Source organism: Equus przewalskii, chromosome 7 (assembly GCF_037783145.1).
Source record: "Equus przewalskii isolate Varuska chromosome 7, EquPr2, whole genome shotgun sequence".
NCBI lineage: Eukaryota > Metazoa > Chordata > Mammalia > Perissodactyla > Equidae > Equus > Equus przewalskii.
The window spans coordinates 3,577,067-3,648,932 of NC_091837.1; the positions used below are offsets into that span (position 1 = coordinate 3,577,067).

The 71,866-nt window shown below is 50.3% G+C and overlaps 2 pseudogenes; one reads left to right on the forward strand and one right to left on the reverse strand.

Annotated features, from left to right (window-relative positions):
• Nucleotides 1–18,447: 18,447 nt before the first annotated feature.
• Nucleotides 18,448–43,540, reverse strand: LOC103543560 (cationic amino acid transporter 4-like; annotated as a pseudogene).
• Nucleotides 43,541–59,043: 15,503 nt separating this feature from the next.
• Nucleotides 59,044–60,890, forward strand: LOC103545887 (tubulin alpha chain, testis-specific-like; annotated as a pseudogene).
• The last annotated feature ends 10,976 nt before the right edge of the window (nt 60,891–71,866 follow it).

Below are 71,866 nucleotides of genomic sequence, written 5' to 3' on the forward strand. Positions count from 1 at the left end.
TTACAAGTGTTGCAGCCTCTTGTTGGAGTGTTCCCTTTATCATTATGTAGTGTCTTTCTTTGTGTCTTGTTACAGTTTTTGTTTTAAAGTGTATTTTATCTGATAAGTATTGCGACACCAGCTTTCTTTTTCTTGCCATTTGCATGGAGTATCTTTTTCCAACCCTTCACTTTCAGTTCATGAGTGTCTTCAGGTCTGAAGTGTGTCTCTAGTAAGCAGCATATATACAGGTCTTTCTTTCTTTTCCAATCAGCCACCTTATGCCCTTTGATTGGAGTATTTAGTCCATTGACATTTAAAGTAGCTATTGACAAGAATGTACTTGTTGCCATTTGTTACTTTCTTCTGGGTGTTTTAGTAGCTCTTCTTTGTTCTTCTTCACTTGCTCTCTTCCCTTGCCTTTGCGGATTTCTTTAATATTATGTTGGGGTTCCTTTCTCTTAATTCTTTGTGTCTTTATCATAAGTTTCTGGTTTGTGATTACCATGAGGTTCATATATAAAAACCTATGTACATAGCAATCTATATTAAGTTGACGGTCTCTTTAGTTTGACCTCTTGCTTAAAAGCTCTACTCTTTTACTCCCTTCCTCCCACATTTTATGTTTTTGATATCATACCTAACCTCTTTTTTTGTCCATGTGTATCTGTTACCCTCTTATAATGGAAGTAAATAATTTTAGTACTTTTGTCTTTTGACCTTCATATTAGCTTCATAGGTAGTTGATCTGCTACCTTTAGTTTTATTACTTTTTTATGATTTTCTTATTCCTCTTTGTGATCTTCTCTTTTCCACTTACATAGGTCACTTTAGTATTTCTTGTCAAGCTGGTTTCTTTGTGATAAACTCCTTTAGTTTTTGCTTGTCTGCTAAGTTCTTTATCTCTGTTTCCATTATGAATGATAACCTTGCAGGCTAGAGTATTCTTGGCTGTAGGGTTTTTCCTTTCAGCACTTTAAATACATTGTGCCACTGCCTTCTATCCCATAAATTTTCTGCTGACAGGTCAGATGGTAGCCTTGTCTGGCTCTATTTTTGTGTAATTTGTTCCCTTTCTCTTGTGGCTTTTAGGATGTTCTCTTTATCTTTAATTCTTCACATTTTAATTATAAGGTGTGTTGGTGTGGGCCTCTTTGGGCTTGTCTTGTTTGGTGCTGTCTGTGCTTCTTGTACCTGGATATCTGTTTCCTTCCTTAGGTTAGGAAAGTTTTCAGCTATAATTTCTTCAAGTAGATTCTCTGTCCTTTTGTCTCTCTCATCTCCTGGGCACTTATAACATGGATGCTAGTGTGTTTGATGCTGTCCCAGAGGTCCCTTAGACCCTCTTGTTCTTTTTAATTCTCTTTTCTTTTACTGTTCAGATTGAATGATTTCCTCTATTCTTTCATCCAGCTCACTGATCCACTCTTCTGTATCATCTACTCTGGTAATGAGTCCCTCATTATGAAAGGAAATTAAATGAAAGTGAAATGAATTTTTCATTTCCAGTATTGTATTCTTCATTTCCGATTGGTTCTTTTTTATATTTTCCAATTCCTTGTTGAAGTTCTCAGAGTTCATCCATTCTTCTCCCAAGATCAGGGAGCATCCTTATGACTCTTTGTTTGAATTCTTTGTCAGGTAGATTATTTATTTATGTTTCATTTAGTTCTTTTTCTGAGGTTTTGCCTTGTTCCCTTACTTGGAACATATTCCTTTGTCTCAATTTGCCTCTTTCTCTGTGCTTATGTCCATGTTTTAGATAGGTCAACTACATCTCCTGATCTTGGAGAAGTGGCCTTATGTAAGAGATGTCTTATGAGGCCCAGCAGTTTGCTACCCTCTTGTCACAAGATCCAGATGTTCCAGGAGTGTCCCCTGTGTGGGCCATGTGTGCCCTCTGTTATGGCAGGGTTACTCATACTGTAGGTGCCTGGGGAGGCTGGGCTGTCCCCCTGGCCATCTGGTTGTAATGCTCAGCTGTGTGTGGCTGTTATGGTCCTTTCAGTCAGTTTATCGGGCATGGGGAGCCCCAGCACAGTTGGCTGCAAGGCCTAATAGCACTTTCCTGTTGCAGTTTTTCTGTTAAGTGAGTAGACTCCCAGTGTGTTTGCTTGGTAGGGTCAGGGGCTTTCAATTGCTGTAGGCCCCAGTCCTGCAAGGCTGTGGTCAGCTCTCTCAGGACTGCAGCTGAGTGGGCCTGACCCCAGGCACAGGAGCACCAATTGTTTCAGGATTTAGAAGGTCAGGCTGACCTCCTATGTGGCTGTTTGAGAAGCACAAGTCTGCTGCAGGTGACAAGCCCCACTGCCTGCAGGGCCACACACTCTGTCAACACAATCCTGCCCTATGTGCACACCCTGACTCACTGAAGTGGACCCTATTGCCTCACTGCAAAGACCCACACACTCCACCAATGCAGGCCCATCCCTCGTGCTCCCTGTCCCACAGAGGGGGATCCAGTCACCCAGTAGCAGAGGTTCCATGCACCCCCACCTACGCAGGCCCATGGCTTGCCCAAGGGGCTGAAGTTGGGTGGGGCCAGTCCCTAGGGCAGGCTGCCTGCCCTGACTGAGCTAGATTAAATCAGTGCTCTAGGAGGTGAGGCAGACCTCTGTGCTAACAGGCCAGTGTCTGCGTCAGCACACCTGTACTAGGTCACAATAAGGGCTGCTGCCAATGTCTTAATCTCTGGAGAGGTCTGACCTCTCATCGAGATGCACCCAGAACCTATAGGGTGAGTCTCTTTTCACCAAAGGACTGTGTCCCTTTCTGATGATTTTAGGTTGCTTTCTGAAATGAGTTAATATGTGTCTGGGCCCTTTAAGAGCAGACATTTTTTCCCCTTTTGTCCAATAGCTTTTCTGGGTGTATTCTCCATTGTAGTTAATAGCCAGCAAAGCTAAGTCTTATGACACTCATCTCAGTTGTGCTGAGTCCAAAAGCTGCTTAATGTGGTAACACTCCTCTGCTCAGATCCCCACTCCTCCAGGAAAGGCTTCATACCTATTGTTGCCCCCAGCCAGTCATGAAGCATCGTGGCTCAAAGGTGGCTTTTTTTTTCTCTTCAGAAATGAATTTCTGCCTCTTCTACCTCAGTCCGTGCTGTCCCTTGTTTGGGGGTTCTTTTTACCCAGTTTTCATTTGTCTTTTAGGGGTAATTTTTCCAAGAGTAGATGTAACTTTGTTGTGTCCATGGGAGGAGGTGAGTTCAGAGTCCACGTATGCCACCATCTTGACACTATCTCTCCCTTTTTCTGATATGAGTGTTTTATAGAACTTTCATTTGAAGCACTGTTTTAGCTGCATCCTAGAAATTTCGGTATGTCATGTCTTTCTTTTAATTCCAGTCAAAATACTTTATAATCTCTCTTGGTATTAGTTTCCAAGTACTTGAGGATTTTTCAGATATCTTTTTGTTATTTGTTTCTAATTTAATTCCAACATTCAGAAAACATATTTTGTATTATTTGAATTTTTTATTAAGACTTCTATTAACAGGTGCTTGCAGTTTGTTTTTCTTTTGAAAATATCAAGTTGTAAACTTTTATCACAAATTAAAAACGAGGATCTTAAAACCAAACTTGACAAGATATGAAACAACTTAAAAATCTTTAGTATTTAGAAAAACTAGACATTAAAAAAAGCACAAACAGATTTTTCATTACCAAAAAGAGATGTCTTTAGATAAAATAATGCAAGTCCCATGCTGGCTGGGACCCGTGGCAGAGTGGTTAAGTTTGCGTGCTCCACTTCAGCAGCCCAGAGTTTCACCAGTTCGGATCTCGGGCATGGACATGGCACTGCTCATTAGGCCTTGCTGAGGCAGTGTCCCACATGCCACAACTAGAAGGACCCACAACTAATATAGAAGTATGACTGGGGGGATTTGGGGAGACACAGCAGGGGAAAAAATGAAGGAAAGTCCAGTGCTGCATAGATAATGCAGGTAGTTGTAGTTACCTGGTCAAGAGGAAAGAATCAAGCCCTGGAGGTCTTCCACTCTGATCTTCTGTTCATTTCTCGGTGCTGGAATGTTGTCTTCATCTCTTTGTGTTGGATGTCTACAGACGGTGGTGGAGGCGGGAAGCCTGTGATTACGCACCCACCCTGCTCAGCCACAGTGGGGGTTCTCAGCTGGGAAGCAGCTGCTTTCGTCTCCCGGTCATCTTGTGGTCTAGGGGTTTCTTGGCCTCTCTGTTGGTCATTGAAGGTGCGGCGGTGCTGACGTTGAGGTGGCTGCTTACAGTAGGTCTCCTGTCCCTGATCTTCCTGATCTGCATGGCCGTCCTCTCTGGCTGTCTTTGCCAAGGAGGCTCCCTGCAGCACTGTGGTCTACACCCCGATACAGCTTCTGTCTACTGGTCTGCCTTGTTCCCTGCACCTGGGTGTCAGTCCCCTCCATCACTTCTCCCTGCACAGGAGGCTGGAAAACTGTGGTCACCTGTAGGGTCTCCGCATATAGTGGGGTGGGGACCGTGGCTGCATGCGATCAGGCCGGCGTGGGGTCTGGCTTTCGGAGCACGCTCTGATCCCGCATTCATTCCCGCTCTCACTATTCTGGTGGTTCTGCTGGGGGCTGTGTGGAGGCCTCTGCGACATGAACAGCGGCTGTGCTGGCCCCAGGCTTCTGCACATTTTCTGTCTGCACTGCAGCTGTGCCAGGCCTGTCACATCTGCTGCCTCTGCCCCTTCTCCCTCAGTTGCATCAGACTGCACAGTCTCCTCATCTCCTGCACTGGAAGGTCCGCACTGGGCTTCCTCCTCTGTGGTGGTCTGGGTAACAGTGCATCTTCCCTGGTCCCTCCTGTGGATGAAACCATATCCACTTCTTACACTGAACCATTTTACTGTTCCCAAGCCTGTGTCACAATTACCCTCTTGTCCCTGCACTCCACCAGTGGTGTTGGGCTTGGTGTTGGCAGCACAGGGGGTGGGGGTAGCTGAGGGTCTTGGCCTTGCTGCTCAGGGTGTGGTGACAGTGGCTGGGCCAGCTCAGCCCTCAAGGGTGCAGTGATGGAGGCCGGAGCTGGAGGCAGGGATGCTCAGGGCTCTCCGGGCTCCGCTCTTCCTCCCAATACTGAGCAAACTCTTCTTTGGATTGTTTGGGATTTATTGAGACTTGTCTTTGGTTGGTGGGGAATGTGGTCCCTCTTGGCAAATGTCCCCTGTGCACGTGAGAAGAATGCGTCCTCTGCTGTGTTGGGGGCATGTTCTGTAACGTGAGTTTGGGCAGAGAGGTGACAGTGTCGTCCAGGGCTTCTGCATCCATCCTCGTCTCTGTCTAGCTGCTCCATCAGTGATCGAACGAGTGTTGAAATCTCGGACTGTGGGCCGTCTGTTTCTCCTTTCAGTTCTGTGGGTTTTCTTTGTATAGTTGAAGCTCTGGGTCTAGAAGCTGTGACTCTCCTGATACACAGCCATCGAGGACTGTGATGCCTTCCTGGTGAATGGCCCCTTTATTATAAAGAAATGACCCTCTTTCCCTGGGAAATTCTTTGCTTTGAAAGCAGCACTGTTGGTCCTGTCCTGCGCTCTCCCCACTGGACCCCAGTGAGTGCACTGCTCCCTGGGAGCTCCCTGTGTGCCAGATGCTGTCTGGCAGGGCCTGCCTCCCACCCCCAACCAGAGGCCTGTGGGGGCATCAGAGAACTGAGAGACCCTGAGTTCCTGCTAGTCTGCCCACCCAGCTGCAGGTTCGAGCCCACTTCTGTGTCCCCTTCTTGGCCATCTGCTATTGATTGTCATATTTTACTTTTATGTGAGTTATTAACCCCACAATCAATCATTATCTTTGCTTTAACATTCAACTGTGTTTCTAAAATATGGTGAAAGTCTTTGATATTTGCCTCATATGTAGCAATCGTGGTGTCTGTATTCCTTGCGTAGTCCCAGCTGTCCATCTAGGATTGTTTCCCTCTGCTGGAGGGGTTCCTTTCACATCTCTTGTCATTGTGTTCTGCTGATGATTAATTCTCTCAGTGTTCCAACGTCTGAAAAATCTTTATCCTGCTATTTTTTTCCTACAGTTTAGTTGAGGTGTAATTGACATAAAAATGAAGTACTCATTTAAAGTCCGTAATTTGACGAGGGTTAACAGTGATTAACATATTGATAACCCATGAAGCCATCACCTCCATCAAGATAATGAACATAGTCATCACCCAAAGTTCTCTCCTGCACCCCTTCTCCCCCTCCCTACCAATCTACTTTTCTGTATTTCCTATAGTTTTATGTCAATGGGATCACTGAGTTCATTGGTTGGTGTGGTTTGGATTCTTTCACTATGACTGAGATTCATCTGTGTGGTTGCCGGTGTCAACATGGCTCCTTTTATTGTTGAGAATCACCTTTTTTTGACATAGAAAGCTCAGTATAGAACATTCATTGGGTTCCTCCAGATTAGAAGTCTGAGGTAGTTTCCGAGGAGAGCTGCAAAGAGAGCACCTTTCAGTGGCCATCAGGGGATGACAGAATGTCACCCTGAAGCCTGTGAGACCCAGGCCACATAGGGTGCCCTGATGGGACTGCCCAGCAGCAGTCATGCTGGGGACTGTCTAGCCTGTAGGGATTTTTAAATTCCACCCTTGGCTTTGGCTACAGGGATGGAAGAAACACACACGTGTAGAGTTGCCTGTGTGCGGGTGTGAGAGCTCTCCTCCCTTCGTGGGGAACCAGACACCTTGGCATTTGTCCCGCGAGTTGACTCCTCTCTCCTAGAGCCATCAGGTGCAGTTGTGGTCTGTGTATTACATAGACGTTTCCTGTGAGACACTGATGCTGCTGACCTACAAGGAACAGCATGTGCTTGGTAGAAGGGGACAGTCCCAATCTGTCCACCCTGGTGAGTTAACAACAAGCCTTAAAGACTCGTGGTCCCTGTGTCCTGTTTGTAAATGAAGTGCGCAGGGACCAACAGGCAGCCCTTCCAGCCGGAGCAGCTGATCACCAGGAAGGAAGATGCAGCCAATAATTATGCCAGAGGCCATTGCACCATCGGCAAGGAGATCGTCAACCTGGTCCTGGACCGGATCTGCAAACTGGTGAGAAGAGTGCCAAGAAAGCTTCCTGTGGATGCTGTCCTGGACAGGAGGGTAGGACTTGGATTACAACCTGGATGATGTTTTGGCAAAACTGAGGCCTTAATCACGAGTCCACGGTCTTACCCTCCAGTGTGGCTGCGGTGCATGCACACATTTTTACTATCTGTCTGCTTTGCCTCTCAGTGCCATGCATGCTCACTGTGGAGGGTGTGAATCCTATAATCCTGCAGAGGAGGAGAAGTGACTGGGGCTGGTTGGAGGTTGCGCTGTGCCTTCTGCCCACGTTGGCTCCCTTCCTCTGCTTTCTCTCAGGTGATCTGTGTGCGGGGCTGCAGGGCTTCCTCATCTTCCACAGCTCTGGCAGTGGCCCCAGCTCTGGGTTTGCATCTCTGCTCATGGAGCGCCTCTCGGTGGACTATGGCAAGAAGTCCAGCTCGAACTTGCCATTTCCCCAGCCCCCCAGGTTTCCACAGCCATGGTGGAGCCCTCCAACTCCATCCTGACCACCCACACGACCCTGGAACATGCTGATTGTGCCTTCCTGGTGGACACTGAAGCCATCTATGACATATGTCATCACAACCTGGATATCGAGCTGCCCACGTACACCAACCTCAGTCGTCTCATTGGGCAGACCGTGTCCTTGATCATGACCTCCCTGCAACTGTAATGAGAGCCCAGCATTTATTGAGCGCCTACTGTGTGGAGCACGTTCTGGATGCTGGAGACATGGCAGCCAACAGAGACGCTGTCCCTCATGATGGAGCCGAGGAGACAGGCGGTCAGAGCCCTATGCTAACATGAGAGCTGGTGTAGACAGGACTGTGCGCTGATGGAATTAACAGCCACATTGGGGTGCAGGATCTGGTGGTGGGCCCCATGCTAGATGGGCTGATCTGGGAAGCCTCTGTGAAGAGGTGATGCTCAACTGTCCTTTTAACAAGATCCCTGTGGCTGCTTTGAGGACAGTTAGACAGCCAGAGGATCAGTGGGCAGCAGAGGCTGAGGCTTGCAGTGGGGGATGTGCGACCGAGAGGGAGCGAATGGTCAGGATGTGGAAGCCCCAGGCCTTAGTGGTGAGACCTGGGGAGGGCCGGGTTTGGGAGGGAGACCACCCATTGGTTTGAGTCAGGCAGAGTTTGGGGTGTGGTGGCGACGTGACCATCTCAGGCAAGCCATCCCTGGCTCCTGGTCCTCTGTGGCTCTGGTCCTGTCTGCAGAAGGGCTGCCCCAGGCTCTCTCTGTCTCTGGGATGTGCTGTGTGCTGGGCATGGGCAGGCCTCGGACCTGGACTCCAGGGCTGGCTCTGCTGCCTCAGGGCCAGCAGTGGACCTGGCCACTCCCCAACCCCTCCTCCTGGGCCTCAGTGTCCCTGTCTCTGGGATGGAGCAGCTGGAAGCATCCACCTGTAGGGTCTCCTCCAGCTCGAAGGCTGCACTCTGTTCTGTGGGGATGTCAGAGCTTCTGGGCAGGGGCCCCTTCCTGTGACAGGTCTGGCTGGCCCCTTCCAAGGCCAGTCTGTACTGTGAGTGAGCACACGCCCGGGAGTAAGAATGCACTCAGGAATGACTCTCTCCCAGGCCTGTGTCCCCACCTGCCTCCTCCTGACCTGGGCTCTCAGGTGCCTGTGTCAGGAAGATCCATGGAGGCCTAAAGTGCATGGGAGGGAGGCAGTGGGGCCACCCCTGTCCTGCAGGAGCTCGTCCTCTGGCCATGGGGAGACTGGGACACCCACACTAAGCAGGGAGGGGAACTTGACTGCTCAGAGGTCCAGGGACAAAGAGCCACGGGCCCTCTGAGGAGGGGACGCCAGGCAGGAGGACTCTTGACAAAGACAGTGGTGGGATGGAGAGGGGAGGGCATGCTAGGCAGGGAGAATGGCTTGAGCAAAAGGGTGAAGGTGGAATGAACTCACATCTCAGGGGGAAGGAAGCAGCTGTGGATGGGGGCTCAGAGCCCAGGCTGGAGCCAGTCGCTCCACCAGTGCCCCGTCCTGGAGCAGGCCTTGCACAGCTCTACCTGAGCCCTCCCCTCTAGGGACTCTGGCCATTCCTTGGCTCTTCCGTGTCACCCCTGTGCAGCTGCTACCTGCCATGCTCTGGGTTCTGTGTTTTCTGGAGTCCCACGTCTGCCCATGGAGCTACCAGGGACAGCCTTGGGCAGGGGCTGGAAGAGAGGATTCCTCACCCCGACCCCTTTCCCCAGTCACCATGAACTAGTGGCACCAACAGGGAAATGAGGAAGGCACCCACCTCTTGTAGGGGATTGAATGGTGATGCCCCAAAGATACGTCCCCCTGGAACCTGTGAACGTGACCTTCTTGGAAAAAGAGTCTTTACAGATATAATTGCCAATGATCTCAAGGTGAGAGCATCCTGAAGCACCCAGGTGGCCCTAAATCCAATGACATGTCCTTATAAGAAGAGGAGAAACACAGACACAGAGCAGAAGACACAGAGAAGGCTCTGTGATGATGGAGGCAGAGCCTTGAGTGGGGCAGCCATGTCACAAAGGACGCCTGGGGCCAGCAGAAGCTGGAGGAGGCAGGAAGGCCCTAGAGGCCCAGAGGGAACTGGCCTGATGAGGCCGTGATTTCAGACTGTCAGCCCAGGAAGGGGCCCAAGCCGCGGCCCACCCCACCATCCAGTCTTCTTGGACCCACCTTGGTCCCTCTGCCCGATGGTGGTGTCCTAAGCAGCCAGGTCAGCTCAGGATGCTGAGGCATCAGTGATGAAGTAAGGGACTGGGAGGGCAGGTAGGTGGGAGTCAAGATTCAAGCAGGTAGGTGGGGGACAGGGACTGCCCTGGAACTGGCACAGGAGGTGGAGGGGCCGGACCTCCTCCTGGGGCCTGAGATCATCATCCTTCCTGTGAGTGGATTCGCCCTGGATGTCATTACACATCCTCATGCTTCTCTCCACCGGACCCATGATGGGGACCCAGATCCAGTGAGTCAGAGGGTCTCTTCTTAGACACTAAAGTCACACATCGAGGCCAGGAGTGCTAGCCCACAGGAGGGGCACAGACACCAGATTTACGAGGTGGAGGAAGAAAGGTGGAGGCATCTGGGAAAAATGGGAGGTGCCCTTCTCCCAGCATGTCATGCAGGTCGTAGGTCTGGGGTCCAGTCTGGGTCCACCCAGGCCACGTTCCCCATGGCCACACTTCTCACAGAAGGTACTGCACTGGGCTGGGGTGTCTGCAGTGCTGGGGGCCATGGAAGGTGACACAGAGGATGACAGGTATGCACAGTGAGCAGGGGCTGGAGTGCTGAGGTCAGCTGACTGACATACCACCTGCATCTCGACCCCGGGGAGCCCCAGTCCTCAGGAAGGAACAGCCCTTTGGGCTTGGCCTCCTTCCCCAGAACTGAAAGTCTCCCGTGACCCCACTGCCTCAGTTTCCCCAGGTCCCCCTCTTCCTTTGACCAGATTAACTAAGAGAATCTGGAACCTTCTTCCCCACCACCACCCCATCATCTGGGGACACCAAGAATCCCAACTAAAGACTCTGGGCCGTATGTCCCATGTTAACTGCCCAGAGGTCCGGCCGTGTGAGGGAGGGGAGGGGACACGGCCCTCATTGCCCCATCATCCCAAGCCTGCAGGAGTTTCTGAACAGCAGCTTAATTCCAGTGAGTCTGCCCCACCTGGAGGACAGAGCCATCCTCCTGATGCCAAGTCCATCGGGGACGCTCTCTCCTGCCCCATGTGCTTCCTCCCAGGGATGCTTGGAGGTGGGAGATGGGCCTGTGCAGAGCTCCTGTGGTCTCCCAGTGCCCTCAGATCCTTTCTCCACCCCCAAGCCCTGCACCCGGCCATGGCCTCTGCGAGGGCAGCCCAGGCCCTTGTCCTCATGGACCAATGGCCCAGCCAGGAGGCCTGGGGCCTGGGGACGAGTGCTCAGAGCAGGCGACATGGGGCTGAGGTTGGCTCTGGACCAGTCCTCCTCCCTCTGGGGCAGGGAGGGAAGGTGCCGGCCTCTCCCCACGGCGACACGAAGCCCCCACTGTGGGACAGCCAGTCTGGCCGAGCCGCAGCGGCAGGCTCTGCACTTGCCCAAGGAGGCGAGGTGCTGGAGCTCCTGGTGCTGACCCTCCACTCTGCTCTGATGCCGCCAGCAGGGAGGCGGGGAGGTGGGGCCACCCAGCAGCCAAGGACCTGCATCTGGGCCCTGGTGTGGACCCCAGATGGCCGGCACCCAAGGAGGTCTGCCCCGCCTCTCCCTCCTTGTCCCACAGGCCCACAGGTCCCTCCCCTGGGACATTGGTAGGAAACAGTGGACCTCGAGGATGCACACCGACCCTGGGGGCTTTTATTTTCTTCTTTCTGCTTCTCTGCTCTTCCCAAGGTTTCTGTAAGAGCACGCGTCACAGACTGAAAACGACAGCAGCAGCCTCCTTTTATTCACCAGCTCTTCTCTAGCATGTGAGGGATCGTGGCACATGTCACACACTCAGACAGACCAGAAAGACGTCAGGTGAGAAGGAAAAGCCCCTCCGTGTTCCTGCAGCCTCGCCCAGATGGGAGTGTGGACACAGCTGCCTGATGGACCTTCCAGGAAGCATCTGTGCACAGGCCTCAGTCCCCTCTGCATGTAGGCCTCCTACCTGGCCTCGGTCTCTCAGATGGGGACACAGCACCTGCTCACCATAAGGTGATGTCATGAGAGAACACATCATTCAAAGGGCTGGGGCACATCCAGGTTCATGGCAGCCAGAGTCCAGCAGCCAAGAGGTGGACGCAGCCCAGTGTCCACCGACGGATGAAAGGATAAACAGATGTGCTGTATGCACACGCTGGAGTACCATTCAGCCTGAGAAAGAATGAGGTACTGTCACGGGCTACAACATGGATGAACCGTGAGGACATTATGCTGAGTGAAGTCACAGTCACAAAGGGACAAATACTGTATGATTCCAATTCTATGAGGGACATAGAGTAGTGAGACTCACACAGAGAAAGTAGATGGAGGGTCCGGGGGCTGGGGAGGGGGCATGGGGGTTAGTGTCTAATGGGGACAGAGCTTCACTCTGGGACAATGAGCACCTTCTGGAGACGGATGGTGGTGACGGCTGCACAACAAGGTGAATGTACCTAATGCCACTGAACCATAAACTTACAAATGCTTAAATACCCAGAAATACACCCACACATCTTTGGACAGCTAACTTTCAACAAAGGAGCCAAGAACACACCTGGAGAAAGGAAAGGCTCCTCAATAGATTGTGCGGGAAAACTGGACAGCCGCATGCAGAAGAATGAAAGTGGACCATTATCTTACACCAGACACAAAAATTAACTCTAAATGGATTAAAGACCTGAATGTAAGACCTGAAACCATGAAACTTCTAGAAGAAAACATAGGCAGTATGCTCTTTGACATCGGTCTCAGCAGCATATTTTCAAGTACCATGTCTGACCAAGCAAGGGCAACAATAGAAAAAATAAGCAAATGGGACTACATCCAACTAAAAAGCTTCTGCACAGCAAAGGAAACCATCAACAAAATGAAAAGACAAGCTAACAATTGACAGAAGATGCTGGCAAACCATATATCAGATAAGGGGTTAATATCCAAAATATACAAAGAACTCATACATCTCAACAGCAAAAAAGCTAACAACCCAATTAAAAAATGGGCAAGAGATCTGAATAGACACTTCTCCGAAAGAAGATATACGATGGCCAACAGGCACATGGAAGGATGCTCAACATCATTAGCTATCAGGAAAATGCAAATCAAAACTACAATGAGGTATCACCTCACTCCAGTCAGAATGGCTATAATTAACAAGACAGGAGACAGCAAGTGTTGGAGAGGGTGTGGAGAGAAGGGCAACCCTCATACACTGCTGGCGGGAGTGCAAACTGGTGCAGCCACTAGGGAAAGCAGTATGGAGATTTCTCAAAAAATTAAAAATAGATCTACCATATGATCCAGCTATCCCACTGCTGGGTACTTATCCAAAGAACATGAAAACACGAATGCATAAAGACACACATACCTGTATGTTCATTGCAGCATTATTCACAATAGCCAAGACATGGAAGCAACCTAGGTGCCCATCAAGGGACGAATGGATAAAGAAGATGTGGCATATATACATGATGGAATACTACTCAGCCGTAAGAAAGGATGAAATCCGGCTATTTGTGACAACATGGATGGACCTTGAGGGTATTATGTGAAGTGAAATTAGTCAGAGGGAGAAAGTCAAATACTCACAAGTAGAAGATAAAAACAACGACAAACAAACACATAGAGACAGAGACTGGATTGCTGGTTACAGAGGGGAAGGGGGAGGGAGGAGGGCGAAAGGGGCGATTACGCACATGTGTGTGGTGACGGATGGTAATTAGCCTCTGGGTGATGAACATGATGTAATCTACACAAGAATCAAAATATATTATGATGTATACCTGAAAGTTATAAACCAGTGTTACCAAAATAAAAGAGAAAGAAAGAAAACATTTAAAATGGTACCTATTACATTATGTATCTCTCAGCACAATAAAACCAGAGTAAGCGCCTTCAATGGCAGCTCTTATGGTCACTCGAGCTCCTGGGACATCATAAAGCAGTTAACAGTGGGAGGGTGAGTGCCAGGCACCCTGCTGTGTGCCATGTGTAGAAAGCGTTAACTTGGCTAATCCCGTGACAACCCCATGACGAAGTATTACTGTGACCCCATGTGACAGAGGATGAGACCGCGGCGCACAGAGGTAAGTGACCTGCTCTCTGTCACACAGAGCAGTGGAGTAGGGCTCATGGGTGGATGGGCAGAGCCCCAGCCTGCACTTGGATCACTTGGGTGGGGGTGGGGGGAGGTGGGGGCACCCCTGGGGGAGACCAAGGAGGAGTCCCCTGCAGCAGAGGCATTGGGGGCTCTCCCTCTCCCATGCCCTCCTCTGGCCTCCTGGACTGGGTGGACGAGCTGCTGGGAATAACCAGGGTCGCCAGGGCATGGCGGAAGCAAGGGGCCATGCAGGATCTGAGGGTACAGCTGCCTCTATCTGGGACCTCCATTCCCCACCCACTGCATCCCCACCCAGGTCCCCGCTGCCCTTGGCCTTGCTGGGCCAGCAGGCCACAGATCATCGCTGGTGTGGGGTCCCCACCCTTCGACCCCATGGTTCAGAGCAAGCGGCTTTGGGGGTGGGGGCCGGGGTCTGCCTGGAACGGGTTCATGGGCCAGGGTGAAGGGTGGTCTGGGGCCGGCTCTACATGCGGGATCCTAGAGGATGCTGTGCGCCCTGAATCAGTGGAGGAGCCTCTAGCCTTCTCCCAGAAATGACTGGAACCCCTGGGGCCTCTCTAGGGATGCGAATGTCACAGGTGGGGGTCATGGAAGGTGAGGCCTCAGGTTGGGAGACCCCCCTCCAGCACTGCCATCCCCCTCAGTGGGTGGAGTGGTGCTCACGCGGAAAGTCTCTGGGCCTCAGGGAGCCAGTCAGCACCCACTCCCCGCCAGCCAGACAAGGGTGCCCCGTGGACCCGGCTTCTCTCTGTGCTGCTCCCCATGAAATTCCCTGGGGAGGAAAAATAAAAGCAAGCAAATTCTCTGGGAGGAGAAACCCTGATCTAATGAGCGAGCCTTTCGGCTTCTCACTGAGAAATCCTTTATCGGGTCCTTCTGGGCCAGTGCTGATGGAGGGAGAGAAGGCGCCCAGGGTTTGGGCAGGGGGATTCAGGGAGAGCAGTGAGCAGGGGAGGGGATGGCCCACCTTGATGGAGGCCCCTCTGCACAGCTTGTTGGCTTCCTCTAAGACCAGCAAGGGGGCATTTAACCCATCTGGGTTAGACGCCCTGGAGGGGAGACAGATTGTGCCTCTGCTGATGCCCTGGACCCCGCCCCATTGCTGGGTTCTCTGAAGCTGGGACCCTGACTGCTGCTCTGTGTGGCCCCCTGCCTGCCCCAGTGTGCCCTCTTCTGTGAAGGTGCTGGCTCAGGCCAGGCCCTCAGGTGCCTGCATGGCCCAACCAGCCCTCTGCTACCCCCCTGTGGTCGTGCAGAGCAGGCCGCGCATCCTGGCCTGGCTGTCCCAGGACTCTGTGCTGTGGCTGAAGATGGACTTAATGGCCAGGTTCTAGGTTGGGATCAAGGTCACTCCCCAGCCGCTGGCCTGTGCTGAGGGGCCTGACTCCCACCCCACGTGAGATGTCTGCCCTGCTGCTGGCTACATGTCCTGCCCACAGCCTGACCCCACTCCATGCCTCAGTCCCCACTCAGAAGCCTAGGAGAAATGCAGTGTCCCCTCCAGACAGTGGGGCACCCAGGGCTCCAGCCCCATGGGGCCCAAGGAGCCTCGGTTGACAGTCTAAAGCATGTGCCTGCCTTTGGGCAGACACACGCCCCTGTACCTGCTCCTGTCACCCTTGTCACACACAGGCACTGAGCTACTTCTGGATTGTGTGATGGGGCCAGAGGGATGGCTCACCGTGGCCTTAAGGATGCTTCCTCAGACTCACATGCTCACACAGAGGCACACAGGCCATTGTGCTCCCACAGGTGGCACCCGAGGCCCCAGTTGGGTGTGGGGAGAAGAGGTCCCCTGATCACTGCAGGTCACACCCGTGGGTGATGGAGGGTGAGTGGTTACCCTGCCTGTGGTGCTGGTGTGCCCAACGTACACGGTGGACACACAGACCCCTGTGCTCAGACGTCTACACCAGGGATGCCATGAGCGTGCCGTGTGCCTCCTGGGGGCTCATCGCTCTCTCTCCCCAACAGTCTGGCCTCTACTCTGCCTTCATGGGTGCTTCGTGTAGGTCTTCCTGGCACCTCCCGGGATGTGACTCTGGCCCCCATGGCCATCATGTCCCTCCTGGTCTCCTCCTACGCCTTCTGTGAGCCCACCTGTGCTGTGCTGCTGGCCTTCCTGGGGGGCTGTGTGCAGTGAGCCCTGGGGCTCCTGCTCTCGGGTGAGACCCTCGGGCCTTCCTGCCATGGTCGGGGCTGCGGTTCTGCTCTTCCTGGGGCCCCGAGGTCCCTGCCTCCTGGGGCTGCCCCTGCCCTCGGCATTTCCTTCTTTGCATTCTGAGGGCTGTCCCTGTGTGTGTGTGTGTGTGTGTGTGTGGCAGTGATGGGGGAGGGGGTGGAGGTGCCCTTGGCTTCAGCCCTCCCCTATTCTGCTGAGAGGCCAGGACACTTGGAGATATGCCCAGAGCCTCAGACCCCAGCCTCCCGTTCCTGCTCCCCAAACCAGCCCAAACAGGGTGTGTCACCACCAGCCCTTAGCCCCAGTCCCACCCACACCCCATCCCCCAGCCCATGTCTGCCCATGTCCTCTGGGACCAGGCAGACCTGTGACCACTCAGTATTTCCTCCTGGCTGACGGGGGTCCCTGCTGGACGTCATCTCCTGCCCCGTCACTCATTAAAGTTTTCACCTCCACTGCTACCGTCACCATCGGCTTCAGGCAGATCAGGGTGGGCTCGCTGTTGGCACCAGGGCACCTGCTGGGTAAGGGACCAAGGCCGGGTCCTGGTATATGTGGGCTAGTCGATGTCCTGCTGTTCCAGAGCTTGAACATGTGGTGCTCATGTGGATCTCCATGAAGAAAATGACCACTCGGGGCAGATATTGGGGGAGGGTCAGATTCTACAACAGGTCATTTGGGGACCGGTGATGACAGCCCCGCTCTGGGTGGAGTCTCCCTCCAGTGGGTTTGGTTCCCTCACTGAGCGGTTCTGTTCCGCTGTCTCTGCTGCACACTCAGCCAGCAGCTGTCACAGGCCCCGAGCATCCTGCCAAACTTCCACAAGCAAACGATTCCCCACGTTCGTTTAGCTAGATGGTTCATTTTATGTTTCTTTCCAATTTCTGTTGACTGTGTGTCAAATGCCCTGCTTCTTTACGTTTCTGTTTAAACCTCTACAAGAAGCACTAGATCAGTGATCATCGGATGTCCGAGGCCGTCATTGGTTCTCCTTTCCCTGGGTCTGACGTTCCTGGGGGGCAGGAGCTGTCTTGCTCCCAACCGTGGCCGCCCAGTGCTGTGCTTGGTACAAAGTAGGTCAGCGCTCAGGTGGGTGTGCAGAGTGGACCCAAGCTGCTTTGTCCTAATGATGCTGTGGGGCTCCTGCATTGTGACCTGGTGTCCCAACCGGTGTCTCTCCAAGGCCTGGTCCCCATGGCCAGGCTCTGCCCCAGACTGGCCCGGGACAGTCTTCCCTGATGGTGGGCAGCGAGCAGACGGAGGAGACGTGTGTGTGAGAATCAAGCAGCTGACACATCTTCCCTCTCGCTCTGGGCTGGGGCTGGATTCACACTTTCCCTGTGCTCATTTCTCACCACACCCCTGGGGGCAGGTTTCTCATCATCTCCATTTAGGGAGGAGGGAACCCTTAGAAAGGTGGGGTGAGTGCGTTTTGTATATTATGTGCACACGCATGTCAGGGGAAGCTTGGCAACTGTTGTTTCCTGGGAAGATTTGTCCTTTATGCTGGAAATGCCATCCTTCCTTTTTAGCATCAAGAATGCTCCTTGATACAATCCACCAGCACCTTAGGTTCCTTGGCCCTGGTGATCGGTGTGTGCCCAGGGGTGTGTATTGTGGTCGATGATGGTCACGTGAACTGAAGGGGGACAAAGATTGGTACAAAGAACAGGTGCACAGCTTTTTAACAAATCCAAAATGTCTTTTTGTATTTGCTCACTCGTGGAAGGCACATTAAAGCCTGATGGATTTTAATAGACGTGTGCCCTGCACCATCACTGCAAAGTACTGAATTTCCCATGATCCTTGTTTGTCTGCTGGGTGTGCTGACCCGCATTTGTGTCTGTTGTCTGATAGAGCGTTTAGGGTTGGATTCAGGGTCAACAAAGAGCCCTTCACAAACACTGTGGATTCTTTTCAGTTCTATCCTAAGACATCTGTCACGTCTGGAATCCACTGCAACTATGAGGAGGAGAGTCCCTTCAGTGCCTGTGAAATGGAATCTTCAGGACTTTTTAGTTTTAAAACTGAGAATCTGCAAGATTCATTTCTTCATGATTCCAAAATATTTATTTCTTAATATTTTGGTTTTTCAACAACTGATGCTTTTGAAAGAGATATTGTTAATTGTCCTCTTTGCCTTCTGAGGTCATCCCTGGGGGTGGAGCAGTGATACGTGTGGGTCCACCTTCACATTCAGGGTCCAGATTCGTGTGACCTGAACTCTGACATTCTCTCCATTTGACGACTTACCCATGTCCCCTCCCCTGAGCGATGATGATGCCTTCCTGACATTTGTGAATATGTGTTTTTAAAACCTAGGTGCCTTTTTTTTTAATTGAAACATGGAAATCCTGGTGAACATTTCAGGATTTCCTGGTACCTAGAACATTAACTTGTAGAATTTCCCTGTGTTTCAATGCACTAGTTCGGGTCCTTTAAAGTGAGTGAACGAGGTTCTGTGCTCCCTTCTGGGGGTTACATTCTGTGTTGCCGATGCACAATGCTGTCTTTTATTCATTGTAACAGCTTTAGTGAGAAATGGTTCACATACAAGTCACACTTGAAGGCATGAAATTCAGGGTTTTTTAGTATATTCACAGAATTGTGCAACATCATTTAAAAACTTTAAAGAAATACAATTGACACACTAAAAGAAAAGAAAAGGTAGAATCTTATAAAATGCTCAATCAAAACCAGAGAGGGCAAAAAATAATTTAACAAGTCAAGACAAAATTGAAAGATCAAAAGCAACAGATACAGTTACAAGTATGGTAGATATTAATCCAACTACATCAATAATCATTTTAAATAGGAATGGTCTAAATGAGGCCAGTAAGAGACAGACTTCATCAGACCACATTAAAAAAAATAAGAATGAACTACATGCTGTCCACAAGAAACTCACTTTCATTGTAAAGACACAGCTGGGTTAGGAGTAAAGGGACAGAACAAGATTAAGTCGGGATAGCACACATCCAAGGAAAGCTAGAGGAGCTGTGTTAATTCCAGACAAAGCGGATTTCAGAACAAGGGAAATTCTCAGGGACAAAGAGGCACTCCATGATGTGAAAGGGGTCACTTCTCAAGAAAACAGCACACCCATCCTTCTGCCCCCTCATGTCACCTTGTCACCCTCACACATATGTGCACACAGCCACCGGGCCTGGAGGTGACGACCTATGACGCTGCCTGCTGGGCCCTCCTGGCCTGACTTCACTGGTCCCCAAGCCCTGTGCAACCACGTGGGGCTGGACCTGCCCACGCCCTGCCCCCCCCCCCTGCGCTCTCCCTGCCCTCGTTCTCTGCCTGGAGCTCCTTCCTGAGCCCTGGGAATCCAGCCTGAGGATCTCCCAGCAGGAAGTCTTCCCTGGTTCCCAGGGAGAGTGAGTGCCCATCTCTGGACCCCACAGCCCCAGGCCTGCCCCACCTCCCTCTCCCCCACTGCCAGTGTCTGTTTAGGGACCCTTCTGTCCCCATCCCCTCAGCAGGCAGGGAGCTTCTGAGAGGCAGGTCCCAGCTTGCTTGTCCCCTGTGTCCTCAGCAGTGACACAGGGCTGAGACCCAGGACTCAGGCTGGGGTGGATGGAGTCAGTGGATGAGTAAGATGAGGCCTGTGATGGCCAGGCCACCCAGGAGTGGGCAGAGCAGCCACTGGACTCTCTCCTGCCCCAGGACAGCTGCTCACTGGGGGGAGGCCTCAGGCCTGGAGGCCCGGAGCCTCCTCAGCTCTACGGGATCTGCTTCCACATCCTGGTCACTGGGCAGGTAGGGGTCAGGCCAGGACAGATGGGGGCTGGCAATGAGGGGCAGGAGGGGGCAACAGCCAGAGGCAGAGAGGCTCAGCCCAGGTCTCTCTCAGGCAGGGAAGTTCGGGCTCATCCCCACAACCCTCACTCTGGGCACCGGAGCGGCTCGGCTGGGTGTGGTGAGTCTGGCCATCATGGCTCCCTCTAGCTGCCGGGAAGCATGTGCCCCCTTAGTGACCCCCTGAGCCCCCTGGGGTGATACTGAGTCTTGGGGTGAGGGCTGGGCAGGTGGTGGGATGGCAGATTGGGGACCAGGCTGTGGGTCTGCCCTGCCTCTCCCAGATCACCCCCTTCTGTGACCTGCTGCTGTTGTACGTGGATGGAGAAGCCCATTTCTACTGGAGGACCAAGCATGAGGAGGGGCTGCGGGCCTGCCTGACCCTGGCTACACTTTGGAGGATGGTGGCTGGGGCCCTGACCTTCTGTCCTCATCTGCAGACAAAAGCCCTGAAGGGAACTGCCAACCCTGAGCAGACAGGCGGCTTCCCCACCTGCACACCCAGCTGCCCAGATGTCATAGAGGGGTCCCAGCACCTGTCCCCATTGCTGCTCCTGGTAACTGGACACCGTCACCAGGGTGGGCCTGGCACCCACTTGCTGGCCCATTCCTGAGGCCTGTAGCCTTTCTCTGCTGGTTGGGGGTTGAGGGTTGGGGGTTGGGGACTGGGAAGGGTCAGGGCCCCAACTTGGGGACTCATGGCTGAAGCCCCAGCAGGCCCAGGGCAGAGGTTGGGGGAGAATTCCACCCTTCAGCTCCTAGGCAGACTGTCCTTCCCTGAGCTCCAGCCTCGGCAGGTGCTGTCTGGGGACCACAGAAGCCACTTTCGTGTACAGACTGCAGGGAACAGATGCAGGGCCCTGACCCAGTGGGGCTCCTGCTGGGGCTGGGGCTGGAGATGCTCTCCCAGGCCTCGTCTCCAGTGTTCCCAGCAGCTCCCCGCTCTCCAGCTGTCCACCACACTGGCTGTGGTCACCTCCAGCCCTGCCTGGCTCCCAGCCCTCCTCCCCCTGCCGGCACCCCCTCACAGGGAGAGCCCCTGCCCTCTCAGCTGCTCTGCACTGGGGTCTGTGCAGCCAGAGTCCAAGGCCAGGGAGAAGGCAGCCTGACAAGAGGAGCTGTGGCAGCTGCTCTGTGCTGGGTTCCCAGGGCATGGCCCCTCCCAGCTCTGGGCCTCATCCATGGAGTGAGGAGTGTGGTTGGCAGATGCTCTGACCCCCTAGGACCACAGGCAAGGGCACTGGCACATCTTGGTCCCATACCTGCTCAGCTGATGAGCACCAGCCCCTTCCTGGTGGCAGCCCTTGGGCTGTGGAGGGCTGGGATGGGGGAGGGGGGAGGGGGGAGGGGCTGAATTGGTGGGCATGGGGTCCTTTGGGACCTTTTATATGTCTCCTTGGTGTCAATAGCCCAACTCCCTGGAACCTGTTCACCGGGATCCTGGGAACCATGGGGTGGGGAGACTGTATATTTGTACACATGTCACTGCTGCCCAAGGTTACAGCTGAGAATGTGTCTGGGCAGCTGCTCACCAAGCCTGAAGCAACTGCATGCATACCACGCTCTGACCCAGACCCCAGATGGAGCCCAGGGGCTGGAGAGAATGTCCCTCACAGAAGACTTGGAAGCCCCAGCAGGCTGGCCTGGTTCAGGCTCTGGAATCCCCCTGGGGGCCTGAGTCCTGCCTGCTGGAGAATTTCCCCATGTCCCAGGCCCATGGTAAGGAGGGGAGGGATGGGGCTGCAGGAGCCAAACCCTCTCTGGGTCCCAGGGAGGGGCAGGGTTTGGGGTACCCACCCCAGGGAGACAAGGGGCTGCCTCCTCAGGGGTCCCTGGTGGGCAGGGCTGTGATGGCAGCTTGCTGCTGGAGCAACATGGGCCAGGCTGGGGAGGGGAGGCCTGGGGCTCAGGCTGGGCAGCATCTGGTATCATCTGGCATCTGGAGCCTCAGCAAAGCCTTGGGGTCCCTGCTGCCTCTCACCCCAGGGCAGTGTCTGTGGGAAGCAGGTTCAGAAGGGCCGGGGTGAAAGGTCATGGCCCTGAGGCCTGGTTAATGGAGCGGGGTCACGTGTCCCTGGTTGTCCTTGGGGCCCAGAGAAAGTGATGTTGAGGCTGCAGATAGTGGAGGAGTAAAGCTGCCAAAGCCAGCGGCTTCCTGTGTGGTCCTCACAGGCAGGAACAGGTAGGGGGAGGCATCTATGATAGATGGAGCACGGCCTTGGGGGGGCCATGGGAGGTGCAGGGTGAGCCTAGGGACCCCCAAGCCTGGGGCCCCACCACCAGCAGGTGGGCTGAAGGTCCCTGGAGCAGGCCCAGGTGCTTGTGCACCCACCTGCCCACGTGTGTCCCATCCTGAGCCTTTGTCACAAAGCCCTGAGGGGGCAGCAGGGAGATAGGCCGCTGGAAGCTGTGGGCAGCCCTTGGCTGGGAAACAGCTGCTGCCTCAGTCTGCACGTGGGTGCAAACCCAGGGGACCATGTGTGCCATGTGGGCCTGTGCCTGAGAGATGCGTGTGCCTGGGCAGGGGGTCCTCTCCATCCGGGGCAGGCCTCAACATGCCCTGCTCTCTGGGAGCCCTGGGAAACTGAGGGAACCCGGGACTCCACTGCCCTTTCTAGGCGGCCTTCTTGGGAATCCAGGCTCCCAATCTGAATCCAGAATCTCTTGATCTGCCTCCAAGGGAACAAGAGAGGAGACTTGGAGGCACTTGGCCTATCCTTTCATTGACCTCTCTCTCTTTTTGGTGTGCGTAGCACCCCTCTGAGCTGGGCAGAGGGCACTGGCCTGAGGATGGGACCCTGGGACCAAGGCCTGGCTGTGTCCCTGACTCAAGACTGTCCCAGGGCTGGCACCTCCCCCTTACAGAACCTCTGCACCTTTGCTGTGGATTGGGGACAATTGTCTCATTCCCTGGGGCAGGTGAGGAGTCAGTGCCACAAAGAACTCCACAGTAGACATGGAAATGGGCCACATGGCTGGCTGAGCAGTTATTATTGTGGGTCCCTGGGACTCAAGCCTCTTCTCTGCCCGTGCTACCCCACCTGCCCAGGCAGCTGGAGTTGGTCATAAACTGGAAGGTACCGGGCAAAGAGTCCACTACACCAGCACTGGCCATGGCCCACTCCCAAACACTTGAAGCTCGGCACCTGGGCTAAGGTCCTGAGGTCTTGAGGACCCCCCAGCATGAGCAAACCAGCAACACTGAGCTGCCCTGGATAGAGGGGCTGCCTGCTCCTATGGCCTCTTGAGGAGGGCATTTGGGCTCTCAGTGGTCCTCATGGACTGGTGGGCTGCTCTGTGTGACTGGGCTCCTGGGCTGGTGCCTGGCTAGGGGGCTGCAGGGCTGGTACTGTCTCCTCCGGGCTGCTGCGTGGGACAAGTCAACGCTGGTCACTCCTGCTGGTTCTCCTTGCTGTGCCAGATGCCATAGCCAAAATACACTGTGAGTTCTGCAAAGTTGGCACAAACCTTAGGGGCAGGTCCCAGCACTGCCACCCTGCTTGCCCCCCTCCTGCAGCACCCTGGGGTCCCAGCCTGGCCCCCACCCACCCATCAGCAGCCAGATGGACAAGTGCAGCCAGGCCAGGTAGCTCAGGTGCAGCATGAGGAAGACGTTGAGGAGGATGCTCAGGGCGGGGGTCAGGGGCACCATGGGAACCTGAGGGGACAAGGACAGGGCTGGGCTGCAGGGAAGGGCTGCTGGCCCAGGGCCTGATTTCTCGGGAGTCCACAGAGCCTTCCTCTGCCTCTGGAGATTCCAGAGACAAGGGTCCCCCTGCCGTGAAGAGAGAGGGGTGTGGGGCACTGGCCTCCCCTGCCCTGCGGCCCTGGTGCATCCTGCCACGGCAGAGGAGGAAGGGGCGAAGGGAGCTGGCTGGGCTGAGCGTGGTGGGTGCTGGCTGGAGGAAGTACCTGAAAGGTGTCCTGCCGGCGCTGTTGCTGGTGGGCCCCCAGGACGAGGAGACTGAGCAGAAACCTGGCGGAGCTGAGCAGGAGCAGCAGGGTGTAGCCCCAGGGCAGGAGGTGCAGGGCTGAGTCCCCGAAGATCAGCACGCAGTCCAGGGTGATGGCCGAGGCCACCAGGACACCGAGGGCCCAAGCCACGGCGGCCCCAGGCCTGCACCCACCCAGGAAGCCGAGGTAGGGCCTCAGGGCTGGTTGCAGCTACCCGGGCTCAGGGGCTGAGGCCTGCTGTGTGTCCACAGGGCTGCCTGGGCCCTGAGAACTGGATGGAGGGGACTTTCAGAAGTGTAGCATGATAATGCTGGTGGCCACGAAGGTGTAGGTCAGCAGCGCACAGATGCAGCGGAACTGCACTAGTGCCTCAAGTTCGACCAGCAGTGCCAGGAAAGCCATGAGGACCCCAAACACCAGGATGCCCACCATGGGCACCTGCATCCGGGAGTGCACGTGGGCATACACCTGGAAGAAGAGCCCGTCGGCGGCCATGGAATACACCATGTGTGGCAGGGCAAGGAGGCAGCTGAGCAGGACAGTGTTCATGGCTGTGACAGAGGGTGGGAGAGGGTCAGCATGGTGGAGAGGGCCAACAGGCGCTGTTGCTGGGGGCCAGGCTGTGGGTGGACCCCTGGGATCATGGGCATGAGTTTCTCTGGGCTCTGAGAACGAGCGTGAGTGTATGTGGGTGCTGGATTGCTCCCCCTCACCACCCAGGAATGAGACAGCCCAGTTTAGGTGACAGGCCCACTGGAGAATCTGATGAGGGCTGAGTCCCTCTGCCTGGAAGGATCTGGAAACGCATGCCCAGAACTGACATTCTGTGTACAACTGGGAGGGGCGGTGAGTAGGTCCCTCCCACAAGCCGGGGTGGAGAGTCTAATCATTACACCTTCCTGGGCCCAGGATGCAACTGGGAGCACAGGCCCAGAGGAGATGTGTTCCCTGGAGGCTTAGGGCAGGGCCCCACCACCCTGTTGCCTCCCATCTTGCCCGGAAGTGCTCCTTACCGCAGATTGCACCAGCCACCATGATGAAGCCTGCCCAGCCCTCCTCCCCCTCCCCTCCTCCCCCTCCTCCTCCCCCTCCTCCTCCTCCCCCTCCTCCTCCTCCCCCTCCTTCTCCTTCTCCCCCTCCTCCCTCTCCTCCTCCTCCCCCTCCTCCTCCTCCTCCCCCTCCTCCTCCTCCTCCCCCTCCTCCTCCTCCTCCCCCTCCTCCTCCTCCTCCCCCTTCTCCTCCTCCCCCTCCTTCTGCCCCTCCTCCTCCTCCTCCCCCTCCTCCTCCCCCTCCCCCTCCTCCTCTCCCTCCTCCTCCTCCTCCTCCTCTTCCTCCCACCCCGCTGGTAGAAGGTGTCAGCGAGTGCCCAGTTAGGGTCCAGGCGGTACCATGCCACCATGAGGGTGAGGACTGTGGAGATGAGGATGTAGGCACTAGTCACCAGGCCATGCGAGATGGCGATGGCCATAGGCACTGCTCGCTTTGGGTTCTGGGCCTCTACACTTGAGGCAGCAATGACATCAAAGCCCGTAAAGGCGTAGAAGCAGGTGGCAGCCCCAGCCATGATGCCAGAGAAGCCAAAGGGTGCAAAGCCACCCTCCTCAGTGCTCAAGTTGTGCGGGCGGGCCAGGACAAACCCCAGGATGATGATGATGAAGAGAAAGATGGCCAGGTTGATGGCGGAGAAGATGTGGTTGAGCCAGGAAGAGATGTGGGCTCTGCAGGTGATGAATGCAGAAGCCAAAAGTGCGATGCCAGCAACCAAGAAGTCCGGGTACTGGGCCAGTAAAGGCACCTGCCAGATGCCCACATGGGTCTCAGTGAAGCTGCTGATTTGGTGGCTAAAGATGGCATCCACGTAGCTGCTGCAGGCACGGGCCACAGCAGCACCAACAATGAGACACTCAATGAATATGTTCCACCCAATGAGGAAGGCCCACAGCTCGCCCATGGACATGTAGGTGAACAGGTAGGCAGAGCCCCTGTGGGGTACAGGTACTGCCAACTCTGCATAGCATAGGGTTGCCAGCAGGGAGGCCACAGCAGCCACACAGAAGGACATGAGCACTGCAGGGCCAGCCATCTCCTTGGCCATGGTGCCTGTGAGCACGTAGAGGCCGAAGCCCACCATACCACCCACACCCAGCAGGGTCAGGTGCAGTGTGGTCAGGTGGCACCGTAGCGACGTCTCTGTGGGGGACTCCTCCAGTGTCTTCAGCCGGTTCAGCTTCTGGCAGAAACGCACTAGGCTGGCTGTGCTGCACAGCCTCCGGGCCATGGTGGGCAGCTGAGATGAGCCCCAAGCCAGATGCCAGCACCTATGAGAGTCAGAGGGGAGTGACAAGCTGCCCAGCCAGGTCTTGACCAGCCTTCAGTCCTTGCTCTGACCCTGCTCTGGGGACCCAAGCCTGGACCACGGGCAGCTTAAGGGCTGGATGAGGCAGGCTCAGGGCCTGGCAGCAGCGTGGGCAGGAGGCCACAGGGAAGTATGGCGATCCCTTTGGGCCACCTCCCAGGGAAGGAAGGGTGTGTTCAGGAATGGCTCTGAAGGTGGGGTGGGGGAGCCCCAGGGAGCGTGGCTAGGAAAAGTTTTAGTCTTCTGAGTTCTGAGAGCATAAGGGAAATGAGAGGCATCCCAGGAGCTGAGCCAGGCCTCCAGGACCCAGAAAAAGAACGACTCTGTGGCCCTGGGCTGTGCCCAGGTGGTGACTTGGCCTCAGACAGAGATGTTCATCTCCCAAACCTCCTCCCTGCTGGGCTGGAGTATCCGCCCACCGCACAGGGAGTGGGACTGCCCTGAGCCCTGTGTCTGAAGGCAAGGCTTGAACCTGCCCCTGTATCTGCACACATTGCTGGATTCAGCTCTGCTGTGCTCCATAGTCAGGCACCTGAGCCTTGGCCTCCTTTCTGTCCTGAGTCTGTCCCTGATTCACCTGCTATTGCCACCACTGCTCTTCACCCACCGCCACCACTGGCTGCCAGATCCAGCCCTGGGCCCTGTCTCATGGTCACACACGCACTCAGCCCGCACTGCCCACACCTCACACGGTCAAGACCAGAGTTCACCAGGTTCTGGGGAAGCCCTATGACTGTGCCCAGTTCAAAGATGAGGAAGCCCAAGACTCCAGGTAAGTGACTAGCCCAGGTCTCCAGGGTGGCCTTGGGAGGCAGGTGGAGGCTAAGGTCCAGGTCTGGGTGGGGTCTGGAGCCCACCCACTTTCCACTGCTGGAGAGGCCCTCCTTGATCCCTCATCCCAACACACGGACTCCACCAGCTGGGCAACATCCAGGCCCCTCGACCCTGGGAGGGGTGGGGGCTGCGGGAGTCAGGCAAGATGCTGGTAAGATGAGGGTCTGAATGTGGCTGAGAGGCCCTGGGCAGTCCCTGACCTCTGGCACAATGGGATGGCAGTAAGCCACCCTCACCCACTGACGAGGGAGTGCCCGGCTGTGGGAAGTGTTCTGTGAATTGGCAGAACTCGTGCTGGCTGTTCTGAGCTTCCAGCCACAGACAGTGTCCTGAAAGGAGACAAGTAGAGCCCTGGGGACCACCTCCAGCCCTCCAGCTTGGGGCACCCCTAGGGCCCCTCAGACCCCAATGGCCGCCTCTCCCAGCCCAGGAGCACCTGTCAAGACAGGAGGACCCAAATGATGGCTCCCTACTTGTGGATATCTGTAAGAGGTGTCATGGACTGAGCATCTGCTCCATGCCAGTCCCTGTATCATGGGGACACATCATGTGTCTCATCACGTGACCATCACAAACCCCCTCAGGCTTATTTATTCCTGGGGCTGAGGGGTCTCTGTTCTTCTGCTCTTCCTACTCCTTTGAAAGTGGAAAGGCTGGTGTGACAGGGTGTTCTTGTTTACAACAAAATGTGGACAATCCAGCCAAGCAAAGCAAAACCAAAACAGTCATCCTCTTCCCCCAAAACTCTCTCCATGTTGTCAGGTTTCTGTGTGGTTTGTGGGATAGGATGTTAGGGGCACCTGCAGCCTGTCTGGCTCAGTGGGCTGGTGACAGGGTGGTGGATTCCCAGGCAAGATGGTGCCACTTGGAGCACTCTGCCTTAGCCAGCCCTTTGCTCCCTTCTGGTATGTGGCTGACATTGTCTTGAGGAACTTCTCAGATGGTCTGCCACTTCCTGCAGGGGTGACCCCTCCCGCACCTCACTCCTGTGTGACCTAAACATAACTGAGCAGAGTTCCTTGTCCTGAAACACCTTCACAGAAACCCAGAAAAATGCATTTCCAACCAAGAGGCCTGGGCAGTTGTGTAACAGGAGTTCCCCCAAGGCCTGACCGACGGCCACCTGAGAGCTGGTGTGCAGGGTTTCAGAGCACTGACTTTTTATCCACCCAGAGAGGGGCTCTCACCACACCCCCTTCACTGGCACCAACATCCAAGGGGTACGTGTGGCCAAGCATGGTCGATGCAGTAAATGGTAAACTTTCAGGGATGTGGGTGTGTCAAGTGCTGGACCCCCACGAGCAAGGCAATTACATAGAGCAACACATGAAGACGCAGTGAAGAGAACGCGCCAAAAATACAAGATGAAGAGAGAACCCTTCCCACCTCATCCTACACTGCCAGGAGCACCCTGTCACCACACCCAGCAAAGACATCACAAGGAAACTATAGACCAACATCTTTTATGACTATAGATGCAGAATTGTTCAGTTGAATACCAGCAAATTAAATCCAGCAACATATAAAAAGGACCAAGGGGGATTTATCCCAGAAATGCAAGATTGATTTAAGACATGAGAATCAGTCAATGTAATGTGCCATACTAATGGAATAAAGGAGAAGAACCACATGATCATCTCAACAGACACAGAAAAAAACAGTCAACAAACCTGGAATAGAAGGGACCACCCTCAAAGACTGATGAAGACCATCCACAAAAAGCCCTTGGCTGCTGTGCTCAGTGGAGAGAGACTGAAAGTTTTCCCTTTGCTCAGGAACAACATCGGGAGGTCCTCTCTCCACTTGTATCCAACACTTTACTGGGGGCTCTGGCCATGGCAATTAGGTAAGAACATGAAATAAAAGGAATCCAGATTGGAAAGGGAGGAGTAAAACTATCTCTAGCCTCAGAGGACGTGATCTTATGTTAGAAAACCCTAAGAGGTCCACACAAAAAATATTAGAAGTAATAAACCAGTTCAGCAAATGTACTGGATACAAAATCAATATACAAAAATCAGGTGTATTTCTGTACACTAGCAATGAACTATCCAGAAACGAAATTAAGAAAACAACTCTGCTTACACGGCACCAAAAAGAATAAGTTTATGTATAAATATAGCAAGAATAAATTTACCAAAAGAAATGCAAGACTTCTACACTGAAAACTACTGAACACCATTGAAAAGAAGTAAAGACCTATGTGAGTGGAAAGACATCCCACATTCACAGACTGGAAAACTTAATTTGTCAAAATGGCAATACTCCCCAAATTGGTCTGCAGATTCTGTGCAGTCCCTATCAAAATCCCAACTCCCTGATTTGCAGCAATTATTAAGTTGATCCTGAAATTCGTATGGAGATACAAGGGGCCCAGAAGAGCCAGAACCATTTTGAAAAAGAACAAAGTTGGAGGGCTTACACATTCTGATTGCTAAACCAACTACAAAGCTACAGCAATCAAGACAGTGTGTTACAGAAATAAGGAATGGAATAGAATTAAGAGTCCAAAAATATGGACAATTAATTTTTAAAGTTTATGGCCAATTTGAATTTATGGCCAATTGATTTTTAAAAAATAGACTTTCTGTTAATTATCAAGAATAAAGTCAGGTAGGGGCCGGCCCGGTGGTGCAGCGGTTAAGTTTGCACGTTCTGCTTCTCGGCGGCCCGGAGTTCCCCAGTTTGGATCCTGGGTGCGGATATCGCCCGCTTGGCAAGCCATGCTGTGGTAGGCATTCCACATATAAAGTAGAGGAAGATGGGCACAAATGTTAGCTCAGGGCCAGTCTTCCTCAGCAAAAAGAGAGGATCGGCAGTACTTAGCTCAGGGCTAATTTTCCTCAAAACAAAACAAAACAAAACAAAAAAGAATAAATTCAGGTAGAGTTTCCATACACCCCAGGCCCTACACATACACAGCCTTCTCCACTGTCAACATCCCCCACTAGATTGGTACATTTGTTATAATTGATGGACCTCTATTGACACGTCATTATCATTAAAGTCCATAGTCTACATTAGGGCTCACTCTTGGTATAGGATGTTCCATGGGTTTGACAAATGTATAATGACGTGTGCACACTATTACAGTAAGCCCTAAAAATCCTCTGTGCTTCACCTACTCATCCCTCCTCCCCAGTAACCCCTGGCAACCGCTGATCTTCTCACTGTCTCCACAGTTTGGCCTTTCCAGAAGGTCATAGAGTTGTAATCAAATCATACAGTATGTAGCTTTTTCAGATTGGCTCCTTTCACTTAGTAATATGCACTTAAGTTTCTCCATGTCTTTTCATGGCTTGATAGCTCATTTCTTTTTAGTGCTCAATAATATTCCATTGTCTGGATGAACCACAATTATTTATCCATTCACCTACTGAAGGACATCCTGGTTGCTTCCAAGTTTTGGCAATTATGAATGAAGCTGCTGTAAACATCCATGTGCAGGTTTTTGTGTGGACAGAAGTTTCCAACTCATTTGGGTAAATGCAAGGAGTGTGGTTGCTGATTCATAGGATAAAACTATGTTCAGTTTTGTAAGAAACTTTCAAACTGTCTTCCAAACTTGCTGGGCCATATTGCATTGCCACCAGCAATGAATGAGTGTTCCTGTTGTTCTGCATCCTCAGCAACATTAAGTGTTGTCAGTGTACTGGATTTCCGCCATTCTAACAGGTGTGTACTGGCATCTCATTGTCGTTTTAATTTGAAATTCACTAATCATACAGGAAGTAGAGCATCTTTTATAGGCTTATTTCCCAACTGAATGTCTTCTTTGGTGGGCTGTCTGTTTAGATCTTTTGCCCATTTTTAATTGGGTTGTTGGTTTTCTTATTGTTGGTTTTTAAGGATTCTTTGTACATTTTGGATAATAATCCTTTATCAGCTTTGTATTGTACAAATATTTTCTCCTAGCCTATGCCTGATCTTTTTATTCTCTTTATGGCCAGTTGATGTTTGACAAGTGCCAAAACAATTCAATGGAGGAAAGAATAGTGTTTTCAACACACCGTGCTGCAATAATTGGATATCCACGTTCACAAGTGGGCAGTAAAAATGCTAAGTCATACTCTTACCTCACACCTCACACATACAAAAATTAACCCAAAATGGATGAAATACCTAAATCTAAGAGCTAAAACTATACACACACACCTTGGAGATATTGTGGGTTCAGTTCCAGACCACTGTAATAGAATGAAAGTCACAATAAAGTGAGTCTCACGAATTTTTTGGTTTTCCAGTACATATAAAAGTTATGTTTATACTATGCTCTAGTCTATTAAGTGTGCAATGGCCTTGTGTCTAAAAAACATGCATACATTAATTAAAGAATACCTCATTGCAAAAAAATGCTAACTATCCTCTGAGCCTTCAGTGAGTTGTAATCTTTATGCTGTTGGAGGGTGTTGCCTCCATGTTGATGGCTGCTGACTTATCACAGTGGTGGTTGCTGAAGGTTGGGTCGATTGCCACAATGTTTTAAAATAAGCCAACAATGAAGGTTGCCACCTCAATGGACTCTTCCTTTTGTAAATGATCTCTCTGTAGCATGCAATACCATCTGATAGCATTTTACCCAGACTAGAACTTCTTTCAAAATTGGAGTCAGGTCTCTCAAACACTGTCACTGCTTTATCAACTAAGTTTATGTAATATTCTAAATCTTTTATTGTCATTTCAACAATCTTCACCAGGAGTAGATTCCATCTCAAGAAAGTTCTTTCTTTGCTCATCCATAAGAAGCAACTCCTCATCTGTTAAAGTTTGATCATGAGATTGCAGCAATTGCATCTTCAGGCTCCACTTCTAATTCTAGTTCTCTTGCTCTTCCCACCACATCTGCAGTTACTTCCTCCACTGAAGTCTTGAACCCCTCAAAGTCATCCACGAGGGTTGGAATCCACTTCTTAGAAACTTCTGTTCATGTTGATATTTTGACCTCTTCCCATGTTCTTAATGGCATCTAGAATGGTGAATCCTTTCCAGAAGGTTTTCAATTTACTTTGCCCAGATCCATCAGAGGAATCGCCATCTATGGCAGCTATAGCCTTATGAAATGTATGTCTTAAATAATGAGACTTGAAAGTCAGAATTACTCCTTGATCCATGATCAAAATGACTGCCCAGAACTTGTAGAATGGATATTGTGTTAACAGGTATGAAATCAATATCAAACTCATTGTATCTCTCCACCAGAGCTCTTGGGTGATGAGGTGCATTGTCAATGAGTAGTATTTTGAAAGAAATCTTTTTTTCTGAGCAGTAGATCTCAACAATAGGCTGAAGATATTCAGTAAAGAGTGAGGGAAACAGATGTGCTGTCATCCAGGCTTTGTTGTTCCATTTATGGAGCACAGCAGAGTAGATTCAGCACCAATCTCAAGGGCCCTAGGATTTCCAGAATGGTAAATGGGCAATGGCTTCAACTTAAAGTCATCAGCTGTATTAGCCCCTAACAAGAGAGTCAGCCTGTCCTTTGAAGCTTTGAAGCCAGGCCTTGACTTCTCTTCTCTAGCTGTGAAAATCGTAGATGGCATCTTCTTCCAATGTTACTCTATTTCACCTATATTTAAAAATCTGTTGTTTAGAGTAACCGTCTTCATTAATGATCTCAGCTAGATCTTCTGGAGAACTAGCTTCAGCTTCTCCATCAGCACTTGCTGCTTCCTCTTGCACTTTCATGTTATGGAGATGGCTTCGTTCCTTAAACTTTATGAAACATCTTCTGCTAGCTTCAACCTTTTCTTCTGCAGTTTCCTCACATCTCAGCCTTCATAGACTTGAAGAGAGTTAGGGCCTGGCTCTGGATTAGGCTTTGGCTTAATGGAATGTCATGGCTGGTTGATTAGTGGGTGTGTGACAGAAGGCAACCCATGCTCTCGTGGAGACCAGAGACACTATTTTCACTACACCATCCTTACTGCTTGTGCAATGAAGCTCTTTACTCTCTCTGATTATTTTGGGGAGTGAACATTTTGGATCACGAGGGCCACATCATCTGTGCCCTCCCCAGGGATGCCGCCTGCATCCTTGTTAAAGATTTATTCTCAGCCTGGAAGGTTGCCTCCAGGTCCTTCCTTAAAAAGGCTCATTGGATTGAGTCACTAATGGAATAAATACACAAATGGAGATCCTACTCATCAATGGCCAGACGATGGCCTTTTGAATTGGAAAAACTTCTATATTCGAAAAATATTTTAGAAAGCTCTTATCACAAGCAGATGTCTTATGGATATTTGTGGGAAGATCAAATTGAAAAGAAAATTTTAAAAATATAATGACTGGCCTGAGGGAATCACTTAATAAAATGAAAGAACAGAAGTCCAACTTATAACAAAGATTAAAAAGCAAATTTAATGAAAATTCCCCTTCTCCTCCCACCTCTGCTCCCCTGTACCCCCAGCTCCCTGTCCCTGACCCTCTGGAAGATCTGGTGGGTCTCTGGGCCCCTGGTTTTAACTCCTCTTCTCAAGACTTAGCTCCTCAGCCACTCTCCTCAGATCCTAAAACCCCAACTCCTCCAGACAGCATCCAGCTACCCATCTTCACTGCCCTCTCTTTAGGAGACTCACAGGGGCCCTCAGGCCTCACCCCCAAGCTAGGGGCACACAGGTCACTGGTGTAAATGCTGAAGCCAGGAAGTGAATTCAGTGGAAGCAGCCAGGACAGGCAGGAAGGCTAGTTTGCTGCCCCTTCCAAGTCCTCCTGCTTTCCAGGGCTCTGTCATCAGGCTCTGCCGGCATCAGGCAGTCCATGCAGGGTTCACTGTGGATGTGCCCTGGACCTCCGCTGCAGACAGTTCATGTCCCCTGGACACAGCCCATCTATTAAATTATAAACCTCTCCTGCCTCCATGGTCAGAAGATCCCACTAAATTTAGAGAGGACTCAGAAAGGTTAATGGCTATTCATAACCCCACCCACGGAGATCGTGGCTGGCTGCTAAGGGGGTTCTTCCAGCCCAGGATTACACTGTAGTTATCAGACAGGCCAGGGGGCCCCCTCACAGGGGAAATAGAGCGCCAGACCCTCTCCCAGGCCCTCCTGAAAGTGATCAGGAAGGGGCTCTGCCTGAGGCTGATACTCAAGGATGAATAGGAGCCATTTTAGAGGTATTTCCTCCAAAAGTTAATGGGTCAAAAATTGAATTATGCACTCAGAATGAGGAACATCCAAAAGCCTTTGTTGAACACATTGTACAAACTTTTCAAAGACGCAGTGCATTGAACCTGGAAGTCCCAGAGCACAGGAATCTCTTAATTTCTGCTTTAGTAGGAAATTTTCTTCCTGACATAAAAAAATAAATTCCAAACAGTGTGGTTGTTTGGTTTGGGCAGCCAGTAAGTGTAATAATGGAGAGTGCTACACAGTTCTTTGAAAATAGCAGAAGAGTGAAAGAAAAAATGAGTTAAAGGCAACTCATCTCACTTTCCAACTTGAATCTCTAGAGAAGAAAACTGTAACTGAGAGTCACTGACGCCACTCAGAGGGCTCCCTATTCGCCTCCAGACACTTGCAGTTCTCGCAGGAAACCAGGGCATTGGGAAGAGATTGTGCTGCTCTTAAGAGGAGGAAAATTAAAAAAAATACCCCTGTTGGCCCCAGCACCCCCAGAAGGCTCGTATTTCTCCTCCTGAGGGGCATTTCCCCCTTAAATGATGGGGTCAGCTGATCCTCAGTCGCTCCCCTGAGTCACCATTAAACTTAAAATAGAGGATCGGGAACCAGATTTCTTAAGAGACACTGGTGTGACTTTCTCTACTCTCCCTTCAGAGGGTTTATGTTTACCCGTCCCCTCTGATTCTGTTCAAGCTGTTGGAGTCTCTGGGCAGCCTATTTCATGGCCCAGATCCCAGCCCACTGCAACATCTTCAGCCCCTTAGCACTCACCCTGCCTCTCTACTCTCCCACTGCTCACCAGGAAACATTTTAGTCAGAGATTTATTTTGTAAATTTTATGCCACTATAAATTGTAATGAGAAGGTATTTTTATTTCCCTGTTCTCAGACCAAACCCCAAGTCTCCTACTTTCCTTACTAGAGACTTATCTGATTTAAATTCTTCTGAAGAGGAGGAATCTTTAAATGACGTCCCCATTAGTCTTTGGACTACACATGCAAATGAAGAGGAATTGTTACTGAGTGCAGAACCCGTGCACATTACTTGGAAGAAGAATCAACCGTTTCCATCATAACCCAATACCCACTCTCCAGAGATGCAGAGAGAAGAATTGAAAATATAACAGACCCCCTTCTGCAACAGGCTGGACTAGTTCTTACTTCTTTCCCCTGTAATCCTCCAATCTGACCAGTGAAAAAAGAAGGTGAATTTGACTCAGACGGGAACCAAATCCATAGAAGCCCTCAGAGCCATAGAGTCCTGTATTCCTCAGCATCCTTGGCCCCTCATCCAGCTGTCATTCTGAGCTCAGCTCCTGCTGGTGCAGCCTGGGTGACAAGAGTTGACCTTGCTCAGCTCTCTTGTCAATCCCACTGCAGCCTGACTCACAAGTTCGTTCTGCATTTACATTTAAAGGGAGGCCATTCATGTGGACTCGCCTTCCTCAGGGATATTGTGAGTCCCTCTCATATTTTCCCCAATCCTGCAGCCCACCTGGATTCTGTAGCCTTCACTCAAGGCTCCGCTCCTGTTCAGTATGTGGATGACCTTCTACTCTGTAATCAGAGTAAACAGGGAGCCCTTACAGATCCCTCACTCTCCTCAAGGCACGAGCTGCTCGAGGCCATAAAGCCTCCAGACCTGAACCTCAGTGGGTGCAGATGACTGGGACCTACTCAGGACAGGAGCCATGTCAAGGCTTTCAACAGCTCACCCCAAATGCCTTGAGTCCATTTTTTCCACCCCTCTCCCCACAATGAAGAAACAGCTCCGTAAGCATCTAGGGGCAGCTGGTTACTGCCCCAGTGGATTCCTGATTCCGCAGCCCTTGATAACCCTCTGTGTGCTCTTCTCCCAGACATCACCCCACAGCCTATTTCCCGGCCTTCAGATCCATGAAACTCCTGTGAAGCCTTAAAATTACCTTTGTCCATACCCCTGGTTCTCTACTTACCTGCTTTTGACAAACCTTTTCATCTACACTGCCATGAAAATAATGGAATAGCTGCACACATTCTAGGACAGTCTTTGCCCCTCAGATGTGTCCTATAGCATATTTCTCATGCCAACTAGACCCTGTGGCATCAGGTATGCCCCATGCTTACCTGTGGTGGCCACAGCTGCCACCCTGACTGACAAAGCCAGTACTCTAATGTTAGGCTTTCCCAGTCATCTCTGTGTTCCCCAGGCTGTGTCTGCTCTTTTCCAAGTTCACAGGACACACCTCTCTACAGGGCACAGACACCGATGAGCAGGCTCTTTTGATTAACCCTTCCTTCATCTTACATCCTGTAATACCTTGAATCCAGCTACCTTATTACCCCTCCCTGATGATGGAGAGCCCCACTCCATCCCATGTGATTGCCTTGCAACATAGAAATGGTCTCAAAGCCGCAAGAGGATCCCTTAGACATCCCTTTAGACAACCCAGACTTACTTCCGTTTTGTGACGGCTCCTGTACATGGAGTTTCCGGGGAAACATAATAACTGGTTATGCCACAATTTCCCCACCTGAAATGCTTGAAGCTTGCTCCTTGCCCACTGTAAAATCACCCACGCTGCTGGATCATAGCTCTCACTAGAGCCTGCACATGAGCAAAAGGGAAAACTGCCACTCTGTACACGGACTCCACATACGCTTTTGGAGTCTGCCATGCTGTGCCCACAGTTTGGAAATCCCCTGGAATCTTTCTTTTTCCTTCTTCTTCTCCCCCAGTACATAGTTGTGTACTCTAGTTATAGGTCCTTCTAGTTGTGGCATGTGGGGCACTGCTTCAGCATGGCCTGAAGAGCAGTGCCACATCCTCGCCCAGGATCCAAACTGGTGAACCACTGGACCACTGAAGCAGAGAATGTGAACTAAAACGTGGGGCCAGACCAGGAAATCCCCTGGATTCTTAACTTCTACTGGAACTTCTATAGCTAATGGACACTTAATTCTGTTACAAGCTCTTTACCTCCCATCTCAAATTTCCATTTCCCCATCCAATTTTTAAACCTGACTTTATCACTGACTGATATTAATTTTCAGGCAAATTTGCCAGAATCTGAAAAAGAGAATTGGATACAAAGGGTACCAAACAATGATCACATGGGTTAGACACTGGGCCAAGGAACTTCCTGTAGCTTCTTTTCCTTTGACTTTTTGTCTTGCACTTATCTCCCACCAAATGGGACATATGTGCAGATGGGGGATAGTCAAGGAACTAAAAGACAATTGGTATTCCCTGGCAGCCACAAAATTTCTGACCCCATTATTTCCCAGTGCATGACTTGCAAGTCTCACCAAGATTCTGGGGAAAATCAGTGTACCCCAGGAAGTCCTCCCAGCCCCACACTGCCTTGTGTGGCACTCCAAATGGACTTTACAGCCTTGCCCCAGCTTTAGGCTGTTCTCACTGTTTGGTGATCGTCTGCGTGGTTAGTGGATGCACTGAGTGCTATCCGACTAGATGTGCAGAGGCCACAACAGTGGGACAGAAACTAACAACTGCGGTTGTTCCTTGTTCTGGCGTTCTTTTATGGATTGAAGCAGAGCGAGGAGCTCATTTTACTGTAGAGATAAACCACTTGCTTGAAGAAACTCTGGGGCACTCATTAAAATTTCATTACCCACATCATCCTCAATCATCAGGGCAAGTGGAACATAAAAATCTAGACATCGAAAGGACTTTAGGAAAGGTCTGTTAAGAAACTGGACTCAAATGGCCAGAAGCTCAGCCCTTGGCCCTTGTAAAGATCCAGAATAATCCAAGTAGGAGACGTGGATTGACTTCTTTTGGATGCCCGATGCCTACTGGCATCTCTAATGCTTCCCTTCCTGGATTAGGTGAATATTATGGGAACTCAAGTGAAAAATTTGAAACTTGACAAGCTGTAGACAAAATTTAGCTAGTCTACTTGAAGTATATGATCAACAGGTAAAAGAGGCGTGGCCCCCACCTTGTGACAACACTTACCATCCCTTTGGACCAGGACATCAGGTTTACATCAAGGTCTTTAGAAGAAAAAATGCACCGTCACCTCACTGGGAAGGGCCTTATGAAGTCCTACTGATCACCTACACTGCCATCAAAATAAAGGAAAAATCTTCCTGGATGCTTGCAAACCACATCAAAACAGACCCAGAACTTCACTTTCAGGACAACTGGGAGACAGTCTCCACAGGTGACCTTAAACTAAGGGTTTCCAGGGCCAATACCCAGGCCCCAGAAGCAGCCAGCCTCATCAAATAGACAGCTTTTCCCAAGACCATGGGTCAAGAAACATACTTTTCATCTATTTTCCCCACTTGCTTTTAAAGTTCCCTACACACATACACACACCAATACTTTTCCTATTAATATATTAATATATATTAATTAATATATATTCCTTTTAATCATTTATTAGAAAACTGACTGGAGAGTGCTGGTCTCTATCTGTCCACTTCCCCTCTCTAAGTTTCCACTATGGACTCTTTTCTAAGCTGTGTCTTGCTCTCACCAACCCTCTTTTTCTCTTCAGGTTGAGCACAAACCAAACTCCCCCTTATGCCAGTTTATCAACCCATGGCCATGCTAACTAATCAATCTGACAACTGATTATGTCAATAGATAGATAGTACAGAATAACCTGAACTGGGCTCTATTCCATATAAATGCCTGGTGGACTAAGTACAGGAGATGGATAAATGACAGGGTATGGTGCCCAGGACAAAGAAAACATCACTCTGCCTCTTCTCCTGGTGAGTCTTGTGGGCTCCAGAAAACCTCTAGAGCAGCTCCAGGACTGTCCCTTGCCTGGATTAAGACAATAGGTGAAAGGTGTTCCCTTTGCATTGAAAGTAAACATGACATTGTACCTTACCTGAGTGACATAGTAGGGAAATATTGCAATCAAACTCTGCGGTTTGAGTCCACAGGTGGCATCTTGCAACCTCTCAAGGAAATTGCAAGTGACTCTAACACTACTCCCTTTGGCGCAAACATTTGCCCAAGAACCAAATGTTCTGGATGGCTTATGAGCCACCCTTGTCCAATTTGGGGTATTGCGGGTGCCCACATGGTTAAGCTGCCCAATACCACAAACTACATATGAGTGGATCCAAACTCTGGACTCACTTGGTCAGGTGGCAGGACCAGCCTTTATGGCTGCCTGAATCAGACTGCAGGCCTCCTGTACCAGCTATTCTGCATCTGTTCTGCTCCCCCAGATTGACAGGAGCACATGGAAAATGGAGATGTTTACGCACTAACAGTGCCAGTGGCAAAGGTCATGGAACACTCCAGACTCTGGGAACTACTGGCACAGTTCTAACTTTGTATACAAACCACACTGGCCTTTTTATTTCACGTGGCAACAAAGTTCATATATAGTTCCCAGCTGACTGGTCAGGACAAAGTGGACTTGAACACCTGGCCCTTCTGCCTCCAGATACTCCACCCTAAATGCCAGCCACATTGCAAACTTGGGCTCCTTTTTTCATAAGATTGTGCCACATGAATGTGCCAATTGAGAAGTCACAGAGAATCTGCTTGTGTATCACAACTTCAAGTTCTTTTCAGCATCAAGGGTCTTATTCCCCAGCTTTGGAGTTTACAAGTTGGTAAAGGTGGTCTTAAATCTCTCCATGATAGTGGAACAAGAGTTCAGCAACACTCTGGCAGATCAGAATTGGCTGCCCCAAAATGTGTATCTTTGGCTTGATTATTTTTAAGGACAAAAGACTCTGAAAGAAATTTTGACCTCCTCCCTAACTGCCTAAAAGAATTTAAGATAGAAGGCCTGTCCCCTGCAAAAGCCATGTCCATATATAACTCTGGGTGTAATAGACTGGGAGGATCCTTGTTAAGTCCATTTTTATCAAAGTTCTCTCTCTCCCTCTCTCTCTCACCCTCTCTCACTCTCATCACACTGTCTATAGATGGCCCAGTAAACATTTATCAAACATTTGCTTTTCTATCTCCATGTAAATTGCCTTCCTCCCCTTTAAAGTTCCAAACCACGACCCCCAACACGCTCCTTTGTCCTAAGGTTGTTACAGGCTCTTAACATCAACCCTGATATCAGTTCCCCCACATTGAACCCAGCGTATACAGGGTTAAAACTAAAACTCACCACCCCCTTCCCTGCTTCTCTAGCTCCACTCACATGTAAACATCTGTCTCTTTAAACTTTGACTCTTTGAGCCTTACAACTAAATGGGAGTTACAAACTGTTAAAAGCCAAGGTGGCCTGGAGTTGGAGGCACACTAAAGTTTAGCTAATCATATGTCCTTGAAGTTTGCCAGGAAAGCCGCTGTCTCAAGAACATCAAGGAGCGGAGGCCTCCTAGACCCCAACTCCTTGACTCCTGGCGCTGGAACCCGCCTCAAAGAGGAAGACAAGACAATGGCAAAGGATGCCCACCTGCCATCCTCCTATCTCACCATCCCCCTGCCTCGCTGCAAGCAGCCTCTCAAGGCCAAACGCAGGCTGGTGGGAAAATGCCAAACTGCACAAGCTACATGCACCGCCTCCCCTACCCGAAACCCCAAATAAAACTCCCTACCCGTTCCTCATCGGGGAGCTAGCAATTTTTGAGGCCTAAGCCCTTGCTTTGCTCCCTGTGCTTGGCATAGTAAAAACCTTTCCTCTTTCACTCAAGACTCTGTTCTCATTATTTGGATTGGCACTGGGTTCAGAGACCGAACTTTCAGTTACAAGGTGAAGATGGTATTTAAGGTAGTGGCTTCTGCCATTTTGGTGAGTTATTCAGGTTTGCTGGGTTTCTCCTACGTATACATGTTTTTAAACTTTGATTTTCCTTGGTTATTCTGTCTCCTGTCAATTTAATTCTTAGACCAGCCAGAAATGCCTAGAGGGTAGAGGAATAGTTTTTCTTCCCCTACACCAACATGCAAACTTTGAACATACTCCAGTAAGAGGTTAACAGCCTAGCCTCTGTGGGTCTCCAAAATTGACCTACTCTGGACACACCAACTGCCAACAAGGAGGAGCTTGTGCAAGTGTCAGTTAAAAACGTTGCTTTTATGTGAACCAAACAGGGCAAGTGGTATCTGATGAGGATTTTTAGGCTGCTTAATTTTAAAATGGCTTATGATGAGGATTTTGAGGCTGGTTAGTTTTAAAACTACAGATGAGATTCAGGCTCCAAGGAGTGGAATTTGTTTGCCCCTTTGTTGGGAAACATTTACATTTCTAAGGGAAACCTCTATCTGTGAAGATGCCTCCCTCTCTGTGCCAGGAAGAGGGGGGGATGGTCTTATCTCTAGAGGCTCTTGGTCAATGCCAGAGGCAAGAACTTAAGTTGGTTGCTGTCTGGCAATCTCATGTAACTGGTTTAGGGTGGTGGTGTCTAACCTTTCTAACCTTTACTTAATCCGATTTGATTCTTGTCTAAAAGTCATGGGATCACCCAATGACCAGACCCCACCCGCACTGATACCATTTTAACTTTTTTTCATGTTCTTTCCTTTGTCTTGTAAAGAGATGAATCATATACCTATGCCTTATAAAATTAGCCCTAACCCTCAACTCGGGGCAGCAGCAGGAGCTCTGACTGCCCGTGGGTCCTGTCCCCACGCACCAGCTCTGCCTGCCCATGGGTCCTGTCCCCATGCCAGCGGGGGCAGCAGCAGCGGCTCTGCCTGCCCATGGGCTCTGTCCCCATGCCAGCGGGGGCAGCAGAAGCGGCGGCAGCAGAAGCTCTGACTGCCCATGGGTCCTGTCCCCATGCTATTCCACACTATTTTCTAAATAAAAGAGCACTACTGCCAGATCTTGAGAGTCTAAGAAATCTTTCTTTCGACTCCTCGGCTCACCGACCCCGCATCATTTCCTAACTTCCATCTATAAAGAGAAGATTCACATTTTCCATCAGATGAATGAAGCTCATCCATTTCATTGGACTGACTTATTCCCAGGATCAGGAACTGGTTTAATGGTGTGTGAGCTCCCATCCCTTCCTATCTGCTTGTTCATCCTCATTCTAATCCATGTTCTTTTCTCCCTTTGCTCATTTCTTACCACCCGGCTACTAGCTCATTTTCTCTCTGCACAGTCACCAGCTCAGCTTTTAATATGTGAATCTTCCAGGGAAGCTTCAGAGGAGGGAACTGATACATTCAGGCCAGGCCACCCCAAGATGTTCCACTCTAGTATGTGGGTCATTTCAAGCTGAAGACAATCAATACTCAGAAGACTCTTGAAGAATATTTGACCTTCCCCCAAATTACCAAAAAGACTTTAAGATAAAAGGACCTGTTCTGGGAAGGAAATTTTATCATAGATAATTCTGGGTGTGGTTGGCAGGAAGGCATCTAGCAAGGGCCATTTTATCAAAAGATCTCTTTTGAGAGGCTGGCCCCGTGGCCGAGTGGTTAAGTCCGTGCGCTCTGCTGCAGGCGGCCCAGTGTTTCGTTGGTTCGAATCCTGGGCACAGACATGGCACTGCTCATCAAACCACGCTGAGGCAGCGTCCCACATGCTACAACTAGAAGGACCCACAACGAAGAATATACAACTATGTACTGGAGGGCTTTGGGGAGAAAAAGGAAAAAATAAAATCTTTTAAAAAAAAATCTCTTTTGGGTCCCATTGTCTATAGATGGGACAACACAAACATTTGTTTACCAAATATGAACTCTTTTCATCTTCCTGTGACTTGCCTTCTCCCCTTTTGAAGTCTCAGGTCTCTATTTCCCTCTCTTTAGTCCAGAAGGACATATGCACCTCATTTTGCCTGACTGTCTTTGGAATTTTTCCCACTTATTTGAATTCCCTGTGTACACATATTAAACTTTGATTTGCTCCTCCTAACAGACCTTGTATCATTTTTTTTTTTTTTGGAAGATTAGCCCCGAGCTCACATCTGCCACCAATCCTCCTCTTTTTGCTGAGGAAGACTGGCCCTGAGCTAACATCCATGCCCCTCTTCCTCTACCTTATTTGTGAGACACCTACCACAGCATGGCTTTGCCAAGTGGTGCCATGTCCGCACCTGGGATCCGAACCGGCGCAACCCAGGCCGCCAAAGTGAAACGTGCGCAATTAACTGCTGCGCCACAGGGCCGGCCCCCCTTATATCATTTTTAATTCTTGCCCAGCCATAAGAACCAGAAGGGGAAAGGAATTCTCCCTCTTCCTTACATTGCCAATTTATAAAAAATGCAATATCTGCAAAGTGCAATAACATGAGGTATGCCTATAATACTCATGGTGACTTTGTCAAATTACCATTTGCCAAATTACCCCGGGAGTATTGGATGTGAGCCTGGGTTCAACAAAAGACCACCAAGGAGTTGAAATAGAGAAGTTTGTTACTCACAGGTCCTGGAGAAGATGCACAGCACACCTCGATGGGCCACACTGGGAGGTTAAGGCAGAGGGCAGGCAGAGAGCAGGGCAGGACCTGGGGCGTATGCCTTTATTGGGGTTCAGAGGTGGAGTGTTTTGGGGTTCCTGCCTAAGTCTGCATCGGTCAATTCAAGCCAAAAAGAACAAATTTTTGGTAAGCTTCTTGGGGTCTTATCTAAGGGGCGCACAGGGCCAAGGCCCTGGGAGGTGGGGAGAATGCTTCTCACAAGGGCAGTTGCAGGAATCATATCAGGAACTGACATGTACTTGTGACTCTGCCGGTGGTTATCTAGGGTGCACACTCTTGGGAGGGGCTAGTGTCACTTCAAGGCCCATGCAGACTTCTTGGCCACACAAAATGGATGCCGAGGCAGCAATGCTATGGAGTAGGTTAGCTAAACTCCCAACAAACTCTCAGAAGAAATCAGTACTAAATCTTCATGACTGCAGATTAGGCAAGTGTTTCCTTCTTTCCTTTTTTATGTTTATTGAGGTAACATTGGTTTATAACATTGTATGGGAATCACGGGTGCAGCATTAGACTTCAGCATCTGTATACACTACAGGGTGTGCAACACAGAAAGTGTAGTTTCCATCCATCACCATATAATTGACCCCCTTCACCCATTTTGCCCTCCTCCTGACCACTGTGGCAGCATCCAAACTTCATAAACAGTATGTAACTATATAATAACTCACACTAACCTCTGTGTTCTCCTTTCATAAAAGTTGGTTTTGAGGCTTCTCTTATTGGTCTTTGCACAGCATGAAATTGTTGGGGAGGAAGACATCTCCTCTACCCACTCTAGGTCTTTCTGGCTGGGCTACGAATTCAATTCACATGAGGCAGAATAATAGGAGAAAATTAAACAAAGCTTTATAACATGTATACATGAGAGAGGCTCAGGAAAACTGAGGACCTCACCAAAATGGTGGAAGCTCTCACCTTAAATATCACCCTCAGCTAAAGGCAAAGGAGGATGTTGGGGTGGGGGGAGTCAGTTATGGGAGGTTACTGGAAAAGCACAGTAAACAGGGGTAAGGTTATATGCAGATTCAAGTCCTTGCCTTCTGTATTGATAAGAGTTTCTAGAGATAAGTTCCCCCTCCCTTCTTCCTGGTACAGAGAGGGAGACACCTTTACAGATGGAGATTTTCTTTACAAATGTAAATGTCTCATACAAAGGGTAACTTCTACTTTTCAGAGTTTCTCTCATATCTGCAGCTTTTAAAAGTTACCAGCCCAAAATAATGCTCTTGCTAAAGAGACATATCTTGGGGTGGCCAATTCCAGTCCCCCACAAAATCAACCTGCTCAAAAAAAATTTTTTACAGGTGAATTTTCCAAGTGTAGAGGAAAAATATCTTCTATTACCTGGCAGGTAAAAGGAAGCTTCTGGATTAGAAGAAATTTTTGCATTTCTTTTTTAGGAGCGTTATATTTAGCAAAGGCTTTGTCTTAAAAAAGAAAAATACCATGATTAATACTTTCAGAAGAGCTATTCAGCCATTGTTTGTTGGTATAATAGGATCTTCTCAAGTCGAAATGCCTAAATATGATTTTAAGAGTTCATAGTACTCAGTTGAACCAAATAAATTAAGAAACTTCAGGTGGGGGGAGGTGGTGATGAGTTGGTGTGAATTTAACCTAAAAGAACTTACACTGACCTTCTCTGAGACAATATTGGCCATTCCAGGTACTTTCCCTTTGTTAGAAGGGTTTGTGCCTCAAGATGAATTTATTGGAAATCCCAGCAACAAAAATTTTGATTAAAATCCTCCTTTCTGCATCTCAGAGCCTCATCACAAAGTTGAGAAACTTCTGGAGAATTTGTCCTGCCTCAAAGGGCAATTTTTCTTCTGGCTCAGTATTGTGGTTTGATTGGAACCAGAATTAGCCTATTGGCTGTGAATTAGCCCCTTGTCTTTCACGGACTAATGGGGAGGCTAGAAGCAGAATTTCTAGGCTTCCAGACCATCACTCTCATGAGCTAGGAGATTACAGTGCTGGGTTAGGGAATCAGAAAGAACTTGAAGTAGTCTGAGATTTCTGAACTGTAATGTGACCATAATTGCACGATGGGAAAATAATACCCATGCTTAAAGTGATCTAGGTCATGACGTGGCCATTTTGACTGCCTGTTTCATTTTTATTCTGGTTCTCTCTCTCCTTGAGTGAGCTCTAGTGATAGGTGTAAGGAATTTGTCCATTTCATCTGTGTTGTCAAATTTATTAGTGCAGAGTCATTTATAATATTCCTTTACCCTGTCAATATCTTAGTATTAGTAGTGACATCCTCTTTTTCATTCCTCATTTTGGTAATGTGTGTCTTCTCTTTCTCTGAATCAATTTGGCTAGTGGTTTATGAATGTGATTCTTCAGCTCAAAGAACTATTAATATGTCAGGTTCATTTTTGCCCACTGCCTGGAAAGCCAGACACCGAGGCGACAAAATTGCAGCAGAAAAAGTGTTTAATCACAAGGCAGCCATGTGAGGAAGCAGGAACATGAGCCTCAAATCCCCTTTTGTGAACATAGGGACTCCGGGATATTTATGGGGTAGGGGTCAAGGTGGTCAGAAATGTGGAGACAGATGACTGGAGGTGAGGAGAGGCGAGGTAACTGACGATCTGTGCAAGCGTGGTCAGACTCCACACCTCTCCATAGGACACGTGCTCACAAAATGGCAGCATGAGCAGGATCTGAGGGTGGAGTTTTTAGCCTCTTGATGTCAAAAGGTCACCTATTAGACATGTGCATGGGCCCAGGTGATGAGTTGGTGGTCTCAACCCAGATGGAGTGGACAAAGGGGTTCTCATTCCTGAATAACAACTCAATTTCCCATTACCATGGTGACCTAGGCTCCAGGGAGATGTTATCTATAGGAACCTAGTGGGAGTCAGATAGCATATTGCCTGAACAGCAATGGGTGAGTTAAACAGCTAAAAGCTATAATCAGTAATTGCAAAAATGAAAAAGCTATTCAGTTCCTAGCTAGTTAATGATCAATGGTTAACTCTTAGCTGGTTTCAGAACCAGGTTTTGGTTTCATTGAGTTTTCTCCTTTTTTTCCTCTCTCTGTTTTCTGTTTAGTTTATTTCTGCTCCATATTATTTCCTTTTTCCCTGCATAATTTGGATACTTGCTCTTTTTCTAGTTTCTGAAGGTGAAAGCTTAGGTCATTGATTTTGAAACTTTTGAATGACTTTCTGTGTCTGTGTTCAGGAAGGATACTGATCTGTGTTACCTTAGACTGTCATTGGTTTGGATACCAGGGTGATGCTGGCCTCATAGAGTGAGTTGGAAAGTGTTCCTTTCTCTTCTATTTTCTGGAAGACTTCTATAGGTCATTGGTTTTAGATGTTGTAACTTTTTCAGATATGAGTGTTTTATATATGTTTCCCCTTAAGCACTGCTTTAGCTGCATCCCACAAATTTTGGTATGTCATGTTTTCATTTTCATTCCAGTCAAAATACTTTCTAATTTCCCTTCTACTAGTTTCCAAATATTTGGCAATTTTTCAACTGTCTTTGTGTTACTGATTTCTAATATAATTCCAACATTCAAAAAACATATTTTGTAGTATTTGAATTTTTTATTAAGATGTTTATTAACAGGGGCTTGCAGTTTGTTGAGTTTTTTGAAATTATCAAGTTGTAAAGTTTTATCACAAATTAAAAATGAGGTTCTTAATGAGCCAGCCCTGATGCCTCGTGGTTAAAGTTTGGCGCACTCCACTTTGATGGCCACATTTGGTTCCCAGGCGTGGAAGCACACCACTCATCAGTCAGTAGCCATGCTGTGGTGGTGGCACACACAGAAGAAATAGAAGGACTTACAACTGGAATATAAAACTACATACCAGGGCTTTGGGGAGAAAAGAAAAAAGAGGAAGATTAGCAACAGGTATTAGCTCAGGGACAATTTTTCCCAGGGAAAATAAAATAAGATTCTTAAAAACCTAAGTTGACTACATATGAAACAATTGAAAAACCTTTAGTATTGAGAAAAATTAGACTTTAAAGAAACACACATTTGTCATTACAAGAAGAGACATCTTTATATAAAATAATAAAAGTCCTCTGTTGCATAGATAATGCAGATGGTTGTAGTTATCTGGTCAAGAGGAAAGAAGCAAACCCTTGAGGTCTTCCGCTCCGATCTTCTGTTCGGTTCTTGGTGCTGGAATGTCGTCTTCATCTCTTCGTGTTGGATGACTACAGATGTGGTGGAGGTGGTAAGCCTGCGTCTACGCATCCGCCCTGCTCAGCCCTGGGATGGGGGTTCTCAGCTGGGGGGCAGCTGCTTTTGTCTCCTGGCCATCTTGTAGTCTAGGGATTTCTTGGCCTCTGTGTTGGTCATTGAAGGTGCGGCGGTGCTGACGTTGAGGTGGCTGCTTACAGTAGGTCTCCTGTCCCTGATCTTCCTGATCTGCATGGCCGTCCTCTCTGGGCTGTCTTTGGTGAGGAGGGTCCCTGCAGCACGGTCTATATCCTGATACAGCTTCTGTCTACTGGTCTGCCTTGTTCTCCTGCACCCTGGGTGTCAGTCCCCTCCATCACTTCTCGCTGCACAGGAGGGCTGGAACACTGTGGTTGTCACCTGTAGGGTCTCTGCATGTAGCAAGGTGGGGACTGTGGCCTGCGTGGGGCCTGGCCTTCAGGAGCACTCTCTGATCCCTTGTTCTTTCCCATTCTCACTCTTCTGGTGGTTCTGCTGGGGGGTGTGGGGGCCCCTGTGACATGAACAGCGGCTGTGCTGGCCCCGGGCTGCTGCACATTTACTGTCTGCACTGCAGCTCTGCCAGGCCTGTCATGTTTGCTGCCTCTGCCCCCTTCTCCCTCAGCAGCATCAGACTGCACAGTCTCCCCATCTCCTGCACTGTGAAGGTCCTCGCTGGGCTTCCTCCTCTGTGGTGATGTACAGAGTTCATTGACCTTATGGCTTTCTTATTTAAGAGATCAGAGACCACTGAAGCTCCTATTGAGGTCCCGGGATGGGAGCACCCTCAGTTTTCTGCATTGGCCCAGGAATGGAGTCGTAGATCAAGACGGTGTGAGGCATGGGGTAATAAGCTCCCTATGTGGGAGCCTATTCATGTAATGAATGCATTGCAGACAGGAGAAGGAAAAGATGACACTGCCTTCTTGGCTAGAAGAGGGTGGTGCCTGTTACATGCCTACCATAGGGCCATAGAAGATTGGGATGGCATATTGAAAGAGAACGTGTTACTAGAGAAAGAGCTGTCTGACTGCCAGTCTCGGCTAGCCATGGTGCAATGTCAGACTTCTGTGTTAGGGGATCAAGCTAGGACCTATCAACATGTTGCCGAAAAGGTGGCTGTGTGTGTGGCAAAGTATAAATACAGCCGCCGTGGGGGGGCTGGTGAATGTAAAAAAGGTTCCTATGGCAACTGCATTGGCTGGCCCTGATTGGGATCCTGATACCTGGGATGGTGGCATCTGGGATGATGATGAGAATCCCTCCTTGGATGAGGCGGCTTTGCTGGCCCAGCCCGTCCCTGCCAGACCCCTACGACGATGACGCCTAGAAAACAGGGAGATCGGGAAGTTTGGTGGGACGTGGTGGAAGACTTTACTCAGCAAGAAATTTCAGATATCCTCGCACGGGCTGCCCAACGCCCCACGAGCCTCTGTTGTCCTGGTTAGTTAAGTTGTATAATATGGGGACAGATGGAATACAACTGGACTCAGGAGAAGCTTATAAATCTGTCTGTTTCCACCAAGCCTACTGTGTGTAGTGCTTTTAGAGATTGGAGAGTAACCCCCCACAATGGTCAGGATGGCCATACAGGTGAGGACATGACTCTGCTGTCCGAGGGGCCCAGGACAAATATCCCACTGATGATATGTGGCCAAATGCTGATCAGCCTTGGTACACTTTGAGGGATTGTTGTCAACGAATCAGGGAAGAGGCGATGAAGCGAGCTGTTTTTTTGGGAATGGAGGATGCACTGGTGAATATGCCTCCCAGTGTCCAGATACGCAATCGTATCATCAAAACAGCCCCATATGCTTAGAAACAAGTTATGACTTTGCTGTTCAAGGAAACTGATAGCCCCATTTCAGACGTGTTAGAGAAAATCTCACAGTTAGGAGATTTGGGGGATTGGAATACTTCTGAGGAATCTAGTAGCCGCCATGAGGATTTGCAAAAAGGAAAGGAAAGAATTTCTAGGAAGGATATGTTTTCAGCCCTTCTACAGGCAGGGTTCCTAAAGAGCAGATCAATGGGGCAAAAACTAGGGATTTGTTTCAGGAAAAGGGTTTGCGTGTATGAAAAGCCTCAGGAGGTGTTCCACCGGAGGAAAAGGAGGTACCCCCACGTGAAGGAAAGACAACCCCCTCAGCTCCTCCAGTAACAGTAACTGACCCTTGTTTTTGCTGATTTATTAGCTTGACACGAAACCTTGCCAAACCCCTGCACAGGAGGTGAGGGCTGCTATTAAGACAGATGCCCATCCTCATGTAGCCCTAACAATTTAGAGCGACAAAATTTAGAGGTGAAAAAATTCTTATTACAGGTTTAAGAAGAAAAGAAATTTCTGCAGCAGCCTCACATTTGACCACACAGATAGGACAGCTACCAAAGTGAACCTGTCTGGTGATGACAGTTCCAATTCCAGAATGTATAATTGGCATTGACATTTTAAAGGGGCTAACACTGCAGCTGACAGATGGACGATATCAATTTGGAATATGCTCTTTGACGTATTCCACTCGCTCTGTTATTATTGGCTGTATTAAGCATGAGGTGGAATTGCCCCCTGCTACCTCAGGTGTACAAATGAAACAGCATAGAATTCCAGGAGGCCAACAAGAAGTTTCAGATATTGTCCAGGAACATCTTGATGCCAAAGTGTTAATATCCATAACCACAGAGTGGAATAATCCTATCTGGCCTGTTAAAAAGCGTGATGGCTCTTGGTGCATGCCAGTGGACTATCGAGAACTCAGCAAGGTGACTCCTCCCTTAACAGCTGCTGTGCTTGATGTGGTCACCTTAATAGAACAAATACAAAGATATCCTGGTATTTGGTATGCTGTGACTGATTCGGCAAATGCTCTCTTCTCTATACACATCGTTAAGACAGTTCAGTCCCAATTCGCTCTCACCTGGTTGGGGAGACCATATACCTGTACCAGACTGCCACAAGGATATATACATAGTCCCACTATGTGTTATAGAGAGGTAACGGAAATGTTATCTAGTGCTTTTGTGGGTTCTAGTATGTGGCTAATATGTTATATTGATGACATTTTAGTTCAGGGATTAAATCAGGAAGAAGTGGCTACAGCTTTACAGATAATACTAGAAACTTTGCATGAGGAAGGATGGAAAACAGATCCTGCCAAAGTTCAAGAACCAGCACAATCTATTACTTTTCTAGGAATAATTTGGAATAAGGGGCAACAAGAAATCTTGCCTAAAGCAAAACAAAAGATCCTAAGTTTTACCCCTTCTCGAAATAAGAAAGAGGCCCCAAAATTTATTGGTCTGTTTGTTTTTTAATGACAGCATACCCCACATTTAAGCCAAATTTTAGCCCCTCTATACTGGGTCACCTGAAAGAAATACCAGTTTCAGCGTGGCCAACAAGAGAAAGATGCTTTTGAAAATGCTGAACAAGCCATACAAACGGCTCTAGATTTATGGCCGGTACAAGAGGGAACTATGAGCTGCAAGCCCAGGAAGCAAATGGATATGCAAACTGGAGTATCTGGAAAGCAGGATGGGAAAAAGGTACCTTCAGGATTTTGGAGTGGATTGTTGCCTAAAGCTGCAACAGTTATGTACCTTTTGAACAGCAACTACTGTCAGTTATTGGGCACTCTTGGAAAGTGAAGCACTATGTGTAGGATATGAGGTTATATTAAGGCCTCAAATACCTATTCTGACCTGGGTTCAAGGAGCTCCTGTGTCCCATCAAACTGGGCATGTCCAAAAAGCTAGTAGAATTAAATGGAAATGGTACATCCAGGAAGGATGAAACCAGGACCCAAGGGATAAGCATTGCTACATGGACAAGTATTTGATCCCACACTTCCAGGTTCCTTGGAGGATGGCAGAGAAAGTCCTCAGAACGGGAATCCCCCATTCAGTGGGGCAGCCTTTCCAAACTTTGACAGAAGAACAGCAGCACGCTTGGTTTACAGATGGCTCAGCAGAGGTAGTGGCCGGAGCTCATTGTTGAAAAGCAGTTGCTTATAATCCAATCTCTCAAAAGACATTAGAAACCCAGGGAAAGGGAATGAGTAGCCAATATGCAGAACTGTGTGTAGTTTACCAGGCCATCAAGCAAGAGCTAGGAGGACAATGTTATTTATATACTGACTCATGGTCTGTAGCGAATGGGTTGGCAGTCTGGATGCCAAGATGGGCTGAACATGACTGGATGCTTGGTAACCAAGAAATGTGGGGAAAGCCATTATGGCAAGACATCTGGCTGTGGAGTTCCTCAGTGATTATTACTGTATTCCATGTTGATGCTCATGTTCTGCCTACCTCTACAGAACACCTATATTATCAGCCCGCGGATCGTCTGGCTAAGACCGCATCAGTAGTTACAATAGCTGCTTCTTCAGAACCAGCCCAATGGGTCCACGACAAAAGCGGTCACTTGGGAGCTGAAACTGCTTCCAGGTGAACACAGCAGCGTGGGTTACCTGTGACGCAGGATCAGCTCCAGAGTGCCTCAAATCAATGCCCCACTTGCCAAATTCTGAATAAGTGAGCAATTCCCCATTGCACAATGGGGCAAATAAGCATGGGCTTTATCCTGCACAAATATGGCAAATAGATTATATAGGACCTGTGCCCTCACATCATGCAAAAATTTATGTTTATATTATATGTAATATATATATGTATATATTGCATTATATTATAGATACATTGTCTGGTTTTTGGTGGCCCACCCATATAGGCGGGCTACCCAACAGACAATTATCAAAATTTGGGGAATTATACAACTCTATTTTGGCACTCCTCAGCAGATCCAAAGTGATAACGGTACCCACTTTACAGGTAAGTTAGTTCAGCGTTTTGCTAAATCACACCCTATTGAGTGGATATGTCATATACCTTATTATCCACAAGCTCCTGGTCTTATTGAAAGAATGAATGGTCTCTTAAAAACCCAACTGAAGCACCTAGGGCCCCTAACTAAATGGATGGACAATTTGGAGGAGGCCACCAAAGTTCTGAATAACCGCCCCTTAGGAAACAGCACTCCCCAACAAAGAATGTTGGAAATTACAGACTCCGTAACAAAGGATATAAAGAAAACTATTCTTTCAGATACCCCTCTACAGTGTGGGAAAATATCTCCCTCAGTATCTGTCCCTTATTGAGCTACTGAGGCAACTGCAGGTATAGATTTAACCAGTGCTGTTGAATGTATAATTTCCCCGGGGCAGCAATTTATAATCCCTACAGGGATTGGTTTAATATTTCCCCCCAGTACTTTTGGTTTATTAGCTACACGCTCTGGATGGGCCTTGAAGGGAATACAGGTACTTGGGGGAGTAATCAACCCAGACTACCAGGGGGAAATCAAATGTATATTCTATAATTCTGCTTTAGCACCTTTCAGGGCAACTAACTAGGACCGTACTGGTCAGTTGCTGCTCTTACCCTTACTGCACCACCCAACTGCTGAAAGTACAGGACCCACGATGGCCACTGCAAGGGGAGCTCAGGGCGTTGGCTCCACAAATTCCAGATGGAAATGGAGAATGAAAGTATGGGTTCACAAGTCTCCCCATGCAGAGCCATGAGCTGCGGAGGTGGTAGCACAAAGTCACTTCCGCCACCGTGGCCCTAATGTACCCTAATGATGCCACCATGTATTATGTTCCTAAAACTTTTCTTTCTCTCTGTGAATAGAAATGGCTGTTCATTTGGTGGAAGAGCTGGACTATAACAACTGCTGAAGATTGCTCCATGATGGTGGAAGCCCCGCCAAATGTAACAGTGGGGCAGAAGTGGACATCACATTGTTGGACCAACAACCGTCGGACCTGTGTCATGGACTCTAAATGGACATTCAGTTTTTGATCAAAAACATATTGGACAAACCCCTTATAAGAATTTAACTGATCAAACTATGCAAAATAATTATAATTTTGGTATACAATTATTGTCAGCCATTCTCCAGAGCAGAGGCATACATACTTGTACAAAATATCAGAAGGTACCCCTGATAGCATTTATTTAAATGTTAGTGTATTTGTTAGTGTTATTCCTGATCCTCCCAGTGCCTTAGGGACTGAAAATTTATGGTTACATTCAACTAACAAAGTATTGAATAAGCCTGTTTTTTTGTTTAAGAGATAGTGATGTCCCAATAGACTTTTACAGGTGAATTTATTTGGCTTTGAAGGAGCTTTCACTGATTTTAAGAACATAACTGGAACTACTCACCTCACCTGGCAACCAATCAGTGCTACAAAGGCTTTAGAACACTTATATATACCATTAACAGGTACCCTCGCTATGGATTGTCTATGTTTTAACTGCTTCTACATACCTACCTATTGTAACTATTCACAAAGAATAGAAAACTTTACCCCTTGCCTTCCCCCTTGGCTGGTATTGGTTATGTGGGGATGTCGCTCGTCCCTACATTCCATACCCGGCTCCTAAGGCTTGTAATGTAGGACAAATTGCACCTTTAATTGCAGAACACCCAACTGTGAAACTACGTACCAATCGTGATTTAAGTGCTAGTTGTAATTCTAATGTAAATCTATTGCCTATGACCACAGCAGCTGCCTTGGCTGCTTTGATATTACCGTACCTCATTTAGTTGTTGAATTACACAAAACTGTACAACACTTAGCATGTGCCCTGACCTCAGGAATCAATGACACCACCCATGCCCAGTCAGCCATTTCTTTAGAATTGCAGGAGTAATGAAAAAATGCTTTGGCTCACCAAGCTGCTATAAATTACTTATTTTTGTTGCTTGAGTTCCCTTGTACCCAAATTTCTGGCATATGTTGTTTTAATGTTATTGATCATACTTTACACTTAGATAACATTATTAAGGATTTACAAAATAAAATGCATAATATCAATTATTCCCCTGGCCTATCCTCACGGCTCCCACAGGGTGGGGCAGTTATTTTAAGGATGCCCTTTACCTCATTATACTGGTTTGTCTCCTGTTCCTTGGATGTTGGTTGTGTATGTGTTTAAAACAGGGGCTTTCAGTTTGCCTAGTGTCCTATGGGTAGGCGGGGATGTCAGGGCCTATAATGTACAGAGTTCATTGACCTCCCCACCTTCCAGGGACACTGGCATCTGGGGCCTACGTGAAAGAGTGTGTCTGGGCTCAGAGCCAGAAATGGCCACTTTGACCCTGATGCCAAGGCACAAGTTAGTAAGAAAACGTCCTGCGTCATGTTCCTTGTCTGGGCTGGCCACTCCAAAGGGAACCTGGCTGGACTATAGACACATCCAATCCATGGGAACTAAAAGATAAAAACATCCCATCCATGGTAGCAAGAAGAAATAACTCAAAGTATCTAAATGTCTGAAACCCTGAGTCAGAACCCAGAAAATATTAGAATAGAAGGGAGTCTCAGGCATAGAACAATTGGGAGTCTCCCTGAGGAGAGGACGCTTTGCCCCAGACCCAGACAATCGGTGCTCCAGACTGCCATGCAAACTATTGGGACTTCCCCAGCTGATTGTGGTGTGGACGTTGTAAGTACCGATTTGATGTTCCCTGCTTCCCTGCTCCTTGTTCTGTTTCCCTTTATCAATAAACTCTGATTACTTGAACAACCAAGTAGCCTTGGCTGTACCCTGTCATGCCCTTTGAGGCTGTGGACAACAGGAGGTCTGGGTACCAGTGCATCTTCCCTGGTCCTTCCTGTGGATGAAACCATATCCACTTCTTACACTGAACCATTTTACTGTTCCCAAGCCTGTGTCACAATTACCTTCTTGTACCTGCACTCCGCCCGTGGTGCTGGGCTTGGTGTTGGCAGCACATGGGACGGGGGCAGCTGAGGGTCTTGGCCTCGCTGCTCAGGGTGTGGTGACAGTGGCTGGGCCAGCTCACACCTCAAGGGTGCAGTGACAGAGCCTGGAGCTGGAGGCAGGGCTACTCAGGGTGTGGTGACGGTGGCTGGGCCAGCTCACCCCTCAAGAGTGCAGTGACAGAGACTGGAGCTGGAGGCAGGACTGCTCAGGGCTCTCTGGGCTCCGCTCTTCCTCCCACTACTGAGCAAACTCTTCTTTGGATTATTTGGGGTATATTGAGACTCGTCTTTGGTTGGTGGGGAATTTGATCTCTTTTGGCAAATGTCCCCTATGCATGTGAGAAGAGTGTGTCCTTTGCTGTGTTGGGGGGCGTGTTCTGTAATGTCAGTTCGGGCAGAGTGGTGACAGTGCCGTCCAGGGCTTCTGCATCCATCCTCGTCTCTGTCTAGCTGCTCAGTCAGTGATCGAGCGAGTGTTGAAATCTCGGACTGTGGGTCGTCTGTTTCTCCTTTCAGTTCTGTGGGTTTTCTCTGTATGTTTGAAGCTCTGGGTCTAGAATCTACGATTCTCCTGATACACAGCCATCGAGGACTGTGATGTCTTCCTGGTGAATGGCCCCTTTATTATAAAGAAATGACCCTCTTTCTCTGGGAAATTCTTTGCTTTGAAAGCAGCCCTGTTGGTCCTGGCCTGCACTCTCCCCACTGGACCCCACGTGAGTGTGCTGCTCCCTGTGAGCTCGCTGTGGGCCAGGTGCTGTCTGGAGGGGCCTGCCTCCCACCCCCAACCAGAGGCCTGTGGGGGCATCAGAGAACTGAGAGACCCGGAGTTCCTGCTAGTCTGCCCACCCAGCTGCAGGTTCAAGCCCACCGTGGTGCTGTTGGAGAAGCATGAGATGAGTGGTGGAGTGGGAGGCCCCAGCATTACCACCTGGTCCCCGTGTGCTGTAGCAATGTCCTTGCTGCCCCCTCTGTGTGCCATGCACCCCTCCACCGCTGCTGCCCTGCCTCATCCAGAGCAGAGTTTCCTGTATCCCTGCTTGGAGGATGCCCGGTGGTGTGGTCCATCCATGCCAGCCTCCCCTCTCCCAGACCAAGGCCCATCTGTGCTCAGCACGTGCTGCTGTCAACAGAAAGCAGAGGGCACAGAATGCACACCGCGCTGCCCCTGTAGCTGCCCTCCTTTCCTGTGGTGGAGCCTCAGCCTGCCGGGTCTCTCTCCTCTTTCCTTTTCCCTGTCTCTGGGCTTCCTGCACTTAGCACAGAGTCAGGTCTGCTTTTTTCTCCCTCTGACAATTCACCATGATTAGGTAATTACATGGAATTTGTAAGGAAGCTGATGTGACTATGGGCGTGGCTGGGTTTAAACCCACCCAGTTGCTGTTTGTTTGCTATTTATCCCACTTTTTTTGGTCCCCGTTTCCCTCTTTTTCTACCTTCTTTTGGGTTAATTATTTGTATGATTCCATCTTATCTCCTGTATTAGCTTCCTGGCTCAGCCACTTCATTTCATGTTTTGTGGTTGCTTTGAGGATTCCTGCCTCCATCTCCTGTTTGTGCCAGTCTGCCTTCAGGTGACGCTGTCCACTTCACGACAGTCCACTTCCGTGTCCCTTTCTTGGCCGTCTGCTATTGATTGTCATATTTTACTTTTATATGAGTTATTAACCCCACAGTAAATCATTATTTTTGCTTTAACATTCAACTGTGTTTCTAAAATATGGTGAAAGTCTTTGATATTTGCCTCATATGTAGCAGTTGTGTTGTCTGCGTTCCTTGCGTAGTCCCAGCTGTCCATCTAGGATTGTTTCCCTCTGCTGGAGGGGTTCCTTTCACATCTCTTGTCATCGTGCTCTGCTGATGATTAATTCTCTCAGTATTTCAATGTCTGAAAAATCTTTATCCTGCCTTTTTTTTTTTTACAGTTTAATTGAGGTATAATTGACATAATAATAAAGTACTCATTTAAAGCATGTAATTTCACATGGGTTAACAGTGATTAACATATTGATAACCCATGAAGCCATCACCTCCATTGAGATAATGAACATGTCCATCACCCCAAAGTTCCCTTGTGCCCCTTTGTGAGCCCTCCTGTGCCCCTTGGCCCTCCCACCAATCTACTTTCTGTATTTCCTATAGTTTTATGTCAATGGGATCACTGAGTTCATTGGTTGCTGTGGTTTGGATTCTTTCACTCACTGTGATTATTTTGAGATTCATCCGTGTGGTTGCCCATGTCGACATGGCTCCTTTTATTGCTGAGAATCTCCTTTTTCTGTGATAAAATACAGGACACAAAATTTACCACTTTAACCATTTTCATGTGTATAATTCGGTAACACTAAGTACATGCATGTGTTGTATAACCAGCACCACTGTTTCCAGATCATTTTCATCACCCTCAAGTCTTGTCTTCTGTGGTATATAATCTGCTGTTAATACCATGCAGTGTGTTTTTCATTTCAGACATTATCTTTTTTATCATTAGCAGTTTGATTTATGTCTTTTTAAGAGCAAACATGTTCCCCTTATCATGCTAATTTTTCCTCTACCTTCCTGAGCATGTGGATATATAACAGTTACTTTAATGTCCTTGTCTACTGATTCTATCATCTATGCCATTTCTGGGTCTGTTTTTATTGGTGGCTTTTTCTCTTCATAGAGTCAAATTTTCTGGATTTTTTTTCTATACCTGGTAAGGTTAGATTGGATATCAGACATTATGAATTTCACCTTCTTGGGTGCTAGATTATCTTGGTGTTCCTTTAGCTATGTGTAGGCTTTTTGGGGGATGCTATCAATACACCTGGGAACAGTGTGACCCTTTGAGGCTTGCTTTTCAGCTTAGGTGGGTTCTGAACAGCCTGGAGTGTAGGCCTCACTGGGCCCTGCTTCGGAGGTCCCCGTGGGACTTCCCCCGCTGGTCTGCACAGGGGTCTTCCCTGCAGCCTTCTCCCCCACCATTCTTGGCTCCATGGTTTCCAGCTGCCTTGGCCACCCCGAACCCCAAATCTTCTCTTCACAACTCGGGGGGATCCCTAGGCTTTGGGTCTCTCTCCCTCTGCTGCAGCCAGGAAACTCCCCAGCAGGCTTCTGGGGCAGGAACACACTGACTTTGTTTCTCTGCTCTGAGCCATCACTGTCTCTGCTGCCTGTTGGCCAGTGACCGGAAACTATTATTTCATACCTTTGTCTGATATTTTAAGCCATTGCTTAAAACAGGGTGGGAAATCCACCCTTAGGTGGAAGCAAAATTTCTTGACTGCTTATTTTATATCAATTTTTATATTACTTACTGATCACTTGGAAGATGAGTTCATAATGGCGGTATTACTGTTCATAGTTCAAGTGTGTCTCTATCCATGTTGGATGGCAGGTGTTCAGATATGAAGTGATCATGGCAGGTCATGGGATGTAATGTCTGTGAAAACCTGTAGACACCAAACTGTTTTACAAATATTAGTTTATAACATCGGGTCCCATTTGCATGTCATAGAACGACAATGGCCTTGAAGACAAGAGTCTTACCTTTATGTCCTGGTTCGAAGAGCCAATGCATCTTTACCCACAAGGGCCTGCGGGGGTTCAGATCGGCAATGCCTACTGGGAATGGAACTGCCTTGATCATGGAATTCACTCGATGGTCAGATGCCAAGTGACAAAACCATCGGTGGAGGGGATAACTCGTTCAACACGTTCTTCAGCAAGACTGGGGCTGGCAAGCATGTGACCAGAGCAGTGTTTGTGGACCTGGAGCCCACCGTGTTCGTAGGTACATGGACACTTGGGGTGGCTGTCCTGGGAGGGTGGGAGAGCCTTGCTGAGGCCCCCCATGTGCTCCTTTGGATCCCCCTGAAGAAGGGACGGACCTGCAAGTGTATGCCCATGGTCACGTTAGGTCACACACTGGAAGGTTAGTGCCTGAAATGTCCGTGGGACTCAGGCTCCTAACCAAGAAAAACCTGCTGTGAGGTTGGCCGGCACTAAGATGGGCTGGGGGTGGAGTCACTCGTGGCCTCCTCGACCCCAGGCAGGTGGTTGTGTAGACCCTGTCTGCAGGGCACCCGTGCACTGGTCCCTCCTTAGTGCTGTGTGCTCCCTCAGGCTGGGGAAGGAGTCTTGACCAGCATCTTAGACATAGAAAGCTCAGTATAGAACATTTGTTGGGTTCCCCCACGTTAGAAGTCTGAGGTAGTTTCTGAGGAGAGCTGCAAAGAGAGCACCTTTCAGGGGCCAACCAGGGATGACAAATGTCACCCTGAAGCCTATGAGACCCAGGCCACATAGGGTGCCCTGATGGGACTGCCCAGCAACAGCCATGCTGGGGACTGTCTAGCCTGTAAGGGATTTTGAAATTCCACCCTTGGCTGTAGCTACAGGGATGGAAGAAACACGCACGTGTAGAGTTGCCTGTGTGCGGGTGTGAGAGCTCTCCTCCCTTCTTGGGGAACCGGTCACACTGGCATTTGTCCCGCGAGTTGACTCCTCTGTCCTAGAGCCATCACGTGCAGTTGTGGTCTGTGTATTACACAGAGACGTTCCCTGTGACACACCGACGCGGCTGACCTACAAGGAACAGCACGTGCTTGGTAGAAGGGGACGGTCCCGATCTGTCCACCCTGGTGAGTTAACAACAGGCCTTAAAGACTCACAACACCTGTGTCCTCTTTGTAGATGAAGTGTGCACAGGGACCCACAGGCAGCTCTTCCACCCGGAGCAGCTGATCACCGGGAAGGAAGACGCAGTCAATAATTACGCTAGAGGCCATTGCCCCATCGGCAAGGAGATCGTCGACCTGGTCCTGGACCAGATCTGCAAACAGATGAGAAGAGTGCCAAGAAGGCTTCCTGTGGATGCTGTCTTGGACAGGAGGGTAGGCCTTGGAATGTGACCCGGAGGATACTGTGGCAAAACCGAGGCCTTAATCACGAGTCCACAGTCTTACCCTCCAGTGTGGCTGCAGTGCATCCATACGTCTTTACCGTCTGTCTGCTTTGCCTCTAAGAGCCATGCATGTTCACTGTGGAGGGTGTGAATCCTATAATCCTGCAGAGGAGGAGAAGTGACCGGGGCTGGTTGGAGGTTGCGCTGTGGCTTCTGCCCGCATTGGCTCCCGTCCTCTGCTTTCTCTCAGGCGGGTCTGTGAGTGGGGCTGCAGGGCTTCCTCATCTTCCACAGCTCTGGGGGCAGCCCCGGCTCTGGGTTTGCATCTCTGCTCACGGAACGCCTCTTGGTGGACTATGGCAAGAGGTCCAAGCTCGGACTTGCCATTTCCCCAGCCCCCCAGGTTTCCATGGCCTTGGTGGAGCCCTCCAATTCCATCCTGACCACCCACACGACCCCAGAACATACTGATTGTGCCTTCATGGTGGACTAGGAAGCCATCTATGACATATTTCAGCACAACCTGGATATCGAGCTGCCCACATGCACCAACCTCAGTCATCTCATTGGGCAGATCGTGTCCTCCATCCCGGCCTCCCTGCAACTGTAATGAAAGCCATCGTTTATTGAGCAGCAACTGTGTGCGGCACATTCTGGATGCTGGAGATACAGCAGCCAACAGAGACGCTGTCCCTCATGATGGAGCCAAGGAGACAGTTGGTCAGAGGCCTGTGCTAACATGAGAGCTGGTGTAGACAGGACTGTGTGCTGATGGAATTAACAGCCACATTGGGGTGGAGGATCTGGTAGTGGGCCCCATGCTAGATGGGCTGATCTGGGAAGCCTCTGTGAAGAGGTGATGCTCGACTGTCTCTTTAACAAGATCCCTGTGGCTCTGTGAGGACAGTAAACAGCCAAAGGATCAGTGGGCAGGGGAGGCTGTGGCCTGCAGTGGTTTGTGTGTGACAGAGAGGGAGCGGATGGTCAAAAGGTGGAAGCCCCAGGCTTTAGTGCTGAGACCTGGGGAAGGCCGGGTTTGGAAGGGAGCCCACCTGTTGGCTTGAGACAGGCCAAGTTTGGGGTGGAGTGGGGACATGACTGCCTCAGGGAAGCCCTCTTTTGTTCCCCTAGCCCGGCCCTCCATGCTCCTTGTCCTCGTGGCTCTGGTCTCACCTGCAGAAGGGCTGCCCCAGGCTCTCTCTGTCCCTGGGATGTGCTGTGAGCTGGGCATGGGCAGGCCTCAGACCTGGACTCCGGGGCTGGCTCTGCCACCTCAGGACTGGCAGTGGACTTGGCCCCTCCCCAACCCCTCCTGCTGGACCTCAGTGTCCCTGTCTGTGGGATGGGCTGGCCGTAAGCATCTAACTGTAGGGTCTCCTCCAGCTTGAAGGCTGCACTCTGTTCTGTGAGGATGTCAGAGCTTCGGGGCATGGGCCCCATTTTGTGATGGGTGTGGCTGGACCCCCTCCAAGGCCAGTCTCTGTGGAGTGAGTGCATGTCCAGGAGTGAGAATGCGCTCAGGAAGGACTCTCCCAGGCCTCTGTCCCAGCCCGCCTTCTCCTGACCTGGGCTCTCAGGTGCCTGTGTCAGGAAGATCCATGGAGGCCTGAAGGGCATGGGAGGGAGGCAGTGGGGCCACCCCTGTCCTGCAGGAGCTCGTCCGATGGCCACAGGAGACTGGGACACCCACGCTAAGCAGGGAGGGGAGCTTGACTGCTCAGTGGTCCAAGGAAAAAGAGACACGGGCCCTCTGAGGAGGGGCCTCCAGGCAGGAGGACTCTTGACAAAGATGGTGGTGGGATGGAGAGGGGAGAGCATGCTAGGCAGGGAGAATGGCTTGAGCAAAGGGGCAGAGGTGGAAGGGACGCACGTCTCAGGAGGGAGGAAGATGCTGTGGATGGGGGCTCAGAGCCCAGGCTGGAGCTGGTCGCTCCACCAGCACCCCGTCCTGGAACAGGCCTTGCACAGCTCCACCTGAGCCCTCCCCTCCAGGGACTCCGGCCCTCCCTTGGCTCTTCTGTGCCACCCCTGTGCAGCTGCTACCTGCCATCCTCTGGATTCTGTGTTTTCTGGAGTCCCACATCTGCCCATGGAGCTACCAGGGACAGCCTTGGGCAGGGGCTGGAAGAGAGGATCCCTCACCCCACCTCCTTCCCAGGTCACTGTGAACCAGTGGCACCAACAGGGAAATGAGGAAGGCACCCACCTCCTGTAGGGGGTTGAATGGTGATCCCCCAAAAGATATGTCCCCCCAGAACCTGTGAACGTGACCTTTGGAAAAAGAGTCTTTACAGATGAAGTTGCCGAGGATCTCAAGGTGAGAGCATCCTGAAGCATCCAGGTGGCCTTAAATCCAGTGACATGTCCTTATAAGAAGAGGAGAGACGCAGACACAGAGCAGAAGACACAGAGAAGCCCTGTGACACTGGAGGCAGAGCCTGGAGTGGGGCAGCCATTTCACAAGGGATGTCTGGGGCCAGCAGAAGCTGGAGGAGGCAGGAAGAGCCTAGAGGCTCAGAGGGAACCCAGCCTGCTGATGCCATGATTTCAGACTGCCGGCCCAGCATGGGGCCCAAGCCGCGGCCCACCCTACCATCCGGGCTCCTTGGACCCACCTTGGTCCCTCTGCCTGATGGTGGTGTCCTGAGTGGCCAGGTCAGCTCAGGATGCTGGGGTGTCAGCGATGAAGTAAGGCACCTGGGGGGCAGTTGGGTGGGAGTCAACGTTCAAGCAGGTAGGTCGGGGACCAGGGCGGGTGCCGCCCTTGAACTGGGGCAGGAGGCAGAGGCACCGGCCCTCCTCATGAAGCCTGAGATCATCGTCCTTCTTGTGGGTGGATTCGCCCGGAACCTCCACGCTTCTGGACGTCAAAATTCCATGTCCTCACCTTCTCTCCACCAGCCCCATGATAGGGACCCAGATCCAGTGAGTCAGAGGGTCTCTTCTTAGACACTAAAGCCACACATCTGAGGCCAGGCCTGTGAGCCCACAGACCCAGATTTAAGGGGTGGGGGAAGAAAGAGGGGGGCATCTAGGAAACATGGGAGGGGCCATCCTCTCAGCATGTTCCACAGGTCGTAGGTCTGGGGTCCAGACTGGGTCCGCCCAGGCCATGTTCCCTGAGGTCACACTTCTCACAGAAGGTCCTGCACTGGGCTGGGTGTCTGCAGTGCTGGGGGCCATGGAAGGTGACACAGAGAATGACAGGCCTGCACAGCGAGCAGGGGCTGGAGTGCTGAGGTCAGCTGACTGACATACCACCTGCCTTTAGACCCCAGGAGCCCCAGTCCTCAGGAAGGAACAGCCCTCTGGGCTTGGCCTCCTCCCCTGGAACTGAAAGTCTCCCGTGACCCCACTGCCTCAGTTTCTCCAGGTCCCCTCATCCTCTGACCAGATTAAGAGAATCTGGAACCTTCTCCCCCATCCCAACTCCATCATCTGGGGACTCCAAGAATCCCCAGTGTGGGATTCTGGGCAGTGTGTCCCGTGTTAATTGCCCAGAGGTCCGGCCATGTGAGGGAGGGGAGGGGACACAGCCCTCATTGCCCCATCATCCCGAGTCTGCAGGAGTTCTGAACAGCAGCTTAATTCCAGTGAGTCCGCCCCACCTGGAGGACAGAGCCGTTCTCCTGATGCCAAGTCCATCGGGGACGCCGTCTCTGGCCCCACGTGCTTCCTCCCGGGGATGCTTGGAGGTGGGAGACAGGCCTGTGCAGAGCTCCTGCTGTCTCCCACTGTCCTTGACTCCCTTCTCTGCTGCCCAACCCCTGCACCTGGCTGTGGCTTCTGCAAGGCCAGCCCAGGCCCTTGTCCTCATGGACCCATGGCCCAGTCAGGAGGCCCGGGGCCTGGGGACAAGTGCTCAGAGCAGGCGGCATGGGGCTGAGGTTGGCTCCAGACCAGTCCTCCTCCCTTTGGGGCAGGGAGGGAAGGTGCTGGCCTGTCCCCACGGCGGCACGAAGCCCCCACTGTGGGACTGCCAACCCTGCCGAGCTGCAGCGTCAGACTCTGCACCTGCCCGAGGAGGCAAGGTGCTGGAGCTCCTGGTGCTGGCCCTCTGCTCTGCTCTGATGCTGCCAGCAGGGAGCGGGGGAGGGGGTGCCACATAGCTGCCAGGGGCACTCATCTGGGCCCTGGTGCGGACCTCAGGTGGCCGGCACCCAGGGAGGTCTGCCCTGCCTCTGCCTCCTCGCCCCACAGGCCCCCGGGTCCCTCCCCTGGGACATCAGCAGGAAACACAGTAGACTGGGAGGACGCACACCGAATCTGGGGGCTTTTGTTTTCTTCTTTCTGCTTCTCTGCTCTTCCCAACGTTTCTGTAATGAGCACACGTTGCACACTGAAAATGACAGCAGCAACCTCCTTTAATTCACCAGCTCTTCTCTAGTGTGTGAGGGATCGTGGCACATGTCACACACTCAGACAGACCAGAAAGACATCAGGTGAGATGGAAAAGCCCCTCTGTGTCCCTGCGGCCCCACCCAGATGGGAGCATGTCCACAGCTGCCTGATGGACCTTTCAGGAAGCGTCTGTGCACAGGCCTCAGTCCCCTCTGCACGGAGGCCTCCTACCCGGCCTCTCAGATGGGGACACAGCACCTGCTCACTGTAAGGTGATGTTGTGAGAGAACACATCACTCTAGGGCCCGGGTACATCCAGGTTCATGGCAGCATGAGTCCAGCAGCCAAGAGATGGACGCAGCCCAGTGTCCATTGATGGATGAAAGGATAAACAAATGTGCTGTATGAACACGCTGGAGTACCATTCAGTCTGAGAAAGAATGAAGTACTGTCATGGGCTATGATGTAGATGAACCATGGGGACATTATGCTGAGTGAAGTCACAGTCACAAAGGGACAAGTACCGTATGATTCTGCTTCTGCGAGGGACCTAGAGCAGTGAGACTCACACACAGAAAGTAGAATGGAGGGTCCGGGGGCTGGGGAGGGGCACAGGGTTAGTGTCTAATGGGGACAGAGCTTCACTCTGGATGATTAGCACGTTCTGGAGACGGATGGTGGTGACGGCTGCACAACAAGGTGAATGTACTTAATGCCACTGAACCGTACTCTTAAAAATGCTTAAATACCCAGAAATAAACCCACACATCTGTGGACAGCTAACTTTCAACAAAGGAACCAAGAACACACACTGGAGAAAGGAAAGGCTTGTCAATAGATTGTGTGGGAAAACTGGACAGACGCATGCAGAAGAATGAAAGTGGAACATTATCTTACACCAGACACAAAAATTAACTCTAAATGGATTAAACACTTGAATGTAAGACCTGAAACCATGAAACTTCTAGAAGAAAACATAGCCAGTATGCTCTTTGACATCGGTCTCAGCAGCATATTTTCAAGTACCATGTCTGACCAGGCAAGGGCAACAATAGAAAAAATAAACAAATGGGACTTCATCAAACTAAAAAGCTTCTGCACAGCAAAGGAAACCATCAACAAAATGAAAAGACAACCTAACAATTGGGAGAAGATATTTGCAAACCGTATATCAGATAAGGGGTTAATATCCAAAATATACAAAGAACTCATACAGCTCAGCAACAAAAAAACCAACAACCCAATTAAAAAATGGGCAAAAGATCTGAACAGACATTTCTCCAAAAGAAGATAGACAGATGGCCAACAGGCACATTGAAGGATGCTCAACATCATTAACTATCAGGGAAATGCAAATCAAAACTCCAATGAGGCATCACCTCCCTCCGGTCAGAATGGCTATAATTAAGAAGACAGGAAACAAGTGTTGGAGAGGATGTGGAGAGAAGGGCACCCTCATACACTGCTGGCATGAGTGCAAACTGGTGCAGCCACTATGGAAAGTAGTATGGAGTATCCTCAAAAAATTAAGAATATATCTACCGTATGATCCAGCTATCCCACTGCTGGGTATTTATCCAAAGAACTTGAAAACGCAAATGCATAAAGATACATACACCCCTATGTTCATTGCAGCATTATTCACAATAGCCAAGACTTGGTAGCAACCTAGGTGCCCATCAAGGGACAAATGGATAAAGATGTGGTATATATACACACTGCAATACTACCCAGCCATAAGAAAGGATGAAATCTGGCCATTTGTGACAACGTGGATGGACCTTGAGGGTACTATACTAAGTGAAATTAGTCAGAGGGAGAAAGTGAAATACTGTATGACCTCACTCATAAGTAGAAAATATAAACAATAAACAAACACATAGAAACAGAGATTGGATTGCTGGTTCTCAGAGGGGAGGGGGAGGGAGGAGGGCGAAAGGGGTGGTTATGCACATGTGTGTGGTGATGGGTGGATGGTAATTAGTCTTTGCGTGGTGAACATGATGTAATCTACACAGAAATCGAAATATAATGATGTACACCTGAAATTTATATAATGTTATAAACCAATGTCACATCAATAAATAAGTAAATAAATAAATAAATGCTTAAAATGGTACATTTTACATTATATATCTCTTAGCACAATAAAACCAGAGTAAGTGCCTTCAATGGCAGCTCTCATGGTCACTCGAACTCCTGGGACAACATAGTAACAGCAGTTAACAGTGGGAGGGCGCGTGCCAGGCACCCTGCTGCATGCTGTACATAGAAAGCGTTAACTTGGCTAATCCCGTGACAATCCCATGACGAGGTATTACTGTGACCCCATGTGACAGAGGATGAGACCGTGGCGCACAGAGGTGAGTGATCTGCTCTCTGTCACACAGAGCAGTGGAGTAGGGCTCATGGGTGGATGGGCAGAGCCCCAGCCCACAGTTGGACCACTTGGGTGGGGGTGGGGGAGGTGGGGGCACCCCTGGGGGAGACCAGGGAGGGGTCCCCTGCAGCAGAGGCACTGGGGGCTCTCCCTCTCCCGTGCCCTCCTCCAGCCTCCTGGACTGGGTGGATGAGCTGCTGGGAATAACCAGGGTCACCGGGGCGTGGTGGACGTGAGGGGAAGTGTGGGATCTGAGGGTGCAGGCACCTCCATTGGGGACCCCCATTCCACACCCACTGAGTTCCCACTTGTGTCCCCGCTGCCCTCAGCCTTGTTGGGCCAGCAGGCCATCGACTGTCAGCTGGTGTGGGGTCCCCACCCTTTGACCCCAGGGTTCAGAGCAAGCAGCTTAGGAGCTGGGGGCTGGGTTCTGCCTGGAGCAGGCTCCAGGGGCTGGGGTGAGGGGTGGTCTGGGGCTGGCTCTACATGCAGGATCCTAGAGGATGCTGTGCACCCTGAATTGATGCAGGGGAATCTGGCCTTGTCCCAGAAATGGCTAGAATCCCTGGGGCCTCTTTAGGGATGCGATGCCACAGGTAGGGGTTGGGTAAGACGTGGCCTCAGGATGGGAGATCCCCCTCCCGCACTGCCGTCCCCCTCAGTGGGTGGAGTGGTGCGCACCTGGGAAGTCTCCAGGCCTCAGGGAGCCAGTGCCCCACCCACTCCCTGCCAGCCAGAAAAGGGTGCCCCCTGGACCCTGCTTGTCTCTGTGCTGCTCCCCGTTAAATTCCCTGGGGAGGAAAAAAAAGGAAACAAATTCTCTGGGAGGAGAAACACTGAGTCTAATGAATGTTTCAGCTTCTCACTGAGAAATCCTTTACCGTGTTCTTCCGGGCCAGCACTGATGCAGGGAGAGAAGGCGCCCAGGGTTTGGGCAGGGGGATTCGGGGAGAGCAGTGAGCAGGGGAGGGGACGGCCCACCTTGGTGTAGGCCCCTCTGCACAGCTTGTTGGCTTCCTCTCAGACCAGCAAGGGAGCATTTAACCCATCTGGGTCAGACCCCCTGGAGGGGAGACAGATTGTGCCTTTGCTGATGCCCTGGACCCCCACCCTATTGCTGGGTTCTCTGAAGCTGGGACCCTGACTGCTGCTCTGTGTCGACCCTCCTGCTACCCCAGGCATGGGCTCTTCTGTGAAGGCACTGGCCTCAGGAGCCTTCATGGCCCAACCAGCCCTCTGCTGCCCCCCTGCTGCCGTGCAGAGGAGGCTGCCCATCCTGGCCTGGCTGTCCCAGGACTCTGTGCTGTGGCTGAAGATGGACTTAATGGCCAGGTTCTAGGTTGGGCTCAAGGTCACTCCCCAGTCACCCACCTGTGCTGAGGGGCCTGACTCCTGCCCCAGATGACATGTCTGCCCTTGCTGCACGCTGCATGCCACGCCCACGGCCTGACCCCACTCCAGGTCTCAGCGCCCACCCAGAAGCCGAGGAGAAATGCATAGTATCCCCTCCAGACAGTGGGGCACCCAGGGCTCCAACCCCATGGGACACAAGAATCCTTGGTTTACAATCTAGAGCATGTGAGTGCCTTTGGGCAGACACATGTCCCTGTACCTGCTCTTGTTACCCTTATCACACAGGCACCGAGCTACTTCTAGTTTGTGTGATAGGGCCAGTGGGATGGCTCACCGTGGCCTTAAGAACGCTTCCTCAGACTCACACACACACACAGAGGCACACAGGCCTTTGTGCTCCCTCGGGTGGCACCCAGGTGGTACCAGATGGGTACGGGGAGAAAAGAGGTCCCCTGGTCACTGCAGGTCACACTCGTGGGTGATAGAGGGTGAGCGGTTACCCTGCCTGTGTGTGCTGGTGTGCCAAACATACCCAATGGATACACAGACCCCTGTGCTCAGATGTCTACACCAGGGATGCCATGGGCGTGCCATGTGCCTCCTGGGGGCTCATCGCTTTCTCTCCCCAACAGTCTGGCCTCTACTCTGCCTTCATGGGTGCTTCGTGTAGGTCTTCCTGGCACCTCCCGGGATGTGACTCTGGCCCCACGGCCATCATGTCCCTCCTGGTCTCCTCCTACACCTCCCGTGAGCCCGCCTGTGCTGTGCTGCTGGCCTTCCTGTGGGACTCCTGCCCTTGGCTAAGACCCTCGGGCCTTCCTGCCGTGATGGGGGCTGCGGTTCTGCTCTTCCTGGGGCCCCAAGGCACCTGCCTCCTGGGGCTGCCCCTGCCCTCAGCATGTCCTTCTTTGCATTCTGAGGGCTGTCCCTGTGTGTGTGTGTGGTGGGGGGCGGGGGGTTACAGGTTCCCTCAGCCCTCAGCCCTCCCCTATTCTGCTGAGAGGCCAGGGCACTTAGAGATGCGCCCAGAGCCTCAGAACCCAGCCTTCCTTTCCTGCTCTACAAACCAGCCCAAACAGGGTGTGTCACCACTGGCCCTTAGCCCCAGTCCCACCCACACCCCATCTCCCAGCCCGTTTCCACGCATGTCCTCTGGGACCAGGCAGACCTGTGACCACTCAGTATTTCCTCCTGGCTGGCTGGGGTTCCTGCTGGACGTCATCTCCTGCCCCGTCACTCATTAAAGTTTTCACCTCTGCTGCTACCATCACCATCGGCTTCAGGCAGATCAGGGTGGGCTCGCTGTTGGCACCAGGGCACCTGCTGGGTAGAGGACCAAGGCTGGCCTGGTATGTGTGGGCCAGTTGATGTCCTGCTGTTCCAGAGCTTGAAGCACACGGTGCTCATGTGGGTCTCCATGAATAAAATGACCCCTTGGGGGATACTTTGGGGGAGGGTCAGATTCTACCACAGGTCATTTGCGGACCAGTGATGACAACCTCGCTCTGGGTGGAGTCTCCCCCCAATGTGCTTGGCTCCCTCGCTGAGTGGTTCTGTTCTGCTGCCTCTGCTTCACACTCAGCCAGCAGCCGTCACAGGTCCCGAGCATCCTGCCAAACTTCCACAAGCAAACGATTTCCCCACACTCATTTAGCTAGATGATTCATTTTATGTTTTTTTCCCCAGTTTCTGTTGACTGTGTTTCAAATGCCCTGCTTCTCTATGTTTCTATGTAAATCTCTACAAGAAGCACTAGATCAGTGATCATTGGATGTCCGAGGCCATCATTGGTTCTTGTTTCCCTGGGTCTGACGTTCCTGGGGGGCAGGAGCTGACTTGCTCCCGACCGTGGCCGCCCAGCGCTGTGCTTGGTACAAAGTAGGTCAGTGCTCAGGTGGGTGTGCAGAGTGGACCTCAGCTGCTTTGAACTAATGACGTCATGGGGCCCCTGCGTTGTGACCTGGTGTCCCCACCTGGGCCTCTCCAAGGCTTGGTCCCCACGGCCAGGCTTTGCCCCAGGCTGGCCCGGGACAGTCTTCCCTGACGGCGGGCAGTGCGCACATCAAGGCCTGGAGGAGACGTGTGTGTGAGAATCAAGCAGCTGACATGTCTTCCTTCTCGCTCTGGGCTGGGGCTGGATTCACACTTTCCCTGTGCTCATTTCTCACCACACCCCTGGGGGTAGGTTTCTCATATCTCCATTTAGGGAGGAGGGAACCCCTTAGAAAGGTGGGGTGAGTACTATTTGTATATTATGTGCATGCACATGTCAGGGGGAGCTTGGCAACTGCTGTTTCCTCGGATGGTCTGTCCTTTATTCTGGAAACGACGTCCTTCCTTTTCAGTGTCAAGAACGCTCCTTGATGTGATCATTGTGCACATACAGGGCAGCTTCTTTATGCATTCGTGCTTGGTGACCCCAGGCCTCCAAAGTCATTAAACCTTGACTGTGTCATGAAAGTCACTGGAGAGCCCCTGGGCTGGGGTGGGTGGGGGTCCTCCTGACCTGCCAGGACAGAACGGGGGAGGTGCAGGTTAGAGGTGTCACTGGCTAAGTAGCTGGGACTTCTGTGGCACCAGCATCTCAGGCACCTTGGCCCTGGTGAGCAGTGTGCACCCAGGAAAGTGTATTATGGTCAGTGATGGTCACATGAGCTGAGGGGGGACAAAGATTGGCATCACGAACAGGTGCACAGCTTTGTGACACATCCAGAACCACTTTGTGTTTGCTCACTCGTGGAAGGTACGTTAAACCCTGATAGATTTTAACAGACACTCACCCTGCACCATCACTGCAAAGTACTGAATTTCCCATGATCCTCGTTTCTCTGCCTGCTGGCTGTGCTGACCCGCCTTTGTGTCTGTTGTCTGATAGAGCATTTAGGGTTGGATTCAGGGTCAACAAAGAGCCCTTTGCAAACACTGTGGATTCTTTTCAGTTGTATCCTGAGGCGTCTGTCACGTCTGGAATCCACTCCAACCACGAGGAGGAGAGTCCCTTCAGTGCCTGTGAAATGGACTCTTCACAAGTTTATAGTTTTAAAACTGGGAATCTGGAAGATTCAATTCTTCATGAGTCTAAAATGTTTATTTCTTTTTTTTATTGAGTTATTGATAGGTTACAATCTTGTGAAATTTCAGTTGTACATTAATGTTTGTCAGTCATGTTGTAGGTGCACCACTTCACCCTTTGTGCCCACCCCCTGCCCCACCTTTCCCCTGGTATCCACTAAACTGTTCTTAGTCCATAATTTTAAATTCCTCATATGAGTGGAGTCATACACAGATTATCCTTCTCTCGCTGGCTTATTTCACTTAACATAATTCTCTCAAGGTCCATCTATGTTATTGCAAACGGAATCATTTTGTTCTGTTTTGCAGCTGAGTAGTATTCCACTGTATATATTACCACATCTTCTTTATCCATTTGTCTGTTGCTGGACACTTAGGTTGCTTCCACGTCTTGGCTATTGTAAACAGTGCTGCAATAAACATTGGGGTGCTTAGGACTT